General features: G+C 43.8%; 1 protein-coding gene across 1 annotated transcript; it reads left to right on the forward strand.

The window, feature by feature from the left end:
- Window positions 1-2,250: 2,250 nt before the first annotated feature.
- FAM124A (family with sequence similarity 124 member A) lies at window positions 2,251-44,307 on the forward strand. Its single transcript, XM_072854499.1, has 4 exons — window positions 2,251-2,309; window positions 12,850-12,881; window positions 30,717-31,456; window positions 43,507-44,307. The coding sequence occupies exons 1-4, from the start codon at window positions 2,251-2,253 to the stop codon at window positions 44,305-44,307; spliced, it is 1,632 nt and encodes a 543-aa protein (XP_072710600.1).
- Window positions 44,308-60,948: the final 16,641 nt, after the last annotated feature.

Here is a 60,948-nt window from a genome sequence, read left to right on the forward strand (position 1 = left end):
AACCAGGGCCATACACTATTAGAGACAGCAGTGGATGAACTACACCCAGCATGAGCTTGTTAAACAATGTTAGATGTTACTATTAATTTGTGCTACTGTACACCTATATACGGCTTAATGTACCACTGACAAGCATGACTATGTCTTGAAATTAAGTACGTCAATGCCATACAATGTAGGCATAGCTAAAGAAGTACTGGTGGCAAACTAAACCAGTTTAGCACTTCTTAAGCCAACATAAGAATGTCTTGTGCACTATATTTTTACATTCTGGTCCATTTTATGTCTCAAATATTGAGATTTTCACTATTTTTCTTCTTTCCTGTAAGGCACAAATAATAAAAGGAGAATAAAATAATTTTTAAAAAAAAAACTTTTGTTTTTTACCTCTGATCACTTTCTGCAAGTGGCCATCTCCTGCAGCTGATAGTAACTTGGTAGTGGAGAATTTTGAAGTGGAAATTTCAATGCATCAAACCTGATATTTTCCACAAAACATTAATGGAAGAAGTTTCCCAGTTCTGGGGTACATTTATTTTTTTAATTGTCCCACAATAGCTAGATTGCAGGGAACACAGAACACCACCTCCCAGTTCTGTGCTTGAACCTGATCCAGAAGAGACACAAGTGCTGGTCTCCCAGCTTGGAGACACAAGCTACAAATCCCTTCTGTCCCCTTCTCTTGTCATCTGCTACAGCCTGAATGATCAAGTGGATTAAAGAAAGACTAATTTTTTGCCTGAGTGAGAGACTGGTTCACACCTACGTGGGTGAATATTTGTATTTATGTAAGTGATGGAGAAACAGAGAGGTGTCCACCTCCAAATACAAAACAGACGGGCACGCGTGACATGCACAGAATACAGGAGCTCACCCACAACTTTTCACTGCACCCTCACGTTACTGCATACGACTGCCTGCCGTGGTTTAACCCCAGCTGGCAACTGAGCCCCACGCAGCCGCTCGTCACTCCCCTTCCAGTGGGATGGAGGAGAGAATCGGAAGGGTAAAAGTGAGAAAACTCGTGGGTTGAGATAAAGACAGTTTAATAGGCAAAGCAAGAGACACACACACAAGCAAAGCAAAGCAAGGAATTCATTCACTCCTTCCCATGGGCAGGCAGGTGTTCAGCCATCTCCAGGAAAGCAGGGCTCCATCACGCGTAACGGTGACTTGGGAAGACAAACGCCATCATTCCGAATGTTCCCCCCTTCCTTCTTCTTCCCCCAGCTTTATATACTGAGCATGATGCCATATGGTATGGAATAGCCCTTTGGTCAGTTTGGATCAACTATCTTGGCTGTGCCCCCTCCCAACTTCTTGTGAGCCTGGCAGAGCACGGGAAGCTGAAAAGTCCTTGGCTAGTGTAAACATTACTTAGCAACAACTAAAACATCCCTGTATTATCAACACTGTTTTCAGCACAAATACAAAACATAGCCCCACACCAGCTACTATAAAGAAAATTAACTCTATCCCAGCCAGAACCAGCACACTGCCCCACAAACGGTAGCCTTTCCTACATCAGCATTTCCTCACAGGCAGCATTCAGAATGCTCCTTTCGCTTCACATCATTTTTTGTCATCATTACAGAAATTCTCATGGGGTTGGAAAACCATCCCCTGCCCGCTTTGGTGTGTAATTTCAAAATTATTATATTCCATGTAACGAGCAAGTGCCAGGCAGCACTAAGGGAGACTGGAGAAAGCTCAGCACAGCGAAAGACTTCAAATAAAAGGCTGTGACAGCGGATACTCCAAAAACACACGGGTAGTGCGGAGGTCCATCCAACAGGCTCTCTTAACTTTCACTGCATACGGGGCGCCGCGCCTCCCAGCCCTTCTTCCAACGGGAAAAACAAAAGCGATATAATGAAGGTGCTGAAGTAGTTTCTAAAATACGGCCACCTAAACACGGTGGCCTGCCGACAAGCCTGGATGAAAGGCTTCCTCTGCGGGACGGGGCTACTTTCAGGGAAGCGGGCGAGGCAGGCGCTCTCCTTCCCCTCCGACCCGGCTCCCCCGCGGCGGGAGGGCGAGGGGAAGGGGGGCTCGGCGCCCGCCACGGGCGGGGAGGGGGGGCCGGGCCGGAGGAGCGGCTCCGACCGCCGGGCAGGCGGACCGGGGCGGGCCGGGCGGCGGCAGCCGCTGCCTCTCGCACACGGCGGAGCGGCGGCGGCAGAGGCGGGTCGCGGCAGCCGCGGCTCCCCCGCGGGAGGGCGGGCGTGGAGCCCCGCCGCCGCCGCCGCCATGGAGAAGCAGCGCGGCGGCGAGGACGACTGCGTGGACTCGGGAGCCGAGACGGGCGGGTGAGTGGCGGGGCCGGGCGGGGGGCTCTTACCTTCCCCGCCGGGCCGGGCCGGGCCGGGCCGGGCCGTGGCGGCGGAGCGCTGGGGAGCTCCCTGCCGGGCCGGGCCGGGCCGGGCCGCACCGCACCGCCCGCTGCACTTGTTGCCGGCGGCCGCCGCCGAGCGCGTCCCGGCAGCGGCGGGGCTGGGACTGGGGCTGGGGTCGCGGGTGTGGCCGTGTGTCCGGGCTGAGCCTCCCTCCGGCAGACGGGACGGCACCCCGGGCGGCACCCCGGGCAGCACCCCGCTCAGCGCCATGCGCCCTTTCCTCCCCCCGCCCCGGGCTGGGGTCCTGTGTGATCCCCTGGGGAGACGGGGAGCGCTCCTGCCGCGGGCATCACCGTGCTTGGAAAGCCCCGGGGCATTTACCTTCGGCTGAGTAGGGGAAAGCTCCCCAGCATCCTCCTTCTGCACATGGGGAGGAAGGTACTAAGAGTTCGTGGCTGTGGGCTTTAAGTTTGAGCTCCAAAGCACGTTGTGCTGCCTCAGCAGTGGGGCCCAGCGCTGTGCTTTAGGGGCTGTAGACAGGTGGGTCAGGGCTTGGTGCGGCACCATCCCTGTATCCCAGGATAAGTTGTGTTGAGGATAATCTGGAAGCATGGCAGGCTACCTATGCTGTCCCTGTGGCAGTGACACCCAGACAACATCAGGCCGACAGAGCTGACTCCTTAGAAGGACCATACCATCAGAGAGCTGCAAAAGCAGGTTAGATTTGTAGGCACCCTGAAATTGGGTTGCTTGTCATGATATTCATCATACTGACCTATGAAGTGCTGTAAACTTTGCTGGTAGTTGTCCAAGTGTCATATAAGAGTCAAGGACTGACTTTTTTTTCTGACTTCGTGACCCCACTGCCAGAGGTGTGCTACGTTTGTTAGTTGGATGGCTTCTCCTAAGATCATGGAGCTGCAAGGATGATCCATGGGATCCCCCATTCAGCTCCCACCTTCAGCCCATCTCTGTGGGAGAGAGAGGGAAGTGCTTGTCCTCCGTGCTGCAGCCATGTCATCTTGTTGGGAACGACAGTGAGCCTTTGCCTTGCTCTGGCTCCATAAGGATGAAAGGAGGTTGCCCGCTCCTGTTAACACTGTTCTCTCCTAGGTCTTCATTCTCCTCCCTCCCTGCTTTCCCAACTGTATTTCTTCCAGCTCCTTGTCTGGTGTATCTCCTTGGGTCTCTAGTCTGACTGTTGCATGGGCACAAGGGTGTACGCAGAGACAGATACTTCCCTTTGCAACAAGGCCAGACAGCGTGCCTGTTCTTTCTTTGACTCTTTTCCTTCTTCCCACCATAACAGCACATGCTGAGGTTTAGGGAGAAAGATGGTACCCTAATCTCAGACCGATACTGGTGAATAATAGCGCCTACTGTTGCATCAGGGCACCATGCCGATGTGTGAGACTGAGCGCATAACAAAACTGTAAAGAATTCTTTTTCGCAAAGTGGTGTCAGGTGCACGGCACCAAAACTGAAGTAGCAATACTACAAATTTTAAAAAAAAGGTGGAAATGGAACATGGCAATCTTTTTCATACATCCAGCTATTAATTAAAATAATTTTTTAAATTTCTTTTGTGGTCTGGGAAGTTAATGACTTTTTCCATCACCTTAAATAGTTGTAGTATTGTGGACACACCTAATGGGGAGAGTTTTAAAATGTTTTATGTGACATGAGCTTAAAGGAAAAACTCCAGGCCTCTTTCCACATAGTGGGATAACAGGGGTTTAGTTCATCTTTGGGGAATGTGGGTAAGAGGAAGACAAAATAACCAGTGAATTCATGGCTGGTTCAAAGCTCAAAAAATCCTTGGTGGGTCAAGTCACTCTTAATTTGCTGTGTTTATCTGGAATAGAAAAACCTGGCTTTCCTTGGGAGGGGCACTTGGAAGGATTTGACCCAGCTGGTGACATTAGCCTTTAGACCTCAGTGACCAGCATGACAGCTGCTTGTGTCTGGTGGTGATGAGGTGCTAATGCTGATGATTTTATGAAGCATCCTTGTCCCAGGCTTGACACTGGAAGGTGTAGTTTAGCAGAAGAGCCTGTCTGAGGAATTTGAACAATGACATATGGCAATTAATAACTGCAGTGCTTTGCACTGAAGTTTATTTTGAAACGCAATGGATCTCTGCATTTCAATTATTATTTTTAGTTCTGTTTAGCAGCTATTTTAGTCTGATAAACATGTTGCGTATGTCTCTTTCATAATGTTTATATTTCAGCTTTCTCACCAAACCAACTGTTCACAGCACTTGCTTTTCCCTCTTACCAGAAGATCTGCTTTTTGCTTTGTCTCAGTCCCATCATAGCTATTGCTAAATTGAGCTGTTTTCCTTTTTCTCCAATTATTCAGTGGTAAAAAAAAAAAAATAATTAATTAACTATTCTGAAGTTTGGCCGTCATCCTCTGAAAGTACGAGGAGAGACAACTGTCAAAGTAATTCAGCAACAGCGTTACATCAAGTGGTCCCTTTTTGTCACTCAGGGAACAATAGTGGATAGTGACTGTAGTAAATCCAGGCGCTGCAAGCCCTTGTCATCTTGATGATCGTATGTAATGATGTGTGAGCTCTTATACGGAGCCTGTACTGCTGAAGCTGCTTATAGCAGCTAACCAATCTAATACATCAAGTACTCTGCAGAGCATATGTTCCTTAAGGTTTTGCTGCGGCTTCCAGCTACAAGACCAGGCAAAACTCTGTGCTACAGGCAAGATGGGTTACAGTTTGAAGCCTTCATTTTCCTAATCCGTTGGAAAATACCTTCCTCATACTGCGTTTGTCTCAGTAAATGGGGTTGGCAAAGAGGCTGCTGAACAAAAATAGTGTATTTTGAGTTCCTGAATCCAATAAGAATGGATTGAGGTGGTGTTGTCAAGTACCTAAATAAAGGGAGTAGAACATATAAGCCAATTAGTTTGTATTGGTTATTTATTAATGAGATTTGAAAGGGTTTGACCATCCTTGGTCTTAGAGATTTTGCCTGTACAAATTGTGTCTTCTTGGGAAATATATTTTTGGGCTTTTTAGTATAAAAATCTTGTTTTATCTGCTACTGAAATCTTTTAGCTCAAAAGTATGTGAGAAGTATGTCTCACATTCTGTGCTGGAATAATTCTCTCCAATTATTCTGTGCTAATCATTTTAGTAGTGGATTTGTACTATAAACCCTGACATTTCAGGAAGAAGAAAATGGTCTTTGGTCTTTGATTAGAAACCAAACGGAGGGAAAAACAAGTCAAAGAAAGAAATTGAAGGGAGGAGAAATATATATGTTTAAAGAACTGTAAATAAATTGTAAAGAAAAACAATGAGTCATAGAAATGTCCATTTTCAAATTTTCTTGGTTTTACAAGCCATGTAAATGCCATTATTTCGCTATCCTTGCTCTGAATAGCAGAGCAAAGTTTTTTTGGGCTGAAACTCCCAAGATGACAAAATAAAACAAATGTAGAAGTTGTTAGTCACGTAATTTTGAAGCAATGAGACAGATTCTTGCCAGCACTGATGTCAAGGGCAAAGCATCAGCTGAATTCATTGTATTCAGGACTGATATCCCGAGTGATGCATAGTGAATGTGGAAAACAGATAGTTTCTCAGACCTAACATCTTAAATTTTTGATTCCTAAACTTTTATTTGGTCCTGCTAGCTGTGTTCAAGGACTACTTCTGTAGGAATGCTCCCTCATATTTATCAAGTGTATATACCTTAACTGAGCATAACTTTCGTGAGATAGCTGGCATTAATGAAGATTTCAAGATTGTGACAATTCCCAGCAGAACTTCACTTGTTCCCTTAGACAGCTGTGAGAGTCCATGTCTTAAAGGGTTCACACTTTAATCATTAACTTACTAATAGTATCAAAGTTTGCCTAAACCCTTCGTTTTCTCCTTCCTCACTTAGAAGTAATTTAAAGTTTTGAGAAGTTAGAACTTTTAACTTAAATTATTTGAATTTGCCACTTTTTCACTTATATTTCAGATTATTTATCTTTTTAGAGAAGGTGGGGAGACATTATTGAAGTACAAGGGGGGTTTTTCTGTATAATAAGTTAAAAACCTAAATATTGATGATGCAGATTCAATTCATTAGTAGTTAATTGCTGAGTATTTGACAAATTTTAGGAAGAAGGAAAATTATACTCTCTCCTTGGTAGCAGACGACTGCCAAGGAACAGTTCAATGATAAATAGAGAAACCTATTGCAAAACAGATAAACAAAAGATGCTTGAAGCTTAGAACACTACCATGCAGCAGGTATTTTTAGCATTTGTTTAGCAAAATCCATTACTGTTTGGTTACAGTTATATTCAGGGGGGTTGTTCCCTCCTTTTCATTTTCTCCTGTGGTTCTATCCCTCAAATTAATTTTGCAGAGATTATGTTAATTTTTTGGCTGTGCTATACTTGTTTGTTGGTTTTCCTTGTGGCTCTCACTAGCTGCATGTGTGACCCTGGCCAAATCACAAATTATTTGAGCTTTTGTTAACTTATCTGTTAAGCAGATAAAAAAATTATTTCTTTGTTCGTGGCAGTTCTGTAAAATGTGTGAGACTCTAAAGTAGAAAATACAATGGCTAATAGGAGACAAGGCAGCCTATAAAAAAGAGGGTGTACCCCACTTAAAGGAAAAAGCATTAAGATAGTTGTAATTCATGTGTGTCCTCAGTCAGAATGGGTTGCTTAAATTATCAAATGAATAGTTGAATGGTGAGAGGTTGCTTTCATGTCACGTGTTTCTAGCTTAAAGGGATTCAACATTTACGACTTTGTCATCTGTATGATAGTCCTTCAATGTGACATGTCAGTCTCTTGTCACATATTTCATGCATCTATGAGAAACTCTCAGGAATAGAAATTGCTGCTGCTGAAAGCTATTTTAAGGCCTGTTTTTACCTTGGGGTTTCTTTTTTTTTTTTCCTGAGACTTTCACTTCCTATATATCCATCATTCCAGATGTGCCACAGTAGACAACTTGTCTCTGATTTGACATTCAAATAATATAAAGTTGAGCTATTTGTCACAAACTGGGGCCGAGGCACCATTTCTAACCAGATTTAATTGGTGGAGCGAAGCTGGCTGGTTGAACCTCAGGGCAGGCAGACCTGCTAGTGCGTGGCACTGGGGCTAGGCACCAAAGTGAGGTTGAAACAGACTTTAAGTCATGTTCTGGTGGCCAGGAGGTCTGTACTGACACCCATGATGGCTGGGTCCCAGCAGGTCATGAGGTTCACCTCAGCTAAGTGTAGTTGTGTGAAGGTTAGGTGTTTGGTATAAGTTAGGCTGCTTCTGTTGTTAGTTAAGAGCGACAGGACCCTGGAGGGTGACACACCATCTGGCTTTGGATGGGCAGGTACGTGCCACCTGAGTCCTGATGCGTCCCTCTGGGGTGAATGAGTGGGGTGCGCAGGCAGGTGTGCTCACTAAAGCACAGTGTGGTCCTGCCCCATCAGATGCTTTTTGAAAGATCACAAACAGCCCTTCATCCTTATACAATGATGATGATGATGGTGTCTCTCACGTGGGGCCTCAAGCACTGTTGTTGGTAGTAAGCTCCTAGTGTGGTAGTTACAGCTGAGGGATGGGAGTCCGTCATCTGACTTCATCACTCAACTAGACATCCAGAGCAAGGCGTTTTAAGACAAGGTGCTCTGAGTTATTCCATTGCAGTTGTCTTGATTACAGAAGTAGAAGTATGGTGAAGGTAATGGGTTTGCGTTGGACTGATATTAGTGAAGCAGATTGTAATCTGACCCACAGGAATTTGGTGAGAAGAAACCCAAGACAGAGCTACAAAGCTACATCTTCTGACTCACACATTGTGCTTTAACTCATATAAAATCCTCCCGTGTGCCCTGTGGAGCACTTTCTGGGGGAGGGAAGGCAAAGAAGCTGTTAAATACAGCTCTTAATACAAAACAGTGAAATCTGAAATGCTAGGTAGAAAAGGCAGGGGAAATGTGAATCCAGCAGGTGCCATTCCATCAATCCTAGGCAAGCGAAGGATGCAGACAGCAGAAGAGCTAGTGAACTTTCCACAATGTCTTTTTTTTGGGGGGGGGATTAAGGAGTCCTGGCAATGGAGACCTTGGGCATATCGTGGTGTAGTGTGGTATTAGAATAACTTGAGAGACGTGTGTTCATTTTACACAGCAAACTGCCTCGTAGAGCTGCTGCCTGGCTCGGAAACTCTAGTTACAGCCATGCCAGTGCATTAACCAGCATCTGGGGGTGTCCCTGAGCACTGGGACAGAGTTGTCCTTATTGTTGAATACTTAAAATGGTTGATGGCATCAGTTTGGATGGGGCCATCTAGCTCTCTCCCATGTGATTCTTGGGTGTGTTTTACCGTGGGTCAGGGACTTGTTTTACCGTGGCCCAGGGACCGTTCCCAGAAGAGCACTTGCCAGTCTATTTTGGAAGGCAGGAGGTTTTAATGGTACAGGTGCAGACTGTTTCATGGCAGTTGGCCTCAGTCCCAGACGGTTCTCTTGAGTGCATTTGTTTATTAGCGTAGATGTCACCACTGGAGCTATGTTAACGTGATGCCGTGCCATGGCTGATCAGCATGCTGAAGTGACCCAAGCACAGTGCGACGCTGGTGTAGCTACATTGCTTGTGTGATTCAGACAGGTAACGTAGTCGTGTTTCTTACCCAAAGAAACAGGTTTAGAGTGTTTTTATATACCATACTCAGTAACTGCAAGTTGTGCTAGCAGCTACTTACTGGTATCCAGTGGGCTATTTCCCTTTCTTGGGTATTTTAAGGCTCTGTATTACTAATCAGCAATGAATAGTGCAGGCTGATCTCAGAGTGTTGCTTGGGATCGTTTGTGCTCATAATGGTCTTACGCTCTCCAATAACGCACAGTCCTGATCCTTCAACAGCGCTAATGGGAATCGAGGTCCCACATTTATCTCAAGCTTCTACATTCCTATTTTAATGTCTCTTGACATGTTCACAGCTCCTCTTTGCTGGTGGGCTGACCGTTGAGCACAAATTCTTTGCAGACTGATGTGTCTTTTGACTGAGCGATGAGCCCTCCTTTTCAGTACCTCCCACTGCTTCAGTACCCTTTTTGATCATTTTTTTCCTCATTATGTGCCTGTAAAGAGAACAGTCCTCCATTTGTTCTGTTTCTGTCTTGAATGTCTCTTTCCTTTTATTTATAATGTAATATCTATCAGAGGAAATAGCTTGCTGCAAGACCATGTAATTGGCCTGGAACCTCTGGGCCCCAGTATGGCCCCAGTCTGTCACCATTAAAGCCCATGAGTGCTTTACTCTTGAGTTATCCTAATGGGAAAATCCTCTTCCAAGGGAACTGATAGAAGCTGATACTTGGGATGTTTAAAGCAGGGATGGAAAGAATGGGAAGGAACAAAGTTGCTTCATGTCCAGAGAGTCTGCGTGACCCAGGAGATGTTTATTTCAGTACTTAATTTTTCTAATGAATGATCTTCTCAAAGGGAATGTTCATTGCATACGCTAGTCTAAAAAGCTTAAAAGACTTACAGAAACTTCAGAATTTAGTATCCTAAATAGCTGACTATAAGGGGAAAAAAAATGTTTTGTAAGCCACTTACCAGTGCATGTCATGAATCTGAATGGTTTGTGCTAATATTTTGAAAATATTAAGGATTTTACTAACACTGTTATTTTTGTTCTTAAGGACTAGATTCAAGACAAAGACATTCTAAGAAAGAAAGGAGTCAGAGGGAGGACAAAAGGTGATTCAGGTTGGCCCTGAGAGAGACTTATATTCATCCCATTCGGTTTTAGGCATGTAGCCGAGGCTCCTACATTAGGAATGTGGTTTCTGTAGGCTTCATCTCTAGACAACAGCTAGGGAGAGACACACTTCAGACTTCTCTTTTTATTGACTATAGAGGGAGCTTAGGGAGGGTACAGTCCTCATTTTGGCATCTGAGGTTGACATAAGCCTTTGAGCTTAATTATCCTTTTTTTTAATTCTGTGTATGTCAGTTATGCAACAAACATGAATTAAATATTAGCTTGAACCATATTAGAATTACAAAAAACCCCCAATACAATTCTAAAGCCTATTAAAATGTGTCTGTGCAATTAGTCTCCAAGCACGCTGTTGTCTCCTCCTTTCTCACTCCCCATCTTTTTATTTTTCCTCTTGTCTCATTTTTCATGTCCTGCCTGTACGTAGACTGCCACTTCCTCGGTTTAGGACTCATTAATTCTCCATGTCCTATAATGTGCCTGCAGCACTTTGGGATAATAAAATAACAGTGTGAAGTAATAGAAAGCTGCTTCTACTTGCAGTAAGCAAAAGGCAAAATGTTGTCTTGCTTCTATCCGAAATACAAGCAGTGCAGATTCATATTGAATTAGCTGCTGACTGCTGAACACAGATACATTGAAGGACAGCCCCGGGCTGTTTTCAAACAGAAGTGCAGACTAAATGAAGCCTTGCTTGGGATGCTTGGAGGCAGCTGGATATATATTGCTTGCCTCTGGGCATGTGAAGAGTGACACATTACATAGTTTTAACACCCTTCCAGATATACGTGGTGCCAAATGATACCAACGTGACTTGCTGCTGAAAATACCATGCAGCTTTATGGCCCGCACAGCGCTACTCAGCCAGCCCCTGGGATCGCTTCCCCTTGGTCCCTGCCCAGAGCCGGAGCGGTGGTGTGTACATGGCCCAACAGCAGGAAGAAGGAGGTCTCCTTCTCTGCTCATGTCGTTACTGCCTCTGCCTGTCCCAGCTACACATGGGTCCTGGGGGAGGTTGGTTGAGGGATAACATTTTAGTCATAGAGGAGGTGCTACGTAGCAGATATATGGGGCAACTGAGAGGGGCTGCTAATGACCTAATCCTGTGGTCTCTGCCATGTGTGACATAAATAGGTTTCCTTGCTCCCTGGCGTTACCAAAGCGGCTGGGGATGCAGCAGTTAGTAAAGGGGAGAGAGCTGCAAGCCCCCATCAGCAACTGTCCTTCTCAGCACTGCACAGACTTCTTTCAAAAGCTTCAATAACCTCATGGTACTTGATGCTATTGGCGGATTTTTTTTCATCAGTATTGTGAAAAATTCAGATTGTGTCATCTCTCACCAGTCCAGCCGGATTGGCAAGAAGAGTTGTGGGTAGTTCCTCATGGTCTTTGTCACCTAACCCAGCAGTCTTAGCATCTGATTGGCAGGATGCTGAATGCTAAGCGTGGGGCTATGAAATATGGGGATGACTGTAATTGCCTTGTTTCTTCTGCAGAGATGTGTCCATATTAAAATTGAAAGTGGCCACTATAGTTATGTGAGGTTGGTGGCCTTTATTCCCTTGGATGCTTGAGAGCCTAGAGTGTGATGGTATCCGGAGAATATGCTTAGATGGTATCTATTTCCAGACAAATATCTTAGGAGTCAAGGCTCACATGTTTTTTTAATTTAAAGCAATATTGCAAACTTGTTGCAATTATTTATATAAACCAAGCATTTAGGTTTGGATCCAAGAACTCTCTTATGGCTCCCCAAGCAGTTTGCCTGTTATGTTGAGGGCACTGCAGGGCATACATGCGAGATGTTAATTGTGGCAGAGGGCTCTGGCGAGTGGGGTCTGTTCTGGGGACCCAGAGAATAGGGGAGTGGAGGCTTTGTGACTGTGAACTTCAAAACCAAATGCTCAGAAGTCATAGGTAGGGCTTCAGAAGTGGAAATTAATATATTTTTTTTAAATATATTCAGTGTTGGCATATTTGTTTTACTTTAGTATTTCTGAATCTTTAGGACATAAATGGGCCATGTTTATGAGTTTCAGTCAGCCCAGAATGGGGTTTTCAGGAGTTTGGGGTTATATGTAGCTGCAAAATTAATTGCACTGTTGCTCAAAATAATACTTAACTGCTCTGACTTTCTCACTGGTAATCCAGTATGCACTGAAGCAGAACCAGTGGGCCTATGGTTTTACTGAGAGATGTCTTGAAGAAGAAAAGGGTTTCCTAAAGCAAAAAGCTTTGTCATCTAAATGTTTATATTTTGGTACTCATTTTGTGTCTTCCCTGCTAGTTGTGACCAAAGAACAATAAAAATTGTGCTCTTTGAATAGAGTTCTCTTAAAAAAAGAAAAAAATCTGCAAAGCAGCATTTAGAGGACATAAGGTGAGGAAGATGAGGAGCAGAGTCAAAATCTAGCAGACTTCTGCTCCTAACCTGTGTCTGAAGCAGCCTATTTTTTCCTCACAGAGAGCCTTCTGAGCTTTAATTTTTACGCCTCAAGTTAGGTAGCATGAATAGCCCTTAGAAAAAACCCTCATTGCTTTACTCGCTTTACGTAGGTGTTTTCAAAATTCATGCGAGATGCCAGTTTTTCTGAGGCCATGTTCAAAACCTGTTCCAATTATTATCTTAGCACAAAAATGATGTTAAATGGACGTTAAACTATTTTAATATGCAATGTGAGTTAGGTTTGGTACATTTTTCATTATCTCTTTTAGATTTAACATGGTCTAACTAAAATCTTTATCTTGCAGGTCTGAGTACAGCCGTATGTCCTCTACCAGCAGTGAGTATAACTTTGAGAATTTTTTTGAAATGGATTCTCATATTTTCTTTTTTCTGGTTGCTAATATTTATTAACATCAACCTAGTGTTACGATGGAGTACACATTGACACAGTAAAGTCCCCGTTCCTTCTCTTCTTGGATCTATGTCGAGAAACAGTATAGAAGATTAAACTGATTGGATGTTTATGACTAAAATACAACCATGTGTAAAGTCATAAATATTGGAGCTCACAAGAATGCAAGGGAAAATGAGCATGAAATCTGTAGACACGGTGTGGCCAGTGTGAATGGGTCCTCCGGCCAAATGAGTGTGCAGTGATGAACGTCATTAGAGCTGGGGGATGCAGGAATAATGGAATGCTTGTTGTAAGCTGATGCCAAGGAAGCACTTGAGACCAAATTCTGTGAAGCATTTCTTGATTTCAAAGATGATAGATGCTCTAGTAAGTGTCACAGTCTTTCTAGGTGTTTACGATAGCCAGTTGAATTTCAGGCTATCCAGCTGGTAAAAGATGAATCCTGGTGTCTGGATTATTTTTTCTTTCTTTTTCATCAATGCAAAATGGCTTTTTTTTTTTTTTTTTTTTAGGAGCAAGGAGCACCTTGTCAGTCCTCTATCTACCCTCTCCAGCCATTTTCTTAGTTGTAGGACATACTGTATCCACAGCACTTTGAAATGCAGTAATGCCTATTCATGCACAGCTACTAGTATCTCTCCCTTGTCAAAGTGCAAGGTGATGCCTGTCTCCCTGATTCACACATAGACGTGAGCTTTATTTATGCCAAGCAAGCAGATCAAAAATTCACAGATGACTAATTGTGTTTTATAATCTGGATCTTTAAGCGCCATGAAAATCAGAGGGAAGAAAGCTGTCAGTTTTTTTCTCATTCACACATTCTGGCTGAAGCGTGGAGAGGGTTATTTTCCATCTCCCATGGTCTTCAGTGGAGGGCTTTTATTGATTTCAACAAGAGCTGGATCAGACAGTGTTCGTAATGTCTGGCTCCTGAGCTGATGTGACTAGCAGGGAGCTCGCTGTCTTTCCTCCATCTGCTCGGTGTGTGCGTGTATATCTGAGAAAAAGAGAATTCAGTGCAGCTTTTTCCTAAATTCTGTTGTTTAAATAGTTTTCTGGTTTCCCGCTGTTGGACGCGATTCTTGAAATGATTGGGAGGCAAAACCCAGGCAATCAACTTTTCTGTGATAGTAAAAGCAGATTGGATTTGACTGGTTACACCAGATGTGTGCCTCACCACCCCCTCAGCTCAAAATTTTGGGTGATGGCTTGGGGAATATGCTGCCAGCTTCCTCCACTTTCTGGGTGGTGACTCATAATTATTTGCCTAGTAAAAGTTCTGATTTGGCAGAAAAGTTCGGAAGACAAGGTGTCAGTAAAGTATTTCCCATCTAAAAATTTGGTTTTGATCCCTTACCAACTTTGCATGACTGCTGCACGTTTTACAAATAAAGGTAACAAATTACATTTGTAAGTCTTTGTTTTTATTAAATGAGCCATTTGTAAGGGTAATTTTTGGTTGTGTGGCAGCTACAGGGTGTCATGTTAACTGTGGTCACCTCAGTGTCTTACTGGCCATGGCTGTCCAGAATATGTGGGGATTACAGTTGTATTTCAACACCAGTAATTTGTCCGTACAAGGAGGTATTATCATTCCAGCAAAGACACAAAAGTTCAGGAGACAGGACAGTCTCCTTCTTTCTCTTTTCTGCTTCCAAGGCAAATTATATTGATACAGCTTCACAAGTAGCCGTATTCAGCTTTACATTTTGTGGGGTTTGTGTGGTCGGTTTGGTCAGACAGTGCAAGAGTAACAGAAACAGCTACATAAAGGAATTTCAGTAAAATAGAAATGCTTTCATGTTGGAGGCTGGCAGTCAGGGGGTGCATAATGCATTTGAAGAAAAGATTATTGGGGAAGAGATATTAGGAACAAAAGGTGATTTGGCCATTTTAATTTATTTGGGGAAAAGACTCAACAAGTGGTATCATTCATAGTACAGAAAGCAGTCTAATCAATGATGCTGTTAGGCCCTAACATAATACAAAGTAAGCTGTTGTAAATTAAAAAGCAAAGAATCTCCGTTACCTACATCTGCTTCATCTGAAGCTCCTGTTCTAACGAAGTGGAGTTTATCTAAACCGGAAGGATTACAGGCTAATTTGGTTTTACAGGGGTCTTATTCGGTGGTACCAATGAGGCTCCAATTTCAGTGTTTAATAAATGAATAATCTTCTAAATTTCTGGATGAACTCCACTGGACAGCGGTTTTCCACAGACATGCCAAGAAGAGGATAAGAAAGATTTAGCAGGTGAATTAACTACAGCTGCCTGTATCACTTGCTGCAATGACAGCAGCTGAACAAACTGCAGGACTTTGCACCAATGCAAAAGTATACAGGAACCCTAACCCCCCCCCAAGTCAGAATTAAAACCTCATCAGCTGCTATGTGGCAGTGGAAGGATCATTCTGTACATGTGTTATTTCCAGTACTTTTTTTTCCCTAAGCATATGGCAGCAGTTATCGTGGGTGACGTAGTACTTCAGCAGTTCAAAGCCTTGCCTGGTGGGTTGGTTGGACCTTGGGTCTTATGCAGCATCTCAGTTCTTTTCTTCTTTGCCCTTGTGTCCTGGCTTTGGGTAACCCAAAAATGCTTTTTAGTGGCAGCATTCATCTAACATCTGTGGTTTTGTAGAGCAAGTACTTTGTGAAAGGGTACCAAACTTTGCAGAGTGTGTTTATTTCTGCAAGAAAATGCAGCAGTTATCTGCCATGCGGGCTCTGGCTGCTGTCAGGGTGAGTGTGTGCCACTTTGCCTTTTCTTATTGAGCAGAGTAAATAGGCCATGCAAACTTGTCTGCTGGATGCTGGGTTTTGAGGTATTACAGCTTTGAAAGGTTCAGCAGTGTGATTTCAAAGAAGAGAAGTACTAAATTAATTTTGACTTTTTTTTTTTTTTCCTGAATTCTGGTCTGTATAGCCACTTTTCCCTTTGTTCTTTAGCAGGAGGTGTGCTTTGTTTTATTAGGATGTTTTGCCCATTGGTGTGCTCTTCATTAATCTAGAAAATGTATTAAGCTTCTTTTTGCTCATATTTTCAACTACCTTTTCAATTACGGTTTTCAATTACCATTAGGGATCCCTAATCATATACGAGAGGGGTTTGCTAGGCACTTTACACGCACAGAAGAGACCTTTACCCAAAGTACATAATACCAAAATATAAAGACCATAGGTGGCATATGGATACAGACAGTTGGAATCACAAAGAAATAATTAATTAGTGTTGGTCAGCACAATAAGCAACAGTCTCTGCACATCAACATTTTAATTATCTTCAAATTGCTTTGAGATATGTGTTTCAGGGATGATTTTCGACCAGGGAGGAGGAGTTTTGATGGGGGCTGCTTATTTCCTCCTCTGCATAATATTTGCATTTATGATAATGGCTCTTCAGAAAGTCTCAAACTAGAAGTGGGCATTTTGAAGCAAGACTTTTGTGATTTGTAACATTTGAAATATTCCGTACCTAGTCAGGTCTGGAGCCAATTTAACCACGTTGTCTTAGAAATAATTGTGGGAGTGATTTCTTTTTTCCCCCCTGACATTCTTCAGCTAGGCAATCAGTAGATCAGTAGGGAGCTGCCTGGATACACGTTCGTATCATTCCAGCTAAGTCGGTAAATGAAACATAAAACTGGCCCTATGGGATAGGATGCAAATTTGTGGCAGATTTTAGAGCGTTTGAGATAGTAAAACCCTGTAGCATGCTGTGGTTCATGTTGTGCTTCTCAATGAGGTAAAGGGCTTGTCACTCACCTGCTTTGCAGTTGGAAAGCTGGTAATTCGCCTTCCCCTGCTCCCCTGCCTTTCATTTAGCAGCTGGGAAACGACTGAGTCCTTCCGGGGCGTTTTTAGGTTGTTCATATTCTTCCATGGTATATTAAGCTGGGATATTAAAATTTTATTTCCGTGTTGCACATACTTCCTAACCCATGGAATTACACCCACTTTCTGGTTCTAAAAATTAAGCGCAAGATAGTTTCTCTTGGCAGATTTACAAATATGTGGGTTACTGAGCATGTTTCTTTTTAATATTTTTTTTTTCTGTTTGGTATTCTGTTTCTATGCTAGTATAAATTCAGATCATTGTTTTGGGATTTGGTCAATGTTTTGTCAGTGTCATCTGCATCAGCTCCCTGGGCTGGTTTTGGACTCTATTTTCTCTACAAGTGGCAAGAGTCCTCTTGTGCAAAACTTGCAGTCTTTATGGAGGACTAGTAAGGGCAAGGTTTCTCTTATCCTTGATTCCAGAGGCAGGGTGAGGTGCTAAGCCTGTATCTTACCTCCATGCACCAGCTGTGTGCTGAAATAGGCTGCCCTAACGGCACTTTGGACGGTAGATTTTATTTCCTGAGCGGTGTTTGCTCTTTGTGCTGGATCTGGCTGTGGGGAATGGGAAATCACCAGCACTACAGCGCTTGCTGTTTATGAAAACCCCCTTGAAACCTTGTGTTTGTGTATGCACCCTGAACTAGTCCAAGACGACATACCCTAGTTGACGTCCTTTTTCTTTCAGACTTATTCCCAATCTTTTTTAGACACCTGGCAATTCTCATTAAAGGCAGTTGGGGTAAGTTAATGGCATGTAGTCAAGTGACAATATTCAAATAAGAAAAAAATCATTGCCCAAAAGATAGTGCTGTCCTGAATTTGAGGTAAACCTTTGTTTTCCTGAAGGTGTGTTACTTTTCTTTGCTGATTCAGTGCTGTACTTATCTGCTCTCATGTTGAGTAACTTTGAAGCCAGCTGTGAGGTTAGGGCCTCATTAGAAGTAGAAATTACGTATTTGTATGCAGTGTCATTCTGAGGAGTCATCAAAAGCTACTCAGGTGCCAATGCAGTCCATCAGGTAGGTTGTGAGGGGTCAGCGTTAGGCCACCAGTCCCATCCATGCTCGGAGCTTGCCAAGGCACAGTTACATGACAGTTTTCACACCACTTCCATACTGTGTGCATCTAACAATATGCTGCCTCTCCTACTCTTTCTGTTTTGTCTCTCTTTCTCTTCCCCCCCCCCCCCCCCGCCATGTCATCTGCTTCTTGATGTTACCTGGCAAGAATCTTCCTCGTCCCTCTCTATTCAAGTTACTAGACTGTAAGCATTGTTAGAAGGAAATGTAAGAGGAAAATGCATCCCTGAATGAAAGACTCCGATCCAGCCTGAGCACTAGGTCCTTTATAGAGGAGAGCAAAGTCAGTGTCTCTGGAAGTTCTCCCATTTCTAATTCTTAAGAATTTTTGTACCAGACACTTCAGAGACCAAAGGATCACATCTGTCAAAACAGGCACTAATGGAGCTTTTGATGAAAAACAAAAGATGTAGCCTTCCTGGTTGCAGAGATAACGGGAGCTACAGGAGCATAAGGATTTATAGTATTATGCAGATGTATAGGTGCCTTGTAACAATCGCATATGGAGAAATGGCTTCCCATTACTTGTGTATCATTTCAAAATCTGGCTGCCTTCACTTAACTGTTAAAGGTGATGAAAACTAACCAGGAACAGGAAGGGGGCTGGGTTTGATTTGGGCTTTTAAAAATCTGTCACAAAGCTAGAATTTCATAATATAGTTGCCTACTTTAAGTTAGGTTTGTTCAAACCGGTTCTGACCCAGGCACTGCCGGACTGGGTATCTTCTAGGTATATTTCTCCAAACAATGTAATTTAATAAGTGTAAGGATATAATTATATTCTTTTACTGCAATATGAAGATATACTGTAGTATATTGTTTCTTATTTCCATAGAGAACTGAGATGCTTTTACAATGGCTGGCAACGAGCTGTATTAAATACAATTGTAAAAACAATTTACAGTGGGCTTGCCAGCATCATGCTGCATTTCCAGAAGGTGTCATTATAAAAGGAAGACTAATTAAAGTGTGAGGAAAAATGGAAGAGGAAATTGGACCCAAATCATGTAGAGCTCTTAGCCTGCAGCATCTGTCAATGTTGCAAATTCAGGTGTTTCATATAGTAGTGAAATCTGAAGTGTCAGCTCCTGTGGAAAATATAGTGAGCATCTTCTGCATATCTTGCCTGGCCTGCGTTATGCTGCTAGAGGTAAAGAGCAATGCTGTTTCCCACTGTGGCTGTGTGAAGAAAGAAAATGTCATGGCTACATGCCACCTAGCAGTCTTTGGCTGTGCAAAACATATTTATGTAGCTGCTTGTGATCAAATTCCACCGCAATGAAGGAGCAAATGCTTGCATACAGGATAGAAAAGTATAGTAACTGCAGAAAGCTGAGGTTGGAAGGCACCTCTGGAGATTGTTTAGTCCAAGCCCTCTGCTGAAAGCAGGGGCAGTGAGAGTGGGTTGCTCAGGGCAATGTCCCATCGTGTTTTGAATATCCCCACAGCCTCTCTGGGCAACCTCTTCCAGTGAGTGACCAGCCTCACGATAAAAAAGTTTTTTCTTATGTTTAAACAGTATTTCCTGTATATCAGTTTGAATCATCAGCCCAGAGCAACCAGCAGGCCCTGTTGCTCTCCAGTCCCTAATTTTCCCTCTCAGTTGCATAATTTTTAATCAACTTCTTCCTCTTTTGCTATGGTGTTTGATCACACAGCACCCCCTCCCAGCCCCACCAGCATCCCAGTCTCATCCACAAGCATCCACAGATGATGCTTCCTAATTTTCAGGAGCTGCAAATGGACGCTTGCCTATGTCAGGAATGGCACAGAGTTATCACTGCTGCCGACCACCATTGCCTGGAAACCATGCTGGAGATGTTGATATTGAGTTAACACTGTTATTTGCACTTTCACCTTTCAAGAAGTTGAGGTTAGAATGCTCTTCTAGTAGGGAGATAGCATGTTGAGATTGGTCTTAACTGCACATGGTTATTTAGGAGCATAAGGAGTAGAGAGAAAACATGCCCTTAAAGACATGACTAAAGATGGCCAGTGGCCAGAAAGAGAAGATAAAAAAGAAATGAGACACAGTCATGTGTAAGGACATGCACAAACGAATGTGTAACTGTGCTTGAAATCAAATCTAGATTTGATTTTTGCATGCCAAGTGTGTGGCATTAACCACAAGCATGCCCTTCCCCTTGTAAAGACTGAAGTTTCTGTTTAAATGTATTTAGCTTGGAGTAACCCATGTATCTCTGTTCTTTGTTAAAATCAGAGTTTCACTCTTTGGGATCATTTAGCACGCACCAAACTGTGTGTCCTATGGTTAAATTACTTCCTACTGGCTTAGTGCTAGCTTGGGATTTCTGTGTCGAGGAGGTGTAAGTGTACCCTAAACAGTTACTGAACCAGACCTATCAAAACTCTGTTTCTGTTGTTTTGTATATTGTTTTCTGACCACATCCAGTCAGGTTTTTTTCCTGTCGTATAGATACAGCAGATAAAAACTGGAGTAGTTATTAAAAAATAGTACTAATTTGTGTATGAATGACAATCTGAATGTTTTTCTAGCTCCGCTTTTAAGCACACATAGTCATAATCAAAGCTACATAAGCAAATATTTCCTCTTTCTTATTACCAAGCATGATTCGGAAGCATAGGAAATCTTTGATAGACACTGAGCTATCGAGTGCCACACAATTCTAGTAAAAATTTATAGGAAAGATTTCAGAGAAAGTTAAATTGGATTATTAGGTGATGTGGGTTGAATTTCCCTCTGTGGAAGTGTTACTTACTGCTGCTGTCCCAGAAAACCACAGCGATTTAGGCAGCCATTTAGGGGGTCTTTTACCCTGAGCAATGGGTTGCAGGAAAGATCTTGGCATTCCACGTTCAGCTGGTACAGTGATGAGAATGATCTGGAAATTGTTGAGACGGCCATCTGAATTGTTAAGGCCCAAAGAGGGAAGCTAAAAAAATAAATCTGTCCCATGGCAACTCCTGACTCAGAGACACTAGTTGTGGTAGAACGGGAAAAGCCATCTGACTCACTGAGTCAAATGACAAAACACTTCTGAAGGCTGAAGCTATTAAGGCATTTTCCTCTAAATGTGTGCTGTTTTGACAATGCCAACAATTAGTTTCTCATTTTATGGCTGCAGTACATTATCGTGGTGTATTTTCTTTAATTTGAACTTTTTAAAAGAAATAAATAAGATTTATTTATGCAAGCTCAGTGGGGAACTGGGACATTTAGTAATCGGTGCTTGTCACATTCTAGAGCAGTAGGTGTCCACTGCCTGCCTCATTTTTGTTGGTACCACGTATTTGTTGATTAATAGTTTTGGAAAAAAATCTTGTATCTGTAATTTCTAAAAGGTTAATGAAATGTTTGCCAGGTGACTCCTGGCTGCCACCATATGGATCAGGATGAAGCACTGACGACAAAGCACGCTTTCTATTACTGCTTCCCTTTTCCATCAGCTGGTATGGGGTAGGTCTTTTGAACCGCACACTGCTGTCGGCTGAAAGGATTATGAGATTCAGAATAGTTTGTCACTACTGTGAAGTCCAAATGGCTCCTTTGCTGTGATGCTAATATTGTTGATTGTCTACAGAGACACAAACATGGCAATGCTTGACCATGCCTCAGGGTTTGATCCCATATTTTCTTTAGATATGTCTTGAGTGTAGATGCTTTGTTGTGGCTTCTGCCTTCTCTCTGGCTGGGTTTCCCTGCCACCTCTTTGTGATACCAGGAAGGTTTGTGCAAAAGTGCAAACTGATTAAAAGAAGAGGTCTGCCTGAAAATTAACATTTTTAGCCAGACCAGTTCTCTGACTGCCACCAGAAGGCACAATACCGATTACTCCTTGTCTGAGGGCTTCTCTTCAGTCTGTTCAGCAAGCTGTTTCAACTTGCACCTAGACCTGACACATGGGAAACACTGGAAACACTTAGCTAGGAATAGTAGGGGAAGAGTGCCAACAGTGAAGTCTTAAATTGTCTTAAGCCCGTCATAAAATCACACTCTCAGTTAACTGGAGTACGTTGTGTGAGGTGTGGAGCTCGTTGTTGGACCCAATTTGTCAGCTGCTCAAGTGTACAGCGTTTCTTGGGTTTTTTTAAGGCAATGTTCTTTCTGCCCTTTTATAAAAACCGTATTTTTGAGAATCTCAGCTTTACATAGGAGTTGGACTTTAAGAAAACACAATGCTTGCAATCAAAGGACTTTGAACAGTATGGTGCTGGACGCAGTCTGAATGCTGACATGCATTGTACAGCTTTTGATTTACTGGTGATTGCTGATGGGAGTTTTTCTGAATTACTACATATTGCAACTCTGTACAGAATCTGGTATTATTACCAAAGATCGGTGTCTAGGTTCTTGCCAAGTACAATGGTCCATATCTTTCTTTAGGAAAATTTTATGATTGGGAAGGACATGCATCTTTGCAAAGCTTAACTCTTATAAAGTGGAAATCTGCAGCCATTTGGAATACTGCTCTCTCCCTGTTTCAATTTCAGGCCCTCTTCCCTTTCTTACCCCCCTAGAAAGTGAGGTGACTTTTTTTTTTAATTCTACATACAATATAAAATAACAGTAAAACAAATTAATGTAATAGTCGAGCATTGATAATTAATGCACCTTCCCTGTATTTCTCCACTGGGCTGAATTTAGCAACAATATAAGCTGTTACATAAAGTCCCACGTCTTACCCTGGTGGCCCGGGCTCATCTGTGCCAGTAGCATCACCAAACTCACTGGGGCAAATCCTGCGAGCAGCAGCTCACTGTAGTGCTTCACTTCCCCACTCAGGGGTTTCTGGTCACTGTTTCTTCTTGTGTGTCTCTGAAAGACACAGAGTAACAATTGCCAGCTCTTTTCCACAGATCAGGAATACTTTTCAGGATATCAAAAAAAAATTTTCCTTACTGTTTCTCTTATGGGTATTGGGTCTCCTGTGAGAATTAATCTCTGTGTGATAAAGCCATTTGAGCCCCTAGATGGGCAAATAGATTGCGGCTTTTGAATGAAGACAGCTAAGACAGTGAAGACAGTTTGAAGATGGCAAATCATGTGAATCTGTTTTGTGGCACGGACACATGTGCAGACTGAGATACCAAGACAGCTCTCAAAATGTGGTGAACTGTGTGGGAGGGAAGAGGGGAAATGACAGCACTTGACATCTAGGAGAATATCCCTGAAGGTGTATGAGTACACCAGCATTTTGGGGTTCTTGCTTTTCAGCAAGTTAGTAGCTAAATCTGTGGTGGAGGAGAGTACTGAATTAAGACTTCAGTGCTCTCCAGAGGATAAGCAGATTATAAGGATTTTTTTTTTTAATTGAAATTCTGGTTATTTCTAACACTGCTGTTGCCAATGTAACATATGGTGTCAGCAGCACATTTTGAGGGAGGAGAACACCAGGTTGCAAGAGCACCATGCAGCAAGGGTAAAGAGCTCATGGAGAAGACCACAGCATTGGCGGAAAAATGCTTATCTTGGGGGGTGGTTGTGAGGAATTGCCAAGCAGTTTGCTTGCTTGTAACCATGATGTGAAAGCACCCACTGTGGGTTCCTACAGTTGGTCTGCGTGAAAATCCCATACACCTTCTTCTCCGAGCTGGGGGTCTTTTTTTGCTGGATGCTTAATATAGAGTAAAGCACAGCCTCTGCTTTGACATGCCTACAGGCTCCATAAAGCCTAGGGAGAACACACAGACACAGCAAGAAGATGGCTGTAGTGTCAGGGACATGGGATTACACAGCCAGAAACACAATGTGGCACTCCTGCCCCTTTCTTTTTAGCCTGTTTTTGAAGGGAAGCATGATGTGAACATGTGCCATCTTTCTTCACAAAGACGCTAACTTCCCACAGGTTTCATCGGAACTGGATGAAAGGCAGTGGGACGAACTTTTGTCTCCGCGGAGAAAAAAGGCTCTAATGTGAGTTTAAGTTGCCTCTTCTTGTAACCTACAGCTGGACAGTCAGCCCCCAGGCAACACACACATACCTTTATACCAAGTGTGAACTGCTCCTTGTCTGCCAGGTAGGTGGGGGACAAGTGAGAAAGCTGCAGTACTGTGAATGAGGACATGAGGGAAATAGGGACTGAGAGTATATCTGTGACCTACGAGTCCCTGACTCTTTGCCTTGCTATGAGCAGTCATCAGCCTGACTAAAGGAGTCAAAGAAGTTGGTTTTGGAGGATGTAATGGAAGACATGACAATCACATAGTTCAAGAGCATTTCTCCCATAACTCTCGTCACAAAAGCTCATCTCGTTTGTTGACAAAGTGGTACAGCAAGATAAGATATTAGAACAAGAATGATCTTCAAGATAAGCATGTAGGCCCACAAACTTTCCCTCCAATTTTAGTTGCATAGCTGAGGCGCCCAAGATGGAAGTGGAGTTACTTGGTTCCCACTACACTTGTGGGCAGTGGAGAGTGATGGGCCTTATCTGAAGTTTGATTCTGTCTCTCACCACGAACTAGAAAAGGAGCCCAGGACAGCCAGCCTCCTGCTGGAGGGACATCTGTCAGGTACCTAACCTTCCATGGGGTGACTCTGGGCCACAATGGTTGTGTTTCCTATGAAGAAGATGAGGGTCATATGGTTCTGAAGGCAAGCCGAGATGGTGATCTTGGCACCATAGACCATATGACTGCAAACAGGAGAACGAGTGTCAGGGTGCAGTTGCATGATCAGCTTAAGATGTGTAGCTACACAAGTACCCAGGCCAACGTAAGGGAGTGGGCAGGAGTGCGTGGAGAGGTGAAGGATGTGAGATGGAGCGAGATGGCTCCTTTCAACAGCAGCTTAAGTTGATCACGAAAGGTTATCCTTAGGCAGGGCAGGGGAATGTAGCTGGTGGGGGAGGGATGAGAACTCACCTGGGACTGTAGCACAGTGGGGAGTTTCAGCAATTGCTGCACCATCTAACAGCAAAGGTACCACATGATGAGACCCGCCATTGCCTTTGCTTGAGCATGCAGGGCCTCTGTGGGCATTAAGTATCACTTTTTGATAAGGTTCATTCCCGCAGGGTTGGCTGCATGCTGTACACTAAGGGCAATGACACTTTGTAAGACTCTTCATATTAATGTACCAGAGAAAGCTTTTTATCTCCATCAGGCAGATAACGGGCTTAATTTTCCAGCTTTATTTTAGCTCAATACTTCTTTTGTTGTTGTTCTACAGCAACTGGATAACAGCACAGAGAGCCTATATCATGTGCTCATCTGGAGGAGCAGATTGACCATTTTGCCATGCTTGTCAGTATGCTGGTCTGCTGTGCATTGTCTATACTACCTTAGTATGGATGGAGGAGTGAGCGTCCTGGCACCATTATCTCCTTTAGAGAACATTCAACTGCAGCTCCACAGGAAAATGCTGCTCTGATGGGAGCGTGAAAGAGACTTCTCCTCTTGTCACTGTGCTGTGTGGAATATCCCCTTTCTTATTGCTTCTGAACATCCTTCATGAGTTTGAGGTAGTGTGCAAAGCAGGGCATGCTGAGAAGTACATTATCCTGCAGCCCTGCATTTGTCAGATGCTATTAAACAGCAGGGAAAGAGAATGGAGGAGCTGGTGAATCTGTCACATCCTGCTTGTTCAAAAGATTATTGATGCTGCATAATTCATCAAAGCATGACCTAGCAGTGGGTTCTGCTGCCAGAGGTGGCCGGTAACCGCTTCCGTTGCAGTTGCCCATAAAGTGATGCTCCTTGTTTATGAAAATAGCCTCTGTCTTTGTGTCTGCCCATGAGCCTTTCAGTTAATACACCTAAAATTGTCGGTCTTGCCTTGGACTCAGATAAAATGTGAAGGTCCTGTTCAGTGAGAAATGCTACCATTGTGACATTTCTTTGTGTTTTGGAATGGGTTCGAAATAGGGAAATACTGACATTTTCTGTGCAACAGAAATCCCGAGAAGTTTCAATTAGGAAATATTATAGTGCTTTTTTTCTGACATTATTTATACAGTGATTATTGTTTTTTACATTCCCATAGTTGAAATATTTTGATTTACTAGCAATGAACAAAATATGCTGATCTGTAATGTTCAGTTTTGAATTATTTCATTACTTCCTGATAGCAGTTATTTCCTGATAATGAAGTACTGCTCGATGGGCATTGCAATTCAGAAGCTTGGCGCATTCACTCTGACCCTCTCCCACTGCCTGACTTACATCTCCTGTAGTGCATCATGCAATTTGGTCAGAATGAAATGTGAAATCTTACTGCTTGATGCAGCGATGAAGGAATCTCGTCTGTATGGTGTAAGAGAGGTTCAGGCATTGCTTCCCGTGAAGCAGCATGCCACAGCAGGAAAATGGAAGTTCGTGTTCCAGTGTTCAGATACTCAATGCAATATTGCGGGTCAGCTAAAAAAAATATTTATGTCAAGTATTTATAGGTTGAATACTTCCTCTGAGTTTCCTGGATAGAAGATTGAAAATGTAGCTGGCTAGAAAATTGAAAATATCTGCCACAGTTTGGAAATGCCCTTTCCCATGCACAAACGGGGGCCAGGATCCAGTCTGCCTGAAATCTCTTTGCCATAGACTCCATCCTAGCTCACATACTCACCAGGTTTGCCTAACCCTGCAGGTAACTCTTCATTAAATATCTCCTGGTGAGTCCAAGAGGTCTTTAGGTCCTTATCTGGATTCACCAACACAGGGTTAGGAGAGATTTCAGGGAGACAGGTACTTACCTCCTTCCTAAGCTCTGCTATGGGCTGGTTTTAGGCAGTCAGTGGATTTCTAGCCAAGTCCACTGGAGAAGCCTGGAAAATCAGATGTCATCAAGACTGCTGAAGATGGTGACTTCTCCTGAAATAGTAAAGTGGTTGGAGCACTGCCCCGAGAAGGGACAGGTCTTCATGCAGGGCAGCTCCAGGGGGAACGCAACCTGGGCCTCTCACAGCGTAAAAGAGGGACCAGACTGCCAGGTCGTGGCCAGATAACCCAGTAACCGTTCTGCTGGAGCCACGTGTGCAAGAGTCCTGGGGCCAAAAAGCAAATGCAAGAAGGAGACTTCTCTAACCTAGGGCTATTCAGGTGGCATGGGAGAAAACTCTGCTCATTTCTTCTAGGGACATTTTGCCTCTTGTGTGGTTTAATGTAAAATGCATACATACTCCAGGCAGAAGGAGTTGTAGCTCCAGTTCCCTGTACCTCCAGGTGAGCCTAGCTGCTTCCCTGCTGCTAGGGTTGCTGACCTGAAGTTACACCTGCCTGTGCCTGCTTTGGGCCAGGAGCCCTGCCTTCCTAGCCAGTGCAGCAAGGATGGTGCTACCAGATACCGGAGTCTTTCTGGCACCTCTCGGGGTGGTGGCTGCCCCCCCCCTCACCCTCCACGCCGAGGGGCAGAGCACTTAACCCATTGCTTCCCACTTCACCCATGGGTGTTTGTGTCACTAGATCGCCACTGTTGTCATAGCCGTCCCGCTGGGCACCTCTGGCCAGGGGAGGGCTGGGCAGCTCTGGATGCCAAGAGGGTTGTCCTCTGCAGGTGCCCCTGTTCCCTACAGCGTGAGGTGGGGAGGAAAGGAAATAGGAAGGCAAGATCATCCTCCGCAGGTTTTTCAGAGGTGGCAGCCTCTCTCCATGCGCTCAGCAGGGGACATGGGCAACTGGGCTAGACAGGCAGGTACCTGTCCTGTCTGTCCCCAAGACAAGGCAGCTTGAACATCAGTGAAGTCGTACAGAAATGAGGCAGCTGGCACAGACAGACTTGGCAGCACCCACTGCTTTCTGTCAGATTGTCTTTCTGATGAAAAGATCCTGGTTTCTGGGCAGGGAATGGAGGGGAGGAAGAACCAAAGGGCAAGACTGCTATTCTGCTTTGCAGGAGTTTCTTTTTTCTCCACTCACCAATATTGCATTAGTAACAAAATAAAAATAATATGTAGAGAAGGACTCATCCAAAGCTCCATCATAAAATATCAGGCCACCTTCAGCTCCCAGCTTTAGGCCATCAGGTGTGACAGCCCCGCAGCATTTGGGCTGACTGCTTTAACCTCTCATGGGTGGTTAATACTACCTAACAGAGGAGTAAAAAGTTTAGAATTGTAAAATACTCTTTCAATCCTGGTAGTAATTACGTCTTAGCAATGTTAGTGCTTTGCCAACTCAGAGAGAACTAATCCCCTTCTGTCATAGGAAAGAAAAAAATGTAATAGCTGTGAGAACTGTGGAGCTTATTTTGAAATAGATGCCTCAGCATTTTGATATTTTCTGTGGGATTAACTAGTAACACAGGAAGGCTAATACATATGCAGAGCTTTCATTTGCTTCTGTGACAATTTGCCAGGGGCAAATTGAACTGTGTCATGAGAAATAGTGTCGTTTCCCCCCTTTCCTTGTCAGTTGAAGCAAAAAGACTTGTTGGTAACATAGAAACAATTTCCAGCTTATCATCAGTTCAGGGGAAGTTTCTCTTAGCTCCCTGCCTCATATTTCTGCTTTTCTTATGTTTCTCTCTTACCAAAACAGAAAGGGCTGCCATTTTATAAGCACAGAAGCCCCGTAATGAAAGGTGTAAAAGTGTTGCAGTAAAAGCATCTTTGCCAACATAAAATAGATACTGAAGCTCTTTCTGTACTGATTTGTTACACTTTTCTCCCTTCAGCATAGTTGCTTCTAGCTCAAAAAAAGATGATTTGCTCTGCTGTACGTATAACCCTGGCTCCTGATGATGGCTTTGTGCTGTGCTTTGGTGGTCTTCTGAGGCTGGCTCTGCGAGCATCTGGTGCTGATGGGCACAGGCAGCGATGGCTGCAGAATACTAATGATGGGGCTGGCTCCCCCAAGGCTCCACTTTTGAAAAATGCTTTAGCCATTCAGTGTCCATGCACCATGCTGAGCAACAGGAGGGCAGAAAAGCCATGCTCGGGGATTTTTTTTTCAATGCAGAGCAAGAAGCCGACAGGAACGATGGCTCTTTGCTTCACATTGTTGTGCCCAGGCTTCTTTCAGAGCTGCAGTCATTTATATGCATAAATATCAAGCCTGTCACTTGTTGCAGGCTTTGATAGCATTTGTGTAACAAAGGAAACAGAGGGAGAAAAGAACTGAACATCTTCTATTCCAGTCTTAGAAAATGAATGACTGCATAGCTATGGCAATTACTTTCTTTCTGGTTTTATTAGATCACTGTCCTCTGCAATTTGTTTTCCTTCCTGTCCTGCTGTCCCATCTAAAGGACCATGTGAGGACCTCCCCCCACACCCCTTTTGTCTTTCTCCCACACTGTGACTATCCACAGGGGATATCTCAAAGAATTACCTACCGGTAACAATTGCCCCAGCAAAGCCTCTTGCCATATACTGACACAGATTTTTTTTTTGCTTCAATTTTTTTCTTCCATGAGCCATCTGACAAAGTCACTCCATATCACCCATTTCATGCAGAGATATGAGAACTCTGCTGTAATTGTATTTTTTATTATTTACTTGATTTTTCTATATCTCCCCTAGGCAAAATGCATGCTTGCTATTTGCTCTGCGTACCATATCTTTCTGCAGCTTCTAAATTGAGGCTGATGGTATGTTTACAGGTCATCTCTGGAAAGCTATGTAGTTGCGTCTAGCTTTTCTCTGGGTCTTGCCGCTATTCTGTATTGAAAGACAACTAAAATACACTACTTGTATAATACTGCTTTTCCATTAAAGCAATTGCTGAATTATCACAGGAATGTTATTCTGATGCCAGGAGGGAGGAGGGAGAGGTTCGTACTGATTGCCAATAGGAGGGGAAACAGCCTGTGAGACAATCCCCCTATTAAATGTGGTCTGCACAATGAAAAGCTTGGGAAGCCTTTCTACATTCACACATTTAGGCTTTGTGCCCAGGCTCGGGGTCTCAGACATGGAAGTGGTTTCAGAACACCACACAGCAAAAATATCCAGATTACCTGGGTAATTTATTAAACTGTCTTGGATCTCCAGTCACATGCATCTCTATCGGCATGCAACTCCAGCAGAACAAAGTGACAATTTCTCCCCTACCCTCCAACCAGCCATTGCTCCGCTTCTCAGCTATCAAAGAGCTTTCAGGGACAACAACAGATAGAGCCCCAGTGAACATTTCCAAGGCTAACTAGAGGTTTCTTTTTTCCCCTTAGTAATTTTTTGTGCTTCCTGCTTTTACCAGTCCTCCCTAATCTTATAAAAACCTTGAAGCAGTAGTATTATGGTCTTGATGGTCTGAAGATATAAACAGTGCAGGATTTGTAGCGACAAGTAATATCTTTTCCTGAAGAAGGACCTGTGTGCCTGAAGGCTTGTCTGTTTTTTTTCCCAACTGTATCAGTTGGTCTAATAAAAGATATTACATCTCCCTACAAACTTTGCCTTACTTATTAAAACAGTTGCCTCCAGGACACAGAACACTCTTAACTGGGTGGAAAACTCCAACGTCAAGGTGATAGAACGGAGTTCAGTGGTGTGATTTCCATGCCCTGAGCCAATTGGCACAAATTAAAACAAGGTGGGATGAACAGTGTCCACCCTGATCATTCTGCACATCATTAGTGTCCCTTTCACCCCCAGTCTATGTCAGTATTTTTGTCTTTCCTACCTCTCAGCTGTATGGGGCAGCTCTTTTCTAACACAGAAATGCACATTGGGTAACGTCTTTTGGATGCTACCTCTGTAGAAACAGCAACTCTTATGGTATGCTTGTTGAAACTTCTCTGTCTTCTGATTATTTTTTGGTTGCTATATCTCTGTACATTATTTTTAGTTTACTGCAGGTGAGCTTGAGAGAGATGAAAGAAAAGCCCAGTGTGACTGAGTAGACTTTCTCCTCTAAGGATCACCTAAATGTTGACAACTTGGTTACAAATCTTAAAGGATATTTTTCTTTTTATACTCTCAGGTGAACTCTCTGTGGAAGGCATACAAGACCCATTCCTTGTTAGTGTGCATATTATCACAGACCCAGGTGAATCCAAGTCTCTTCAGAAAGCTATCGATAAGCTTCTAGCCTGGATCCATCCGGACCTCCAGCTGTTTCGAGTCTCAGAAAGACGAGTGCCCAAGAAGCGCAGGAAGCCAGGTAAGGCTGGTGTTTCTCAGCCAGCCCTTGCCATCATTCTGTTTCTGCAGGAGGAATACGGAGAAGAACCGATCTTGCAGCTCCACGAAACCTTTCAGCGGCCACCTTGGCATTACCACCACACAGAGCAAGTGCATGGGAAGTTCCTCCCTTACATGCCATGCAGCCAGGACTTTTACACTTTGGCTCCAGAAACTCCTCTGTGGGCCATTCGCCCAGTGCACTACGGGAAAGAAATTATCCGCTTCACTATATACTGCAGGAGTGAAAACTTTGTTGACATTTTGAAACTGTACGAGTTAATACTGAAAAGACCAGTATGTCAGAAAAAAGTGGACTTTTGTGTTTTTCCTGTCTATTCTAACATGGAAATAGACATTCAGTTTTCTTTAAAAAAACTTCCGAAAGGCCAGATGCCAATACCGACAGAGTCAGCGGTGCTGGAGTTCAGAGTAAAAGATGTGGGGCAGCTTGTGCCTCTCTTGCCCAACCCTTGCAGCCCCATCAGTGAGGGCAGGTGGCAGACAGAAGACCATGATGGAAATAGGATCCTTTTGCAGGTAAGTTCAGTACACAGGGAAACAGAAGCACATTTATTGGGTTTGTGCAGGAAAGCTTAACCTGCAATGGCAGCCAGAAGAGGAGGCTTTTTTTTGTTGCTCTATCCTAGGAGAAAGAACCAGGACAGTACCGCTAAAGAACGAACTTGAAACCCCTTGCCGTGTGTGTAACTAATCAGAAAGCAGTGGATAATACTATCCAGATATCAGTCAACCTCAGTTTATGCAAAGAGTGATGTGAGATGAGGTAGCTGTTTAAAAGAATGAGGAGAGAAGGAGTTATGAGCCCAAGTGGAGAAATGATGGCTGATGGGTGTAGTTTTATAAGAAATATGGGCACAGAACTGACAGGGGTTTATAAAATAGCTCTCAGTTATGAGATTTTTATGGAAGACAAGCAGAATTCCTGATGGTACTCATTATTTTCTAGCATCACAGTGTGACAAACTGCATCTCTCTTTTGCACAGTGATTATGAGGATGGGGAGAGAGGTGGTGAAGGAAAAGAAATGCACCCTGAAGAGCAGCCTAAGAGAGACATTCCCACAGACTCTCTTTTTGAACTAATCTCAAGTGCTCGTAACCAAGTCCTGGGAGTTTATTTGTTAGGACATCTGTAGGCACCATATCTGGGCAATGTATCAGCATGCTCTGCTTCACTACACCGCATCCGAGGGAGATAAAGGCGATAACAAGCAGCAAGCTTTTAATAGCTGCCTGCCCTGCAGAGAGGGTATCTGTGGCAATCCAGAGCCAGGTTTATGTGCATTCCTGCACTGCAGAGGTATTTATTGCTTCTTAGCATTCGAATCAAGGAGCACAGACCCTCAACTTTGGAAGGCTGTTCAGATTTTGAAGAAGGGTATTTTTTTTAGAGCGAATTGCATTCATGAAGCTTGTCAAATTGTCCAACCTTGTTTCTGTGGAAGAGGCATTGTGGGTGCCATCCTTCCACTGTACAGACCTCCCAGCATGCAGAGAGGTGTGTACACCCCCCTGCAGCACAGTGCCTCTGGGTTTGTAGCTCCTAGGTGGGAAAATCCAGGCACACGAGGCATCTGTGCTCTGGTGAGTCACATCCAGGTGGTGGTGAAACCTTTCGATGCCGTTTTGCAGATGCCGCCCACAGAGACACCCCATGCCAGAGCTGAACAGCACGCGTGTAGGACTCAGGAGGCAATTCAGCTTCCCTGCCCATCTGCCAAGGCAGTCACCAATTTGTCAGGGTTACTGCTTGCACTGTAGGCATGTCTGTGTTAGCCTGAGATAACTTGTAAACTTAAGCTTAGAAGAAACTAACTTACATCACGAAACTTTTACACAGAAACCACACTCACCTACGTCCCCTTTTCCCTGTTCTTTTTCAGGAGGTTTCTGCTCTGTGATAAAACTTTGGTTTATGGGATCTTGCACTGGTTTCAAGTAAATTGAAGGGAAGGGTTAAAAAAACAACAGGGCTTCTGAAGAAGGCTTTCAATTTCAAACCAGCAAATTTTCAGAAATAGCAGGTGACAGGCAGTACAGAGGTAAAGTGAGACTGCCAAACAGCAGGCTGAGGTAAATCCTGCAAAGAAAATCAGAATAAGATTTTAGCCATATGCACCAAAATAGAAGAGCAAAAGCCTGCTAAGCGTGGCCTCCAAGTGCAATTAATTTTCATTTCTGTTTTCAGTGAGGATGATGATGCTGAACGGGAGGGCAAACTGGCAAGTGGGAATGAAGTTACAGAAATGGAAATTATCCCGTTGAAAGTGTGGTGAAGCAAAAGAAGTTTAATGTATGCAAAATGGGGGGAAAACAGCGACTTTGGATCTAACTTACGTGACTGTAAAGTCATGAAGACTAGGTCCTGGTAGACAGGTTTTAAACAAGTCCGTACAATCAGAAGTGGAGCTCTATAACTAAACCAAAGGGAAAATGTCCTGTTTGTACTCAGATGACTACAAGCCACCAGTGCAACACAGCCATGAAAAGAAAAGTGCAGTCTCTGGTGTATACTAGAGTTAGTATCCCCTAAGGAGCGTGGGAAGGGTTTGTGCCATTGCACAAGGTCCCACGGACCTCACCTGTCTGCAGCCCTGGGCTCCAGAAAGGTGACTTCAGAGAGGTGTGGGTAGAGGGAAAGGCTCTCACCCCATGCAGAGGAATGGAGAGACTGTCTTACAAATGGAAACTGGAAGAGTCGGATCATCCGAGCCTAGCCAAAGTAAGTCTGAAGGGAGTTCTGACTGTGCTTGGAAAAGATACCAGAAGGTAAACGGCAGGAATGGGAAAAGGCTGAAAGAGACTAAATGACTCTTCTGGCACGGGAACACAAAACTGTCGATAAATAGATTTAAGTTGGCAGTTGTACATATTGATGGCCAACTACATAACAGTCACCTAGCAGGTGCAAACAGGTTAATACCCTGATTCCAGACAGGATGGTCAGTTAAGGAAAAGGGATTATATGGTGGAGCATAGGTTATAGGAAATACCAGATTTGGTGATCCATGGACTCCTTATATTCTTTTAACTCATTCTGAGTTCAAAACAATTACAGTATCTACCTTTTAAAGTAACAGGACTACCTTTTGACTTCTCATGGAGTGCTGCTATTAACAATGTTATCAATGCCACAGCATTGGTAATAACTTTCACTTCTTCCCAGTTATATGAACCCAAACAATGACCTCCTAGTATTTTTCAGCCTGTACATCAGTTGATACTTAGTAATCATCAGAATATTTTTATTTACTTCATATGGATACTGCACCTTTTTACAGATTAAAATTGCCAATTATACCCAAAATGGTAGATTAACATCCCTGTTAAATTACATGCAGTGTTCAATGTTTGAAGTTTGAATACACCTCCCTGATTAGACTAACAAGATGTGACCTCTGTGTTTTTCTTGGTGTGCTTACAGGGACTTGGATACTTGCCAGCCAGATTGATCCATGTTCTTAACCCATTTTGCAAATGCAATTACCAAGGGGCTTAGATAAAGTCAGTGCAAGAGAAAACAAAGTTATTCATGGGCAGGATAAGTCTGTTTAATACCACAGAAACTATTCCTTCATTTGCAAGGAAGCCCTTCAAAATTATTTTGTCACAGTAGCTTTTCCACATTGGCAAGTTATCTCCAAGGGTGCAGCTATATACCAGCTGAGGCAAAGGGTAAAGCTTCAGTTGGCTTTAGCAGGAGCAAGGCTTAAGAGCGTGTTTGCATCTTGCGGGAAGACACCCACACTGCTTCACCAGTGCTAAACCCAGAAGCAGGAGCTCTGGGGAGCTCTTGTCAGAGCAGTGGGAAGAATATGTAAATAATGTAGCTAAGAATATACCGTATACTGGTATACTGAATATACTGCCAGTTTTATAGGTCTTGCCCAAATTCCTGGCTGCCTCTGGGCATAATCCACCCAGAGACAGCTGAAGTGCTGATGAACTTGCACTCCTGACAGTGCAATGTGGGAAGCAGGAATAACTGTTTGGAACTGGCTTGGCCATGCATGTTTGGGAAGCAGGGATAGTAAGCAGAGAGAAGAAAGTGCATAGATGGCTTCTTTAAATGATGAGAATGTCTTTGTATAGGGTAGGAAAGGTAAAATAACATTTTGGCAGAATGTCCTAGCTACTCTGCATGGGGGGGAGGGACATGCAGACATACTTGGGAGGAAGGTGGGCAACAGCAAATTAATATTATAAATAAAATACCTGGGTGGTGAGTCAGCACTTAAGCATAAGACCTACTACCATTTTACATGCCAAAGGGTACCTGAGCCACCCAGAAGAGGTGTCCTGGCAGATTAGACTCAGGACCTACAGGAGGGCTGTGCCTTCCTGGAATGCCAGGCAGGCACCCTAGGAGGTACCAGAATGGACCAAACACCTATGTTCAGGCACCTGATTCACCCTATAATAACCAATTTCTTGCTGAAACTCCTCCCCCTCCACCATCTTCAGCACCAAGAAGCAAACAACGTTGCCAGAAAGCCAAGACAAATAAAAATCTCAAGAAATGTGTGGTTTGTTACCAGTCTATGCTAATCCTGCCTGAAACAAGGTAGTGAAATCTGGCATTGTAAGGCTTTTATGCCAGTTATTGTGCTAATGAACCTGTACTGTTTATGGGGTGGCTATTTTCTGCCTAGCGTTGCGCTGTAGAGCATCCTTGAAATAACAGTGCAAGTGTTACCTGATCACAGCTTTTAGTTCGATTGATTTTTTTAGCTGATTTGCTGAGTTGATCAGCCAATGTTCTTCTTACCTGTACCAGACAACCGTAACTTTGAGTTCGGAAGTGGTATAATCATATTTAGGAAACATGATTTATTACCTGAAGCTTTGGTTCTGAGAAAAGATTGCTTGTGGACCCAACCATTAAGAATGATTAACCTGCTGCTGTGCTACCTGCAAGCTCAGGTCTCTGCTACCTTGGAGATTTCTCCATTGTTTGGTGTACAAATTGAGTACTCTAGATCTATGGTCAGGCAGTAGTCATCCCCTAATGGTTTCATGAGGTCAGCTGCAGTCATTTATGGGCAAGATCAGTATGTTACTGTTGAATACGTCCTTGGAGTTGCCAGAAGGCAATCTGGGCATGCAGATATCTGCCAGCTCCATGCATAAAGGCATTCTGTGCTAGGCATTTGCAGTGCAAAATGCCTGAAGACAGGAAGCAGCATGAAGGTTACATGCCTACATGGACATCAGCAAATATGTTATACAGAAAAAAGAACCAAAAGCTTATAGCTGAAAACCTCTTTGTTTATTCAGTGTATTATATACAGGTGTCTGTGAGACTCATGAACTCATCTCTTCATCCCCTTTTATCTGGGGCCACGAGGAGAACAAAAGTGCCTTTATTTCCCTCAGCTTATTTAAAACATGTACCTATCTGCATGAAAAGTGTGGTAGTCAAACCTCACACTCAAGATAGCTGAACGCAGAAATCAGGGAGAGAGATTTTTCCATGGTGCACAACTGACCCAGTGTGTTTTAGGGAGCAGACACAGTGCTGGAGACTGGCCGTAACTGAAGCAAGGACCTGGGACAAGAGGACTCAGACGATGCAGAAAATACCCTGTCTTAGATATATGGGCAGCAAGGGTGGGTATTACTGAGCTGCTGAGGTCAAAATAATTACAAGATCTGAGGTTAGGACAAAGCTTTTCCTTTTCCTCTCCCAGCCCAAACTGAGACTAAAAGAAACATTTTACTCTCCTCTGCAGCACGAGGAATGGTTTGCCTCTCAAGCTTATCTTGGCCAAGGAGAGGCAAATCTTGGAGACTCAGGGTCCACTTCTGTTTCTGTTGAGAGGTTTAGGACACAGATCAGTGTGGTCATGGTTGCATTTACTTCAGCTGACCCACCAAACCCTTCCAGACCTCACCTGGCTCTGCATTTCTTCTCTCCAACACAAAGCAGTGTTCCTTCTCCTTCCCTTAGTTTCCAGTTTGGGTGCCTTGATGGTCATCCAGCATTCGTATGATCTTGATAAAACATGTAAATAGTCTAGGAGCATTAGTCAATCTACTACCATTTTAGGGGCCTTGGGATTTGTGGCACTTCTGTCTTACGCCCCTGCCTGAAGCATACAGCAATTTAGTGTCCTGAAAACTGAAATGCTTTCATCTGCCTAAGGTGTCAGCAGGCTCAGTAAAGAAATGGCTTAATGATTTGTAAAACAATGAACACAAGGTCAGACTGGATGATATAAGGTACCCCTGTAGTCTTCAATGCAGTTAAATCATCTCATCCCTGCTACTCAAAGCATTACCAACTACAAAGTCTGGGAAATAAAGGAAAGAAAGTGCAGTCCCACTGCTGCAGTCTTGAGTCACTACAGTTAAGTACAAGTAGAAGAGAGAAAGATGAGCAAGTAAACGAGGAAGCAGAGAAGGTGAAAAGGAAAGACAAAAACAGGCAGAGAGAGGGCACTTTTGCAGAGAACCGTTTGGTCTGCAAGAACAAAAATGGAGGTGAAAAAAGAGCTTCAAGCTTGCTTGAATTAATAGTGCAGATAGAGCAGATCTGAACACAAACAGGAAGAAAGGCAAGAAAAGCATCAAGGACAAGCAAGGATGTATACAGGGCTCCTTTACAAAAATTACTTTTAGTTTCTGTTGAAACTGGTGAAAAAGACAGGCTTTTGGAGTAAAAATTGACTCAGTCAAGGGAGGTGCCTTAAGCTGATTTAATTAACCTGTAAGTCTAATACTAGCCTCCTGTTTTTAAAAATCTTCTGCTCTTTTTCCTTTCCTTTTAGTGCTATAGTTGTTTGGTTCTTCTTAGTGCTAATGATTGGTTTTGGGGGGGACACAGCCAATCAGTCACTAACTCAAATAGGAGGAGATTTTTAAATTGTTTTTCTTCATCCTAAGGTACTTTCTCTCTGTCTTTTCCATTAGTGCAGTTATGTTTCATGGCATAGTAAGATCTCTGATGACATCCAGCAAAAACTCTTGAGAGTGAATATATTTAGTGTTACAAGACACCCACCTGTTCTAGTTTGGTAAACACAGTATGTGCCACTTTTCAAATATGTTCAATTTTAAATCAAATTTGTGCATTTTGCCTTTTGATATGCTGCCCTTCTGAATACATTTTGCCTTTCAAGTAAGACTTACTATGGTGATACTGAGGACTAACCTCTGCCCCTTTTTCTTGTGTTGATTTTTTTTTCCCCTCTGATCAATCCTACTGGTTTTAATACAATTAAACAAACACCGTCACACTCCTGTTGAGCAAGGCAGGCAAAATCTGGGCTCGCGATGGTGATGTCATTGCCGCGCTGGCTGTTTGGCTGGGTTCTGACCTCAGCAGAGCCTTGCTGGTGGTGCTTAATACAGATAATATGTAATGAGATCACTATCTGCTTTCTTAAAAAGCAGATAACTTAAAATAGACTGCAGGAGCACTTGTGGATTTTGTGTGTCAGGTATAGCCAGCCCAAGCGAAGCCGAAAGTGCATTTTTGCAAGGTTCACTCCAAATTGTTTATGGCGTTCCCAGATATTTGTCATGAAATTCTTCTGCAGCCCATTGTAATACACAAAGACTCTAAATCCCTCCAGGCTTCACAAAGATTTGTGCAGAGATTATAAATGAGCAGCAGATTAGCACCAGATGAAAAAATCTGTTCTGTTAGAGAGCTAATCTCAGTCAGTTTAGTCAATGGCCGGGTTTGTTGTGTGTCTTTGTGGCGAGGTCTGACGGATCTCTCCCCTGTGTTTGGAATTTCAGTCAAAGTCAACGTGTCGGTTTGGATCGAGTCTTTGTCCTCTCAGATGGCTGACCCCCTCTCCAGCATCTCTGCCGCGCTTGCGCCTGATGCAGGCAGCGTGGCTGTACCAGGCAGGGCTCTGCCGGGCTGCAGCCAGGTAACAGGCAATACAGAAAGCAAGCTGTGAGAAGGCTGAAGATAAGGACTTAAAAAAGAAAAGAATTCAGAAAAATTAAAGCAGATGCAATGGCTTCCAAAGCCAAGGGAAGAACTGGGGAGGAGGGAGAAGGCTGTTCTGCTGAAAAGAGTAGCTGCATGTGCATCATGCTGTCCTCAAGGCACAAAAATAGGTCTTGCTGTTTTCAGCATCCCATGGCCAGAAGGGCAGTGGAAGATCAGCGTCTCCCGCTTGCTTGTCGTGGTTTCTCCCGAGAGCAGTCATACATGGAAATCCAGTTTGAACTTTGTGGGACCGTCAGGCGCTGTAAGGAGCGATCACATGAACTCAGAGGCTGCATGCAGCTCTCCCTGTACCGTGCCAGGGTGGTACGAGGGAGCACAGTCAACGGCCTTGGCACAGGACTAGGAGCTAGTTTGGCCTGAGCTTTAATCCTGGCTAAATCATCGAATCCTCAGTGTGATTTCTGACAAGCTACAGAATGTAGATATAGAAAAGTCTTATTAGTCCACATAATCCAGTTCCCTACAATATAGGATTAGCCTGTAATCTTTATTCACTAGTATTTCATGAGGTGGAGGTTCTGACACTCTACCTGTAGTGCAGTTGTGCAGTCCAATATTCTCACAGTCGGGACAGTTTTCAGTTATGTTTCTTTAAGATTAAGGTATTAAAAAAATCTCCCCCTATTATTTCCCCTTTCTGCCCATATCATGAAGAGCAGCATTGGAAAATAGGTCTTCTAAATCATAACACATCTAAACAAAAAAGGATCGAGGTAAACAATTCTTCCTATAAACAGAGCTGTTCAGAAATAAGCTGTGTTAGTGATGTCTCTTGGCCTGCCCTGCAGGCAGCCGTCCTAAGGGCAGGCTGTACTTGTCCCCTTCTCCTCGCCCATCCACCATTACCTCCTGCCAGGCCAACTGGGCTTGACCAGGAGCTGTGCCCCAGTAGGAGGAATAACAGCAAATACTTTGTATAAAAGGAAATGCTCTTATCTGTCCACTGGAATGTTCAAAGAGCTAGGAAAAAAGTTTAAAATAACAAAACCTTAAAAGTAGTATCTTACCTAAAGTAGATTTTTTTCTTAGTGTAAGTATGTTACAGTTAGGCCAGGTACTTAAAGCTGTTCGGCTGCACAGGGCAGGTTGCCCCTTCCAAGTGCTCCCACTTAGAAGCGCATTTGAGTCTCTACTTTTTATCTGCATTTTGGTAAGAAAGTTCCTACATGAGAGCCCCTGGGGTTTCTAGCAGGGGTGTTTCATCTCACCTCATCCATTTATCCTGGCGTTGCCCTCTGCTCCACACGCTCGTAGGCGATGCCTCGCGTAAGCATCCTTTTGAGTCCTAGTAATTTGGCTGCACCTGTAGTCATTGTGTTGCGTATCTACAATCCAAAACTAACACAAGCTGATTTAAACTCGAGGGTTTGTAAATGTTAGAGCTCAAAACAGCTATTCTTGTGTCTGTGCTTTATTCTCAAAATGCTTAAGACTTTACCTGTATTAATAAATTAAACGTGCCCAGGAACATTCCCAGGCACTGAAATCCCTGACATGGAGCGGCCCACACATGTGCTTGCAGGCCAGGCAGGATACAGCAGGTACCGACAATTACACAGCTGAATCAGACCCAGTATCTCTCACCAGTGGTGACCTGAGAGACCAAATTAAATTACTTTTTCTTTGGAACATGTGTCAAAAATTATGTCAGTAAATAAGAATAACAAATTATTACCATCATCTAAATGCATGAGACTTTTACTAGTGTGCAAAATATCTCTTCTATACACCAAAGCAAAATGAACACATGGGATTTATCTCTGCAGGATTTGGTTCGGCTCCAGATTGTAGACACGTAAAACTGGTGTCTAGCTGCAGGTATTTTTGTGTGAGCTACAGTCTGTTTTCTCACTGTAGTCGATGATATGTACTCAGTGCAGTCCAAGGACCTAGAGAGCAATTCAGCTAACCAGATACAGGAATTTCCTTTAGGGAAAACTGAATTGCTCTCCAGACTCCATTGGCTGTATTAACTAGACAACTAAATCCTACCTGGCATATCTGTGGGCTCTGCCTTATATGTAGATATATAGACAGATGGTATGGTCTGTGCAAGATAAGGCAAGGCTTTCATACTGCCCACAGAACTTTCTCCAGTGCAAGTGTCAGATCTGTCCCCAGAAGCCTTGTGTTTTCAGGTACAGTTTTGTCCGAGTTGTTACCAGTGCTTGTGGTCCCAAGGGCTTCCTTACCTTTTCACAAAAGAGAAGGCTGCACTTGCTTGGATCCTTGGTTTCTTTGGATGCTTGATCTGCCAAATTATCAATTAAGTCTACAAAAACACGAGGATATAGCATAAAAACTAGCCATGGTCAGGCAATCCACCATCTTCTCTCTGAGCGGTAGGAGAAGTGTTCTGGAGGTGCTCCTGTTGATTCAGCAAGCGTGGTGGTTGAGTCCATGTTGTGTAACTAATATCAGAGCTACTGAACAGAAAAAAAATAGTACCTTTGGTTAGTGCAAACAGCAATATAATGAGGAGTGTTTTCTTGAAAAAACTCATCAAGAGTGCGGTGATTTGGTTGTGTACTTTCAACGTGTCATATTGTTGTTGCTGGGTTATCCAGAAATGTTTGGTTAAGAAACAGCTAGTATTTTCTCATGGACACAAGCCTTTTATCTTGCTGAGTAATTTTTTAAACAAATTAGCTGACCTATTGCATAAATAAAATAATGTTGCGTATAGAGGTCTAAAGTGATTTCTGGTTAATGTTTTGTTGATAATTTGACTTATTTTATTTGACTCTCTTGTACTCAATTTCTTATCAGTTAATGAAACTGCTACACTACTGTGGTAAACAGCTTATTATATTATACAGAAATAGGTTATGAATTAACATACCTCATTACATATACATTGATGTATATATAGATATTCATTTACAACGCCTAAGCGAACTCCTATGGTTTGGCTGTCCTATAAATCACCTCTAGCTAGATGATCACAAATGAGCAAAACATTTTTTGCAGATGTAAAAATCCTTTTTTGCCTATAAAATCAATGCAATAAAAAACAGAGGATGGTTATGACAGATCTGGGTCACTAAGACAATGTGATGTGCACTAGCAAGATGTTAGAAGCAGCAATGTATGGAGTTCTTCTAAAGACAGCGGATATAAAGGACCTCCTTGGTTGCCAGGTCTCATCCCTTTCTGTCATGTCATATAATCTCTTTGGTAAAATGATCAAGCTCCATCTTTATCCATTATTTACCCCAGAAGACTATTCTACTTCTGTTGTGATTAGAAACCTTTTATTAGTTTGTGATTCAGGTTTTTTAATGGGTAGTTCATCTTTTTTTTTTTTTTTCTTGTGGCTGCATCTTTTTCAGTTTCAGTTTATTCTTTTTCACATAGGCATGATTTGAGTCAAGTGCAGAATTCTGGATGAGGCCATAGCAGTGTTGTACACAGTGCATTAATACTTTTTTAACTCACTCTAGGCTGCCCAGAATCGCGTTTGTTACAGCCTTGTCACTTTAACAGCACATAGTGACCAAGATACCTATTACTTTCTCCTCTGTTGTTTCCAACTGACAAGTCCCATAGCTGAGATTAATGTTTATACTCAAGGGTATGATCTCGCACTTTGTCCCACTGTCCCTTTTGGGACAGAAATCTAGCATTTTGTATTATGTGAGAAATTCCAGTAAGAAGAATTTAAATTAAACTTTTTAAAATGCGAACTTCTAAAGCCTTACTGAGATAAGTGGGATGATGAAAAACCTTATGATTGCTCAGACACTAGGGGCTCAATTCAGTTACCCACACATCAGTGTCTAATCCCATAGGAAGGTCACCTGGCCTCCAGCAGCTTCTTGAGAAGAACATTGGCTCCCCATTTGTCACAGCTGCTGTGCAAATGCTCAAGTATCTGGCAGGTAGACAACTGAATCCTGCCCTAGGGATGAGATTCAGGTCCAGATTCAGATCACAACCATCAGGTTAGGTCTTCAGTCTAGGTGTCTACAAGCAAATTAGGTGTCCAAAGCTGTTCTTAAAGTCATTAGGAGCTAGATAATAGAGCAAGTGGGTTCTGGGGTGCACTGTTCAACTAACCAGATGTGAAAGAGAAAATGTGAAAGAGTTGAAAGAAGTAGTAAATTCCCATTGAGACAACAGAGAATGAGGTTGCTTGCTAAAGGCTTTTTGATGTTTCGGAGGAAAAAATAAAAACATTTGCACCACAGTAAAGAAGAAATGAGAAATAATAATGATGGTAACATACATACATCTCCCATTTCTTCATTTTTGTTCTTTAGCTGTTCACTAAGGCAGTAACGTTGGAAGACAGAATATGAATGAATCTGAACAAGTCAATAGTAAGTGAGAATTTCAAGCTAGTGTAATTCAGCCCACAAGGCAGGGCTCCTCTACCATTTATTCTTGTTGTCTTCAAGGCTCCTTATGTAAATATTTGGGATTTTGGCAGGGTGCTTTCTCTTTGTTACTGAAGTGAAACATTTGCTGCAAGCATACTGAATGAAGTCTGCTTCGTAATTATTTGCAGTAACAACTCAGCAACGGAGACTTACGGTTGTAAAAGACTGCCAATTCTGTATTAATGTGATCTTCTTTTCTCCCTCTCCTGGCTGCAGCAAGCACGCAGTTGGTGTAGGAAGTCTGCAAAGCAGAACAAGCAACCATATCCATCTGTGTCAACAGATTCCCACTTCACCACTCTGCCAGCCTTTCTTCCTCAGAGCCACCGATCTGTCCCTGAACAACCAAAAGAAATGGGTCAAAACAAGGTACATCACACAAACGGCCTTGGTCATCCTCTTGGTTTCTCCCAGCAGGACCTGAGACACAGTGATGGAGGAGACTTCACACGCAGATCCAGCAGTGCCTCCAGCATTTCATGGTCATTTCAACGAAGCAAGTCTCTGTTCTGCTTGCCCACAGTGGACTCCTCAGCCTCAGAGACTTTTCATTTCAGTGAACCATTTCAGTTTTTAAATACTGGGTCACATGCAACCAGGTTAAAAACATGGAGATGCAGCCCCAGGCTTAACATTGATGATTTGGAGGGTGCCCAGGAGACTGATGTGGACACAGGGATGAAGCTGTCCTTCTCAGACCTATCGGTGGTCTCTGCATACTCTGCCCTTAATGGATTTTGCAATGACTTGGAAGCCTCTCTTCCCCCACAGAAGCAAGCCGTCGGTAAGACTAAACAGGCAGCCACCAGTGGAAGGCCTGTATCAGCTATGTGCAATACCTTTGAGTCAGTTGATGGTTCACTGCCTTCTCTCTCTGACTGGTCTTCCAGCTCATTCACGTCAGCATCTCTATCCAAGCAGCCCAAACAGGCCTCGAGAGCAGCTCCTTGTTCTCTGGATGATCGTAGTAGAGTTTGCCCAGCTTCACCAGCTAATGAAGAAGAATTTTACATCTGAGATTTCTCTATCTTATACCTTCCAGGGCAAATGTGTTCTACTTGTGAATGACAGCAGTGGGCCCACCTTGAGCTTGCAGAAGGTTCGTCACTGAGGAGAACGTGACGCAGCAGACCACGAAGAAAGCATTCGGATCCCTCATTTGGGTGTCCCCAAACTATGTACAGTAAAGCAGTCTGAGCTTGTACCCTGTACATTTGTGCTGGAGGGGATGCTTGTCTACAGCAGTGCAAGGTGGATGGTTTCTGTGACTGACCCTTGGACTGGTGGTGAAGGAAATGCCAGAAGAGGCACACAATAATCCAGTTTTCTTTGGCAGAACTGAAGAGTAATTTGTGACACCAAACTGCTTTAACTTTTCTGAGAAATTCCCTTAACTCAGGAAAGATGGGAGGAGAAAGGGGTCTTGTTCCCCTTTCGCAAGTTCCAAAGGCAGCTCTAAGCACAGCAGGTCCCAGTAACACGTCTCCAGTAGAGTCAGGCAAGATGTTTCCTGTGAGGACACACACAGTTCCTTCTAACTTCTGAGAGCTGGCAGTGCTGAGATGGGAAGGAGCTTCACTCCTTCCCCAGGGAAGAGGAAGCTCCGCTGTATCTGTTACTTTGACAGTCCAGGATGCAGAAAGTGCCAAAAGGGAAATCTGTTCAATAGAACATGTTCAACTCATCCCCTCAAAAAGCCCATCCTTTCCAGTTGGAAGGAAGCCATCTGGGCTGTTGTTTGACCCACTCGTGTAGACAGTGGTAAACCCAAGTAAACCATGTTTGCTACTTCTAACTCAGGCAATACGGAGCTTACCTTTTTGGAATACAAAACAAGGAAGATAACCCAGCATTTTTATATATTGCTACACCACTAGTCCCAAATATATGGCAGCTCCCTGTTTTCTAAAGGGGCTGTTATTTTTCTGTTAAAAATAATTAATGCAGAAACTTATTCTTCATATTTCCAGTGCACGCATACTTCTTTCTGAGTAAAACATATTTCTTCTCAAATACCTCTCTCCAAAGGGAGAACAAGGGAAATTTTACTGGCTTTTCAAGTGACGTTTTTAAAATATGCATTCTCGATAACCTGTTTTGCTCCAATTCATTTGGTATTTTAAAAAAAAGTAAGTAAAAAGCTGTTAATATGACAGCTAAGTACCTTCACCAGGATTTAAGTTGTATATACAGATTGCATCATGCATCTTCTGAAAAGTTACATTTTTGGCAGAGAAGTGGCGCTGATTGCAGCTCTGGTCTAGCCAGTGAGAAAATGACCATGTTAAAAGGTGTATGTATAATGCTGTATGTAACATATATACAGGTACAGATGCTGAAGACCTACCATGATGGCATTGTGGTGGATGGAATACAAACACATTTGTGGAGAAAAATGTTTGCTGTATTACCAGGTAGTTTTACTCAGAAGAATTGCTGCTTTGAAAAAAAACAAACAAACAAACAAACAAAAAGTGTGCCCACATACTCTAAATGATATTTACAAAAAGTGGAACAGCTCCCCTGGCCCATTTAAGTAAATGCACAGTTTGTACAAACAACCCTGGAAGAAAGCCTGTGGGAAATTGAGTACAGGTTTATAGGGGAGGAGGGGGGATTGCATTAAACCTGCACCCCCAATCCAGAAGAGGCCAGAGGGATACTCAAGAGTCAGGATGCTATTCCGTAAGGCTTTTTCCTTTTGCTGTCATTTTCTCCACACAGGGAAAGAGGCATCAGGCTGAAGTCCAAGTCTCCTCTTTGTGAGATGCTATCACAGCATGTACCAGAGGTAGACCTTGTCTTTTGTGCTAAACACAATGTATAAATAGGAAAATCTATTCAAGCTCTAAGAGCACAGGAGATTATCAGCCTCCTCCTGCCCTCCAAACTGTTTAGGCTTACTGCAGTTTTGGGTAAACTGTTCTCTTAAGAAATGTCTGGGACCAGAAATAGCACCAATGAAGGATTTGTCATGGTGTGCATGTGTTTACCTGCTCTATACTCCTTCAGAGTCCACACAGTCTTTCCTCTGACTTTTGTGGCCTTTAGATCAACCCCCGTCTGAACACAGCAGACCCAATTTATCCAAAATTGTGCTCCATGTTATTGTTTGTACCCTGTCAAAACACTTGTAAAACACTGTGAGGTCAGACCAGCAGTTTTTTCCATCAGCTTGCAATTCACCATACGAGCAGCCTAGGATAGTCAGGCTCCACAGGTTTAAATTTATGATTCATTATTTTCTGTCATATTCACGGTAGTACCAAAAAAAAAGATGAAATAGCATTGTATATTTATGGGACAGTCATTTTATCCACACTAGCCACTTCCAGATATGACAACCAACAGGATAAATTTGGTTCAAATCTGTTAAAAATTTTAGTATTCATTATTTGGAACAGGGGAAAAAAAAAGCCTTTTCACAATATTTTAATAATATAGATAACATTTGATCTGGACATGAAATCAAAAACCGGTTTGAGCTGATGTGTCTGTCTGATCCTGGAATCATGCCAACATCCAGACTCCTGACAAAAGCTGATTAGGGCTTTTAATGAAGAAGAGGCTTTGAAACATCTTTCCGCCTACGGTGTGCCTCTGCCTGAAGGAGTTCAGCACATCTGGGGGCCGTCTCCTGACGCGGCAGGAAGCACCGGGGCTGGAGGTCTACAAACAAGCACGGGATAGCTCAAGTGTCAGACGTGAGGTTCATGAGCGGCATTAACCGGCAGCGCCGCAAACATCTCAGCTCCAGATTTTACCACATTAATCCTAATGAGAAGAAAGCCAAATGAGCTTCCACAGACTCTGAATTTATGCTGTCTGCACCGGTTCTGTCTCCAAGTATTTCTGTTCTGTTTACTGATATTAACTAGAAATGAAAGTTTTAATTGTTTACATTCATGGTGCTTGTAACCAAATTTTGGAATAACTGAGCGTCCTACTGTCAGGAAAAACAGAGATGATAGTGTACAGAAAACTTTTTGTCTATAATAAAGCAAGCCAGATTTTGAAGAGTATTTCACTGAAGGTAGGGTTCATTAATTCTCTTCCCATTATTTAAGAAGGGACTGATCTCTTCAGAGAGTTGAATATGCACAAGTTTCATGGCATTTACTTATTGCTCTGGTTAAATTATGAACAATGGCATTTGAGAGCTGCAGGTTTTCCCTGAACTTTCTCTCCTTCTCACTCCAGAATGCGTTGCTTCTGTGAAATAAAATAGAGGTGAAAAATCAGTTGTGCTTAACCTTCTGCGTGTTCATTTATGAAGTATTGCAGACTCACTGACTATTTTAACTAGGCTTCAAAATGACTGCAGTGACACAAGCTCTCCAGCTCTTGGCAGTGCGTGTCAGTGGGATAATTACAAAATAAACATAGCAAAAATATTTTTATGTTGGACTTGGTTTTGTCTCTGCAGACTGCATCTTTTGATGCTCACTGTGGTGTTGTAAATCATTTGCTCCAGTAAAGCTGAATGATAAAATAGGAGCTGTGACACATATTGGTAATCATGCATGCTTAAATCCCATCTTGGTTTGTTTCATGTACGTTGGTCTTCATAATAGTGCTTCCTTCTTATTTCCATCAGTGTGTGGTGTTATCTATTATACATTTCTTTATTCCCCTCGTGGGACATGTCTGCATGTCAACATTACATTGTATATGCAAAGCTATGTAGGTTTGGCTTTGTTTAGTTTTTATGGTTTTATGGTTTAACATTGCGGGTTTTATATATATTTATATGGCAGTTATAGAGTCGTAGAAACATCAGGAGTTGGAAGAGGCCTCTGCAGGTCGTCTAGTCCAAAGTGTCTGCTGAAAGCAGGCACAAAGCTGCTCAAATGTCAAAGCTCTGAAGTTACATCAGGTTGTTCAGGACCTTGTCCGGTCAGGTTTGAAAACGTCCAAAGGTGGCAAGTTCACAGCATCTCTGGGCAATATGTGCCAGTGCTTAAGCACTGTCATGGTGCAGAATTACTTCCTAATCTGCAGTCAGAATTTCCCATGTTCGAACTTGTGGTCTTTCCCTCGTGTTGTTTCGCTGTGTACCTCTGAGAAACTCTGGCTCTGTCTTCTCTATAATCCCCTTTAGGTGTTGGAAGACTGCAGTTGCTCCCGGAGCCTCTTCTTGCACATCATATGCTCTAGCTCCCTGACCATCTGAACTCTCTCCAGTTTGTCAATCTCTCTCTCCTACTGGGGACCCCAAAACTGTATGCAGCCCTCTGCATGTGGTTTGAGGAGTGCTCAGTAGGCAGGAAGAACAATTTCTGTCAACCTGATGGCAACTCCCTTGCTTATAGCACCCAGTATGCTGCTGGCCTTATCACTGCAAGGGTGCACTGCTTAATCATGTTCAACTTGCTGTTCATTGGGATCACCAAGATCCTTTTCTGCAGAGCTGCTCCCTAGCCAGTAGGTGCTTAGCTTGTGCTGTCATACTGGGTTAGTCCATGCCAGGTGCAGGACTTGTATTTGTCTTTATTGAACTTTGTGAGGTTCTTGTTGGCACCTTCCTCCAGCTAGTGAAGGTCTCTGTGAATGGTAGCCCTGCCCTTCAGTGTATCAGTCAGTCACTCCCCCCAGTTGGGGGTCATCTGCAAACTTGCTGAGGGTGCATTTCATCCCCTTGTGCAAGACAGAGACAAAAATGTTGAACAGCACTGGACCCAGTGTTGACCTCAGAAGAATGCCACTTGCAGCTGGCTGCCAGTTAGACTTTAAACTGTTGTCCAGTACCTTTGAGCTTGACAGTCCAGTCAGTTATTCACCCACGTTGTAGTCCACCCATCTAGTCCATATTTCCTTGATTTGGCTACAAGGATACTGTGGGAGACTATGTTGAAAGCCTTGCTGAAGTCAAGGAAAATTACATTCACTGTTCTTTCCCCATCCACCAAGGAAGTAATCTCATCAAAGGCAGCAATCAGGTTAGTCAGGCATGATTTACTGTTGGTGAATACATGCTGACTTTGCCAAATCACCTTCTTGTCCATCTTGAGTGTGGAAATGGCTTTGAGGATTTCTTGATAATCCTCCAGGGGACTGAGGTTAGACTGATGAGCCTGTAGTTCCCCGGGTCATCCTTCTTGCCCTTCTTGAAGTGGGTTATGACATTTTCTTTCTTCCAGCCATTTGGAACTTCACAAATCACCACAACCTTTCAAAACTGATAGGGAGCAGTTTCACAATGACTTTGGCCAGTTCCTTTAGCACTGTCAGATGCAGCCCATCCAGCCCCATGGACTTGTGTATGTCCAGCTTACTGCATCCCTGACTCAGTCTTCTAGTGTGATTAGTAATTTTCTCCTCCAAACTTTGCTACTAGATACAGACACATGGCAGGCCTGACAGCAGACCTTGTGAGTGATCTCGTGAGTGAAGACAGAGGTCTTTCCAGCTGGCAGGTTTTTCCAGTTACAGAAGACAGGAACTGTTCTAGTCTGTTCTGAACCAGTTTCCAGCTGTTCAAAGAAGGCTTTGTCTGTCTTTTCTTCTTGATTGAGTGCGTTGTAGGAGATGCCCACAGCAACATCGCTTTTGTTAGCTTCTCCTGACCCATGAGCTCTTGACTGTCTTATCCTCTGTTCCCTTGCAAATGTGCATGCATTCATGCCACTCAGTTGCCTAGAGCACGAACCCCACCACCACGCGCCATCCTTTCCTAAAGAACCTGTATCCAGCCATGGCAGCTCTAGTTACGCAACTGTCCCATCACATCTCTAATCATCTGTTTTTACATCCTGCGAGTGCTGAGGTCTTTCAGGAGTGATTTTCAGGCTCAGCATCCTGAGCATTGGCACTGACCATCCCTTCTTCCCAGCAGAATGGAGCTACCCTGGTCTTGGTAAGACAGGCTGATCTCACAAAGGGCTTTGGAAGCAGAGTAAAACCATGGATGCGTTAACTATTGAAGAAATCAGAATATTGAAACACATTGGTGTTTTCAGTGGCTGGTATCAGCAAGGACATGAGCTCTTGTCATCCTGTACAGAAGCTTTTTGAGGCCTGCAGTTTCATGCCTAGGTAGCAAGAACTGCAGTGGCATAGCTTGGACACCTGAGCTGCCTTCATAGGAACATATCCAAAGGCTGTACGAATGATTGTGTGGCTCAGGAAGGCCTGAGGTGCTATAGATGGCACTTTTGTAAATGGTTTTCCTCTCTTGAATTTGTTCAATTGCTTTCTGAGCCCATTTATCATCCGCAGCATCCTGTGGCAGGGAGTTCCACTGCCACATGTGGAACTACTACATGTTGTACAGGAAGGGTTATCTGCCAAACCTGCCACCTGCTAACTCCATTTGATACCCCCTAGGTTTGCTCTAGGGAGAGACCGTCAATAACCGTTTCTTGTTCACCATTTTCAGACCACTCACAGTTTTATACATTTCTATAAAACCTCCCTCTGTTCTGTTTTCTCCTTTCAAGCTGAGAAGTCTTAATCTAGTTAGTTATTCTTCACAGGAAAACCATTCCATGCTTTTGTTCATTCTTGTTACCCTTCTGTATCTTTTTCTATTCTGCTGTGTGCTTTTTGAGCTAGGGGCTCCGTAACCACACATAGTTTTGGAGATGTAGATGCACTGTGGATTTACAGAATGGCTTGAAGGCATTTTCCATTTTATTCTCTTCCATTTTATTCTTTCCTAGTAACGTGACTTGCTGCTTTGACTGCAGCTGAGCACTGAGCTACCCTTTTCGTAGCTCTTTATATAGCCCCAAGGTCCAATTCCCAAGCAGTAAAAGTCAGTTCAGCGCCTACTATCATGTATGTAAAATTAGATTTTTTTAAAAATGTAATTAATTTTAGAATTAGCTACATTGAATTTCATCTGCCTTTTTATTGCCCAGTTGCTGTATATTGTGAGACTCTTCTGCAACTTCCCCAGTTGTCCATCATCTTTCCTATCTTGGATGCTTAATAACCTCAACAAACTCCCCTCTCATGAAGCCCCCCTTTTTCCAGGTTTAAGTCATGCTGAACAATATAAGCTTGAGTACAAATCCCTGCATGACTCCACTGCCAACCTCCTTCCACTGTCAGAACTGGCTATTTATTTCTACCTTCTGTTTCCTGCCTTTTAATCAGTCCTTTAGTAACATAACCTTACCTCTTAAACCATCACAGCATGGTTTCTTTAAGAGGCTTTGATGAATGACTTTGGAAAACCGTTCTTAGCTGTACACCTATTTTTTGATGCCTTCTAAAGTCTCTAATAGATTTATGAGGTGTGATTTCCCTTTATAAAACCATGTTGACTCTTTTCCCAAACTAACTCAAAATTATTTCTGTGCAGATAAGGAATTCTCTCTCATCTGAGCCTAAGTGTCATTTCAGTACAGAGCAATCCTCCCTGTGGCATCCTTTCCCAGCTTCCAGGACTCAGCATAGTGTAAATTGCTAAATTTACACAGAATCCAGACTTCCTGAGCCAAAAACTGTGTTCAGATCACTGTGTGACCAACTGCTACATTGTGCTACCAATGGATTTATCCTCTGTCAATTTGTCAAATTTCCTGTTGAATCTCTTTTCATTCCTTGGGTTTCCACAGGAGTTCATGGCAATGAACGGCACTGAATTCATGCCCTACATGAGAAGATAGTCATGTTTATTTGCAGCCTTCACCCAGATAATTTCACTGAGTGCTTACTGTTCCAGGAGAAGATGGTGCAGAGTGCTGGGCAATGTTATTTCAGTACCTGGGAAGGATCCTGCCGCCCTGAGCCCAGGAATGAATGGGTTGTGAGAAAACTGGGAGGAAATGTCCTGCACGTGTGCATGTGGGGGGGGAATCCAACTGCTTGATGTGGAAAGCCCTGCAAGGTGTTGTAAATCCTGTGATGGGAAATCTCTACAGTAGTAAACAGAAGAAGGACAGCGAGAAGGTTCAGACACTGGGTCATTTGGTTGCTTGTTGCCTCTGTTTTTGACCTCTTCAAGCAGCTTTCTTCAAGATGCTACCTGGTGCAGTTCACCCCAAGGACTGTTCCTGCTATGGAAGAGGCTACCTCAAGCCTGGGCCCCTCTGTCTCCAACACTGTCCCACCAGACTTTGCATCTTCCTGTCCTCCCACATGCCCTCGGGCATCCCACAGGGCGTGAAACTCAGCCCCTCAGGGTCATGCTGTAAAAACACCTCTCAGCTGGGCTGCGACACAGTCCTCACTTTATTTTGGCTAACAACCTCCCCTGCAAAATGGGATAATTGTGTCCTAGGGCCATAAGGATCCTGCAGCAGCCCAGGAGGGAAGCCAGGCCAGCTGCTGTGTGGTATGTCTGTGACCGATGGGACAGCTCTGAAGGGTGTGGACACAAGTCAAACAGTGCTGGGCTGGCCTTGGAGCTGGAGATCAGTATTCAGCCTGCTTTTATTTAGCAATTTACAGATAGACAGTCTTGCTTCAATTTGGCCACAGAAAGGGCATTTGGAGTCTGAGAGCTTCGCAACGGTCGCGGATGGAGTGAGCGTGCACTTCACTCGCAAGAGAGAAGTAAAAATATAGTTTATTGATACAGAATAGGGAGTTAACAAAGTAAGTTCAATGCGACAGTGTTTTAACAAGATTCGATGGTGAGGTACCCGTGATTATTTACTGCATAGAGGACAGGGTCAGACAAAACTGTCAGGGAGACCCTCCCATTGAGTCCTGAGGTTCGGAAAAGATCCCATTGCTTTCTAAACTCCTTCTCAGAGAGGAGTCTAGGTGCGGCTAGATCCAGTCCTAGTCCCAGACTTGGTCAATGGTTTATGTCTAAAGGATTATATGTCTGCAATCAATCCTTTATATCACTTAGCTAAGATTTCAAAGTTTAGCATGCTATTAGTCACTTACCGAGGATCTGTTGCGGCAAGGAATCTCTCAGCCTCGAGGAGTAACCTTGAGAGGCGTCCCTGCTCAAGGGGAGATCCTGGTGTGCAGCCCGCTGCTGTGCAGGAGAGCTCAAAGGGCTCCTGAGCTGCTCACTCTTTATGGGGATGATTGACCCATAGTCATATTTTATGCCGACCACAGATTTTAGTTTCTTCGGTGGGCGCATTGCACAATAGCCCTAGGTTATTGTGTTGTTATCTGTCTCCTGAATCCACTTGGAGCCAGATGCAGCCATCCTGACCAGATGCATCCATTACAATCACCACTGGTGGTTATCACCTGAGCAGGGTTGCAGGAGATAAAGGTCGGGGCGGGGGAAGCGCACCGTCACAGCAACTGAACAGGCGCACCCTGTCTCTGCTTTGACTCAGCCTTTTGCATTATGCGTGGTTCACTTCAGAATCAGTTGTCCTTTTTAATCACTTTTCTCCTGAATATATGAGGCATAAAATGCACAGTAGCTTGGTAGGTGGAGGCCATTAATCCAATCCGCCCATCATAAATCAAAACTGCTGACCATTAGTACATAACGAGATGGCAATGGAGATGGATCTAGCCAAAGCTGACCAGTCAGTAAGAGAAATACTCCGTTCCCGTCTCCATGGCTGCAGAGCACCTGTATTTGGTGATGGGATCACAGCAATGCAGCATGCTATTTTTTTTCGTGTACCTCGCTGGGAAGCCACCAGCCTGCAAAAGTTGCTAGTGCCATCTCGTGGTCTTCGTGCACACGAGCGTCAGCACAAGGAGCTGCCAGCCCAGGCGAGTGACACCCCCAGGGCAGCCGGCGGGGACCCTGCGGGCGCTGGCACGGTGCCCTCCGCACCCCGCAGCCGTGCCCGGCGGGCCTGAGGCGAGCCCCGTCCCCAGGGTCCGCCGGGTGCTTTGCAGCAAGGGTCCCCGAAGGGCGCGGGGCGAGGGCGGTGACATTCGCTTCCCGGCACAGTAGAAAGCGAGCCCTGCTCCAGCCATCTCCGCCAACGACACCTGCCTGCCCTCACACTCTCGGTGCCCGGCGTTTCACTATTAGCTGCTGACAATGCCTGTGCTGGGCTTCCACCCTGCCACTGTGCTTTATCACCCTCCCGTCCGTCACAAAGCTGGGCAGCAGAATAACCTATGGCTTGATGACCTAAACGGCTCCGCCGTGTCGTTTTGCTGCATCAGAGCCACGGGTGAGGAAGCGGCCACAGCCCACGGGGCAACCACTCGAGGCTGCGCTCGGGATGGAGCCGAGCGTCTGCTGCGAACAACCCCTTGAGCACGACACGGTAAGCCGGCTGGCTGTCAGAAATTCCCCTATTTACTTTGATGGAAATTTTAGTCCTCCTGGTACGGAGATAATCTGCTAAGTATGACCCAACTCCTGCCAAGACAATACTTCTTGTTAGGTTAGCAGTGCCACCAGAGCACTCCTGCTCCTTAGGTGTAATGCACTCGGTGACAGGGCCTCCCGAAACCGATACAGTTTAAGAATGCAATACTTAATACTAATTTTATAATTCCTCCTACTTTGGTGAATTAACAGCCATCTTTTTGCAGTTCACATGTGCTATTGCATGGACTGACTTTTTCAAACTGGATTGTGATTAGGAGCAGATGGTTTTCTACATGGTTTGCCATGACACGGCTATGAGTCCCACCTTTTCCTACTCTGGGTTTTTTTTGGTCACAAGAAAGCAAAGCTTTAATTAATTACTCTGCTCATGGAATTTGACTAGTTGCCAGTGTTCCCTTGTTGTGCCACGTAAAGCCACAGAAATGCAGCCTCTGCCCTTAAGTTTCTCTCCCAGCACTTTGCTGCCTTGCTTGGTTTCAAGAGCTGGTTGCTCTGTGGTTTTCCCACAGGAGGGTTGAGGATGCTCATTTCCACCCTGTCACGTTTGTAAAGACTGTGCAGAAATTGTCAAGAAAGGAGTTTCGGGGCTGCCTATGGCAGCAATAGGCACAGCTGCTGCTGGGGCTGCCGCTGCTGCCGGCCAGGGTGTGTGATGGGGAGGCAAGAGCTGGAGATGAGGGCAGGGGCGTGCTGGGACAAGCCAAAGGGCAGGAGAGGAGCAGAAAGATAGGATCCAGCTGTGACCTTCCTCCCTTTTTCTATCCCCAGATAGTGCACCAGCTCCAGGTATGCAGGCCCGTGCAAGACCCTTCTCTTCAAGGCATCAGGGTGAGATATAGGGATGGTGGAGGGGAGCCATCAGCCCCAGGGGCTAAGGACCCTGAAGCTGTCAGGTTGCCAACAGAGCCCGAGTGCATAGAGTGTTTTCCAGGTTTCCAGGACAGCCTTTGCTCTGAGCTGACTGGCCGCTTCGCCGTTTCAACCCCTTCCTTCGCAGATGAGTTCCCTTGGGTTTGTGCTGCCTGTCCCCCCAGACCCTCCTCTTCCCTGTCCTTCCCTTCCTCCCCTTAATCTTCCCTTTTCTTTTCTTTGTCTTCCCATCCAGCTCATCCCTCTCCTTCACAAAACCCCAGGCCCATAAAAATCACACTTAGTATGGCACTAACCCTTCCTTGGCCAACACGAGCCTGGAAGGGCTCCCGCTCTTCCCATTCCCCGGTTCCCCGACACGTCCCCTGTCTCATCTCTTCAGACAGCACCCAAGTTTGGGGCTGCACCTGCGGCTCTGTGTCCTGAACAGAGCAGGACAGGCCCTGGGCTCCTTTCCTCCTGGCCACTCCTCTCCTTAGTGTCTCCTTATTGAATCAATGGCATTTGGTACTTACCTTATCTCTAGCACGCTGCAGGGTACAAAACTCTGCTTTCAGCATCACTGGGAATTGTTCAGTGACATCCATGAGGATGCAGCTGCAGATGTGTCCTGCTCTTCTCTGGGCATGGAGGCTTGTTGTCTGTTAGACGTACCAGGTCACCAGAACATGGCTTTTCTAATGCTGCAATTTTTGGTAGATGGTCCAAAGAAAACCTGGCTGCTCTCTGGAGTGACAGCTAGCTTGCAGCCTGACACAAATGAATAGCATAGCAAGATGGAACAGATTTTTGCCCCAGGCCTTCTCTGCTGATGTGTTAAGTTTGGCAGCATCATTTGGAGAAGTGAATTAATCTTATTGGAGTTGTGTACAAAAGAGACTGAGGGGGGGAGGGAAGGGGAAAAAAAGGATGTGTGAATCCATGTTGATTATTTTGAAGCCATAAACAAGTGGCATCAGAAAAGAATTTGACAACCATATGGACTTTCAGAAGTGTGAAATATTCTGAAAATTATATGGTCTTCTGAAAAGACTGGCATGAAAAAAAAGAAGACTTGAGATACGGATGGATGAGAAGTGTAGACAGGGGACTGCAATCTGTGATACAGGAGTTAAGATTCTGGGTACCTGAAAAGAATTCTATATAGAAAAAAGTATATAAAATTAAATTAAATTACGTTACATAACAGAATTCTCCAAAAGGTAATGGGAATAACAGTCAGTCCTATTTCTTATTGCTGGTTCTTAGAACTAGACTGTTTAGGGAACTGCAGTCTCAGGGATTGAGCAACAACTTTTCCATTAAAATAATCATTGTTTTCCTGGGAAGCTTCACTCAAGATGCCACACGCAGTCTGGATTTTGCACAGGACAAAACCTATAGGTACAAGAGAGCAGGTCCTGCTGAAGGGCATCAGGCTTTTCACGCTGAGTTCAGTAACAAAAGTGACAATGCTCGGTTTGTCCCCTGATGTTGACCAAGAGAGTGAACATCACCACTTCTTATCCTAGAGCTTGGGAGGTGCTGGCATTGCCCCTGAGAGGCAAGTAGAAGGACAAGAAAGCAGATTTGCAAATTTTGTAACTTTGGTGTAGCACATCTCCATACGTGCTATATGTGCATATGGTGGGGACATCGCCATGGGCCACAGGGCCTGACAGATGAAGGTGCATGATATGAAGTCACTCACGCACTGGGAAAGGAGTTAATTGCTTTCTGTTGTCTTGGGAAAAATGGGGGCTATTGGCAGGAGCGACTCATCAGATCTGGACAAGGGCCACCACGCTGCGTGAGGTCTTACCTGCTAGGAGAGAGAAACTTGAGAAGTCTGGACTCTGTCTGGGGGACTAAGTGCCACTCTGAGCCTCTTTACACCCTGAGTGTTTGGTGCCTTTCCCATTCAAGTTATCACAGTACACAATACTTTGAGACACAAATTGCAGCAAAAATCTATTCAGGTTTGATTTATAAATGGCTCTGATTTGCCTCTGATTTAAGCTTCCCCTTTGGCAATAGCCCAGGTCCGGATACTGGTTTGCAACGCTCATCACAGCGTGAGAGAATGGGAAAATCAAATGAAAGGTGAAAAACTGAAAGTAGAAAACAAAACAGCTGTGCCATCCTAAAGAAGCAGGAACAAAAGCAAACTGAATGCTCAGAGAAGAAATGATCTGTCCTAAGAAAACACAGATCAGGGCAAAAGCTGGCTTTCATGTATCGATAGAGATGTATGATGGAATGAAATGTATGATGTATGTGACATATATATTGGCATAGTTTGGACATTGGATCTGATACATCAGCAGAACTTTGGCTGTGAAGTTACCGTGGTTTGGAAAGAGGAAGATGATGTTACCTGTGCATCCTGTAATGCATGTTACTGCGGCTCACCAAAGCACTGGGGTCTCAGCCCAAAGAAACGCAAAGATGGCTGGTACAGGGGAGCCCAGAATCAACTGAAAGATCCTAGCTGATCTCTCAAGGGAGCGCTTGTGGGATTTTGGAAGCCCTGTAAAATGGGTGTTTGTTTAGCTCAGCAAAGGTGTGTGAAAGTTAGTAACTATCATCTCTTCCCCCCTTCAAACTGACAATCACTTAATTGCCTCAATGGAAAAGCTGCTCTTTGAGCCCCTTCCTGGCACATTTTGCATCCTCCTGGGAAGGAGCAGCAGGTGGCAGTGGCTGCTCCTTCTCCATCAATATCAGATATTCCCTGAGCCACAGCAAAAGCAAAAGGCCCCTCTGTGATGTGGTGTATAACCAGGCCCTCGTACGGCAGCTCCAGGATCCAGATCTCTAAGAAGCAGTTAAAAATTTCTTATGTGGTTGGTTCATTACTACAGCCACAGCAGTCTGAAAAGGGTGGAAGCTTGTGTGCCCGGCAGCTTCTCTTGGCTACATCCACCAACAGATATCCTGCCTCCCGACAGACTTCACTGGTCTTACACAAAGTGGAGTTTCAGCAGGAGGACTTCAGAGCAGCTGCCTCAGCTGTCCAGGGAAGGTGGTAGGAGGCAGGGAAGGAGGAAATCCTGGGAGATCCAGGCTTTACGCCTGCACGACAGATCAGACAGGGGAGGATGCGCATGTGTGTCCCTCATAGCCCAGCTCTGGTGTCCCATCACCGAGGCATCACAGGAAACCTAACACAGAAGCAGCTAAAGGGAGGTGAGAGGGATCCCAGCCTTGTTCTGCCGTTGCACAGGGTCAGTGGTGAGGAGATCATGTGGGTCACCCCAAGCACTGAGAGAGCAGCTGAGACATGGGGGGATGGACAGATTGTTCCACACTGAGCACCGGTAACAAGGTTTCTGGGGGAGTATCTTCAGGTTTTTTGGCCTTCAAGCCATTTCTCCCTCACCCATAATGCCCAAAGGTGTTTTCTGCTTTTCTCATGTGATTTGTATCTCAGCAGGGTACATGCTACAGAATTGCCTACCTCTGTTTTGCTTTGCACCCAGAACGAAGAAAGCACAAAATCTGGGACATACATAATCCTATAGTCTGATATTTTGGGTTGCTCTCTCCATTCTGCAATATTCCCATTAGACCTCAATGTCTTTGAGAAGTCAATACACACACAAAAAGGTTCACATGTATCTTAAATTTTTCCAGATGTGTCTTCTAAGTGCACCCTTTCTGACTTTCCCCTTGCCTTTCATTAGGCCATCACAACAGCCAACAATCTTTTGTTGCTTTGTGACATTAGCACAGTCACCAGTGAATTTATGTCCCATGGTCTCCTTCCACCACTGAAGGTGGTATTCGAAGTTAGTCCTAAGAGGGACCGGCAAGAAAGTGTCACTGATGAGAATGTGATGAAACATATAGAGGAACATAAGGCTCTTCTGCTATTTAAAAAGGAAACTCCTGAGAATAGCTTAAGATGCCATGATCTATATTTTCAGACTGTGGAGTGACAGGCCTGAAGAAAAGCACATCAAGACCCTCCTTATTTCTTTATCTAATGAGGTACGGGGTTTAGCTGAGGAATTTAAATGGTTGACTGATAAGTATTTGGAATTCTTGAGGGTCATAAAGATCAAGGCAAATGGATCAATCAAAAATAATTAATTTTGACACTGTGACAAGTGCTAGCTCTTTTTTTTCCCTAAACAAACTATGAATATTTTTTATCTTCTTGAAACACTGAAGTAAAAGGAGAATCTTGTTTTCCAAGGAACTGCAATATTAAATGTCCCCATATTTGACACGAACACTTACAGTCAGATGTATCTGTTCTATCTCTAAAAGAAAGAAAACATTGAAAACCAGCAATTTCTTAATTTCATGATTCATTCATTCCTCAGCTGGTCCTTTGACACTTTTTCTTAATTAATAGAGTTGTTATGAGACAAAGCAGCAAGAGAGACACATTAAGCAAGGAGAAAAAAAAATCCATTGAGAAATAAACATTTTATATGTAATTACAACAGTCATGCAGTGAGCATATGTGCTATGCCACATCTCAAGCAGAATCAGCGCAACATTGTGTCCTTGAAGAACTGACCTTCAGAAAGAGCAATTAGCTTTTTAACACTTTTTCTTTTCTATTACTAGTAATGTTTCTGATAAAATAAGATACTTCAACAGTTTAATTTTGTCTTCTTCCAGAATACAGATTTGCCATGTTTACATTTTCAAATGTACAACCTCAGGGGCTGAGAATATAACAGTGCTGAGGGTCCCAGATTGAAAGGTATCTCAGGACAAAAGTACACAGAGAACAACTCCAGGTGAAACACCAGCAGTCACCCTGTACTTTATGGCACATGCCTTCTGCATGGCTTCACACAAGACCCTCAGCCATGTGGTGCCTCAGTCTCCCCAGAGAAAAATTTAGAGTAATATTGTGTTACTGAACCTAGGTCTAATGTAGAGCTGCTTACTAGAGAGAAGCCTAAACAAAACAATATTATTTTCTTAGATGCACATTCCAGCAGACTTCACTTTAAAGGAAGAGAAGGCAGTGCATGTTTTCTCTAAGAGCTGAGCCCACATTTGAGCCCTGAAAGCTCAGCTTGGAGCCAGCTCTCTTCTCCTGCCAGACTCCAGCTGTGTCAGAAAGAGCTCATGGCTGGATATGAAGCAGGCTGCACACTGATACGAGAGAGGGAAGCTTCCCAAAATCACTGCTACTCTGGATATTATTTTTACTCTCTTGGTCTCCAAGAACTGCTATGGCTCAGGATGATGCTTCAGAGTTAAGGGAAAAAAAAAAAAGAAAGGGCATAGCAAGCAAACAAACTTCACTCTGGAAACCAGCACTTGTTCATGTGAGTACCTGCTCACCTACTTCTACGGCTTGAGCTGGTTTTTCCTCTCCTGTTTGGGGCCATCTGAACAAAGGTAAAACCCAGCCAGTGAATCATGCTGTGCTCAGAGGATCAGAGGTGCCCCGGCCACCATGGCATCTGAAGAACTACCACCTAGCTCCCAGGTGAATTTGCCTAATCTAGCCACTTCAGAATGAGCAAGTTACTTTTCAGGATCCCATTTGTGGGAGATTCTTCTCCCCTGACCTTTGTTCTGCTGCTTCCTCCCTTCTTCCATCTGTAGGAACA

This window comes from Ciconia boyciana, chromosome 1 (genome assembly GCF_034638445.1).
Source record: "Ciconia boyciana chromosome 1, ASM3463844v1, whole genome shotgun sequence".
In the NCBI taxonomy this organism is placed as follows: domain Eukaryota; kingdom Metazoa; phylum Chordata; class Aves; order Ciconiiformes; family Ciconiidae; genus Ciconia; species Ciconia boyciana.

Excerpts from the sequence above, each read along its gene's own strand:
- FAM124A (XM_072854499.1), top strand. The coding sequence starts at position 2,251 with ATGGAGAAGCAGCGCGGCGGCGAGGACGACTGCGTGGACTCGGGAGCC. Across the intron at positions 12,882-30,716 it reads CCGTATGTCCTCTACCAGCA|GTGAACTCTCTGTGGAAGGC; the intron begins GTGAGTATAACT and ends TTATACTCTCAG. Across the intron at positions 31,457-43,506 it reads GAAATAGGATCCTTTTGCAG|CAAGCACGCAGTTGGTGTAG; the intron begins GTAAGTTCAGTA and ends TCCTGGCTGCAG.